This window comes from Gopherus flavomarginatus, chromosome 3 (assembly GCF_025201925.1).
Source record: "Gopherus flavomarginatus isolate rGopFla2 chromosome 3, rGopFla2.mat.asm, whole genome shotgun sequence".
Lineage (NCBI taxonomy): Eukaryota > Metazoa > Chordata > Testudines > Testudinidae > Gopherus > Gopherus flavomarginatus.
The window spans coordinates 286,508,645-286,576,982 of NC_066619.1; the positions used below are offsets into that span (position 1 = coordinate 286,508,645).

Below are 68,338 nucleotides of genomic sequence, written 5' to 3' on the forward strand. Positions count from 1 at the left end.
AGAAAACGCTGTTCCGTCATGAAGAGACTACATCAATATGGCCTCTATGCTAAACTGGAGAAAGCTGTCTCTGACCAGGCTTCAGTAGAATTCCCAAGGTTTGTCTTACCACCTGATGGTATTGAGATGGATCCTAGCAAGGTGAAGGTGCTCCTTGAGTGGGCAGCATCATGCAATGTTCATGAACTACAGACCTTCCTGCTTTATTGATGGTTTATCTGTAGATTCTTCTAATATAATCCCCCCCTCACCGCCCTGCTCTGCAAAAACACCAAGTATCTCTGGTCCCCCAAGGTCCAACAGCCTTCAAGCAGCTAAAATTCCCATTCACCACTGCTCCTATTCTGGTTCATCCAGACACTACACAGGCCTGCATCGCTGAAGCAGATTCTTCTAACGTGGTGATCGGAGCAGAGCTTTCTCAGAGACAAGGTCTCCAACAGTTGTTACATCCACGTGCCTGTTACTCCAGAAAACTCACACCCACAGAGCAGAACTATGAGAGTCTGGACAAGGGACGCCTGGCAATTAAAATCCCTTTTGAAGAGTGGTGCCATTCTCTAGGAGGGTCCCGGTACTCCAGCTAGGTGAACCATGCCCTTAACCTGTGACAACTTTGGTGGGTCCTGTTCTTTTCACGCTTCAGTTTCATAATATCCTATCACCTGGGAGTCAAAAATAGCAAAGCCCACAAACCTGTCTGGAAAAAGGGAACGTTTCGCTGACCTAGTGGATTTGAACCTTGAAACCTCCTGCATCCTCAAGCCTCATTTCCTGGGCACGGCTCCTTGCCAAGACTACTCACCCTATAGGATCAGCCTCAGCCCAAGTTTCAGAGTAGCAGCCGTGTTAGTCTGTATCTACAAAAAGAACAGGAGTACTTGTGGCACCTTAGAAACTAACACATTTATTTGAGCATAAGCTTTCATGGGCTATAGCCCAAGGGGACCCTCCTAACAAACACAAGCTCATAGGTAAGGAACCCCACAATGTCTAAGATGGGATAGCCTAAGTGGAAAGGGCATACATACATTCCCCCCAAATCTCCAAGAACTACAACTCTGTAAATGTGTTATGACTCACCCCTGCTGGGATATTTTAACCAGTTCAAAACTCAGTGCCTCATCTCTCGTCTCTTCCAGTGTCCTCACATCTGAACCCTGGTGCAGGCCTGTGTCAACTCTTTCAGTGTATGTGCTCACTCCAAAATGCCATACAATAAACCACTCAGACTCCTACAACCCCCTGAGACTGCATCTAGCTCCTGATCAATCATTGTCCTAGATTTTATAGTAGAATTACCCAAATATGATGGATTCACAACCATTGTGATGGTGGTGGTGGTCCACCTGACAAAAACGGCACACTGCAGTACAGTCTGCCATTGTGGAATCTTTTAAAAGTCAATTCATTTGCAGTGCCGCAATTCATTTGCAGTACATACCTCTATGAGGCAAAGCCCCTTTTTTTGAATTGTGGATTCTACCCACAACTTCCCCCAACCCAACAGCCCTGGACTGTAAACAGTATGCAGATCCGCATCAACAGGAGGGGCCCACCCCTTCAGTAGACCAAATGGTACAACTCTCATCTAAACACCTACCTATGGACAGGCCATCTCATAAACTGGACAACTGGTTCCTCAGCCCCTACGGAGTTCACCGCCAAACCAGCTCGGTCACCACTGTACTCCCCCTACCCCAATCCCTCTGGATACACACTCTACTTCACATATCACTCCCGCAGCCCCTTGTGCAGGATCCATTCCCTCACTGTTCCCAACAAGCCCCCTGCCAGTACACCTTCAGGATCATGGTGAATATCCTGTCCAGAAGATCCTCAACCGTAGGATGAGGCAGGACAGGCTCTGGTATCTCGTCGATTGGGAAGGTTGTGGTCCTGACGAGTGCTCCTGGGAGCTGGCAGAGAATGGCCACACCCCTGACCTCGTAAAACACCTTCCATGAGAGCCATCCTGGAAACAGCCGGCCCACTGATGCTCAGAAGGTGCCCTGCAGGATAGGTGGTGATCACAGGTCTCAAACCTGGGCCTGCAGGTCCCTCAACGTTGCCACCTGACAGCTCTCCAGAACCAGCCCAAGGGGAGCCGGTGGAACACTGGCCTGGCAGATGCTCCACCTATGAAGCTCCTGATTGGAGCAGAGGTCCGGCCCCACTGGTGTCTGACCCCAGCTCTGGCCACTCAGCATCACTGCCTATGCCCCAGTCCCTACAGGGGACTTGTGGGAAGGCCCTGGAGGACTATTAGCACTCAAGTGATTCTAACGGGTGCCCGCACTGCAGGGTGGAGTTCAGGCTCTCACCACCCACACCTGGGACCGCTAGACCAGGTGGAAGCACCTCCCAACCCGTTCTGTGTGAAGAGAAGGGGGATGTGATGGGGTGTAATTAAGGGCTGGACCCAGCTGGGGAGGAAAGAGCAGACAGTTCCTACAGAGCAAGAGGAAGAGGAGATCCGGGTAGTTAAGAGTTTCCTCTCTCTGGGAAAGGAACCACTGACAGGCCTGCAGGAAGGAGCCAGTGTCTGGGATTGTCCCTGCAGGGAAAGGGTACTGGGCAGCCAGGAAGAAGTGAGACTGCGGGGAAGGAGCCCTGGGTCAGCTACTCAGGAGGAGCTGGGTGGCCAGGGAGGAAGGCCTGGGAGGCAGCGCTGCATGATGGAGTGAGGAAGAACCGTGCAGGACCTGGGAGAGGGGCAAGGAGCCTGTGGAGGTGTGAACCGGGGAAGGGGGGAAAGTTTCTGTTTGGAATTTGGACAGCGTCACCCTGGAAGGGGCATAGCCGTTCATGTGACCGGGCTGGAGAGTGGATCAGCACGCAGATGGCCCGAGGAGGAGGGCGAGCCAGAGGGACTGCAACCCTGGGTCTTGCCAGGAGGAGGCACTCCATGGGATTAAGACTAAAACACGGGTAAGAGCTTGGGTTAACTGCACGCCAACCTGGCTTTGAAAATATCACCCCATCTTCTGTTCACCCTGTCTGATAACAGGAGCGCTGCATGGGATTCAAAGGTGGCAAATTTAAAACTGATAAAAGGGAAGACTTTCTCACACAGTGCGTAGGGAGCCCATGGAACTCACTGTCACAAGATTTCACTGAAGCCAGGAGCTCAGCAGGGTTCAAAACCAGATTGGACACACATGGATAATGAGAGCATGCAGAGCAGGAATAGCAAGGATTACAAAACAATCAGATGTTTTCGCAGGAATCAATATAAACCCTCATGCTCCAGGTCATGAGCTAGCCTCCAGTTACCAGGGGTCAGGAGGGAAGTTTCCCTAGGGCAGGTTATCCCACATCTGCCTACTGCAGAGTTTCTTGCACCTTCCTCTGAAGCATCTGGTCAATGTCGGAGACAGGTTACTGAGCTAGGCAGATGGCAAGTCTGATCCAGTGTGGTAAATCCTATGAGCTCTATCTGAGATTGGGATGAAAATTCAAGTCAGTCATGTTAAATCTGGACTCCACAGAATAAAATCCATTCCTGTCTCCAGTCCCCACAGACTGCATTTGCATGCCTGCCGCCGTAATGGAGAGCTACACAAGGCACTAGCTTCCAGCAGCTGTTCTTTCCCCCCTTGGCACTTTGTCTGGATGCAGCCCCAGGGTGCCGGGAATGAATAGGAGACACGTCTCTATCAAAAGTCTTTCAAGCTTTTGACAGGAGCTGGAGAACAATGGAGCCACTGCCAGCAGTGGCCGCGGCAGCCTCAGATTAGTGCTTTGAAATGAAGTTTAATTGTGATCCCCAGCCGGGGGATGGCACTTATCTAATAACTGCGGGTGGCGAAGGCTTTTGTTGGCGGCTTGGCAGAAAAAGCTGCAGCTGGCCCGGGTGGGGGAACGGCAGAAAGGGAAACTGGAATGAACTGCTTCATGTTGCCCATGTACTGAACAGACGAGCTCCTTTCCTGAAGAGCCGAGTTTGAAGGGCTGTTTCAAAGTGAATCCTTGGACAGGAACCCCGAGTTAGAGACAAACGAATCACTTGTATTACCCCAGCGTCCCCAGACAGGGACAAGTCCCCATTGTGCCAGGTGCTGCACAGACAGAGCAGAGACAGTCCCCGGCCCAGACAGCTCCCAGTCTGACAGTGGGTGGATACAGACAGATGCGGGAGGACAAGGAAACAGGGAGATAAGGTGGGTGGTCGGCTGTGGTCTCTGCACCCCACTGTCGAGCGTTTTATGGGCCTCACCGCGAAGGCGAGTTCTGAGAAGGGATTGGGAGGAGGAGGAGAAGGGGCTTTGCAGGTGCTGACAGGGAGTATCCCCCAAGCAGGAGGGGCAGTGGGAAAAGCACAAAGGGGCTTGTTTGAAATGGAACAAGCAGGCAGTTGAGGCTGGTGCCATGGGCTGATCTGGTCTCTCGCTAGCGTATGAGAGACGACAGGTTGGGTGGGGATCGAACGGGAAGGTGAGCGGCACATGTCCGATGCGACAGAGTGAGGGAGCCAGTGGAGGGATGCAAAGAGGGGTGACGTGGTCACCATGCCCGGTTGGGAAATGACCTTAGCAGCAGCCTTCTGAATGGGCGAGTGGGGCGGGACAGTGTTTGTCGGAGGCTAGAGGGGAGGGTTTCTGTTCTGACTCTTATCACTGTAGGAGCATGGGCCAGCCCCAGGCACGGGGTGGGGCCCTGTCACAGAGTGTGGGGGAGTCCGGTCCTGCACCCCTCTTCCTGGGACCCACAGTGACTCTCAGCCAGCCAGTAAAACAGAAGGTTTATTGGACAACAGGAACACAGGTTACAGCAGAGCTTGCAGGCACAGTCAGGACCCCTCCACCGAGTCCTTCTGGGCTTCCAGGGTGCTTGGATCCTAGCTAGGATACCCTGAATTCCGCCCACACAGCCCCAAGCCCAAACTAAAACTGCTTCCCTCCTGCCGCTCCCTTCCTTTGTCCCCTTCCCGGGCAAAGGTGTTGACCTTTCCCTTCCCTTACCTAGCTCAGGTTACAGGCCCTGGCATCGTCCATCCCCTAAAGTCCTCCCCTGCTCTCCCACTCCCCACACAGACAGTCCCTACTGCATCACATCTCTTCCCCCTTCGAGACTGAACTGAGCGGGGTCACTCTGCCCAGTGACCTGGGGAAGTTCAGGGCCCCTCTCCGGGACAACGCATCCGCTGTCAGGTTGGCACTTCCCTTCACATGGACCACGTCCATGTCATAGTCCTGCAGGAGCAGGCTCCACCTCAGGAGCTTGGCGTTGGCTCCTTTCATCTGGTGCAGCCAGGTCAGGGGAGAGTGGTCGGTGTACACGGTGAAGTGTCGCCCAAAGAGATATGGCTCTAGCTTCTTAAGGGCCCACACCATGGCCAGGCATTCCTTCTCGATGGCCGCGTAGCTTTGTTCCCGGGGTAGCAGCTTCTTACTCAGGTACACGATGGGGTGTCTCTCCCCCTTTTCATCCTCCTGCATTAACACCGCCCCGAGTCCCGTGTCTGAGGCGTCGGTGAACACCATAAAGGGTTTGTCAAAATCTGGGTTTGCCAGAACTGGGCCGCTAACCAGAGCCTCCTTCAGTGCCCGGAAAGCCTCCTGCCACTGCTCAGTCCAGATCACCTTGTCTGGCTTCCCCTTTTTGCACAGTTCAGTGATGGGGCCAGCTATGGCACTAAAGTGGGGCACGAACCTTCGATAGTACCCCGCCATCCCAATAAAGGCCTGGAGCTGCTTTTTGGTTTGGGGAGCAGGCCAGTCTCTGATCACCTTCACTTTGGCTGGTTCCGGCTTCAGGCAGCCGCTCCCCACCCGATGGCCCAGGTAAGATACTTCAGCCATCCCCACCTTGCACTTCTCAGCCTTTACTGTTAACCCAGCCTTTCGGAGTCGGTCCAGGACTTGTTTAACCTCGGACATGTGGTCCTCCCAGGTCTGGCTGAAGACGCAGATGTCGTCAATATACGCCATGGCAAAACTCTGCATCCCCCTCAGTAGCTGATCCACCAGGCGCTGGAAGGTGGCCGGCGCTCCCTTGAGGCCGAAGGGCAGGGTCAGAAACTCATAGAGCCCCAGAGGGGTGATAAAGGCCGATTTCAGCCTGGCATCTGCGTCCAGCGGCACTTGCCAGTAGCCTTTGGTAAGATCCATAGTGGTGAGGTACTGAGCACCTCCCAGCTTGTCTAGGAGCTCGTCAGGCCTGGGCCTAGGGTAGGCATCAGATACGGTGATGGCATTGAGCTTTCGATAGTCCACACAGAACCGGATTGACCCATCTTTCTTGGGAACCAGCACCACTGGCGAGGCCCAAGGGCTGGAAGACGGCTGGATCACCCCCAAAGCCAGCATGTCCCTGACCTCTCTTTCAAGATCCTGGGCAGTTTTACCAGTGACCCGAAAAGGGGAGCATCTTATAGGGGGATGTGACCCGGTCTCCACCCGGTCGACAGTCAAATTAGTGCGTCCAGGCTGGTTGGAAAACAGCTGTCGGTATAGATGCAGCACCCCCTTGATCTCAGCGTGCTGGCCCGGGGTCAGTTGATCAGAGAGGGGAATCGCCTCCAGGGGGGAACCAGCTTTTGTCCCAGGGAATAGATCCACTAAGGGGTCATCTCCCTGCCCCTCCCAATGTCCACACACGGCCAACACCACATTCCCCCTGTCATAGTATGGTTGCATCATGTTCACATGGTACACCCGACGGTGATGTGCCCGGTTTGACAGCTCCACCACATAGTTTACCTCATTCAGTTGCTTGATAACCTTGAAGGGCCCTTCCCAGGCGGCCTGGAGTTTGTTTCTCCTCACAGGGATGAGAACCATAACCTGATCCCCGGTGGCGAAGGCACGGGCCCGTGCCGTGCGGTCATACCAGACCTTCTGCCTCCTCTGGGCTCGGGTCAGATTCTCCCTGGCCAGGCCCATGAGCTCGGCCAGTCTTTCCCGGAAGGTCAGGACATACTCCACCACTGACTCTCCCTCGGGAGCAGCCTTCCCCTCCCATTCGTCCCTCATCAGGTCTAGGGGCCCCCTTACCCGCCTTCCATACAACAGTTCAAAAGGTGAAAACCCGGTAGATTCCTGCGGTACCTCCCTGTACGCGAACAGCAGGTGAGGTAAGTACTTGTCCCAATCCTGCGGGTGCTGGTTCATAAATGTTTTTAGCATCATCTTCAGCGTCCCGTTGAACCTTTCTACCAGCCCGTTGGACTGGGGGTGATACGCTGAGGCCCAGTTGTGCTGGACCCCACATTTCTGCCATAAGGACCGGAGCAGGGCCGACATGAAGTTGGACCCCTGGTCCGTTAAGACCTCCTTGGGGAACCCCACCCGGCTGAAAATTGTCAGCAGCGCATCTGCCACTGTGTCTGCTTCGATAGAGGACAAGGCCACTGCCTCGGGGTAGCGAGTGGCAAAATCCACCACCACCAGGATGTATTTCTTCCCTGACCGGGTCATCTTGCTGAGGGGTCCCACTATGTCCATGGCCACCTTCTGGAAAGGTTCTTCTATGATGGGTAAAGGCCTCAAAGCCGCTTTCCCCTTGTCCCGGGCCTTCCCCACCCTCTGGCAGGGGTCACAGGATTGGCAGTACTGTCAGACATGGGTAAAGACCCCAGGCCAGTAAAAGTTCTGTAGCAGCCTCTGCCTGGTGCGCTCGATTCCCTGGTGCCCTGTGAGAGGGATGTCATGGGCCAGGTACAACAGCTTGTGACGAAACTTCTGGGGAACCACCAGCTGCCTCCTGATCCCCCATGACTCTACTTCCCCTGGGGGAGCCCATTCTTGGTACAGGAACCCCTTCTCCCACAGGAACCTCTCCTTGCAACCTCTCCTCATGGTCTGTACCGCACTAAGGTCAGCCCGGTCCCTGTGCTTCCGCAAGGAGGGATCTTTCTGCAACTCGGCCTGGAACTCCGCAGCTGGGACAGGGATGGGGACCGGCTCTCTCTTGCTGGCTGGGTCTGAGGCTGCAGCCTCTCTGAACCGTGCCCCTGGGCGTTCCCCACTCCCTGGGTTAGGGTCCTGCACCTCGGGTCGAGTACCTTCCCCGTTGTCAGGGTGCAGTGCCCTTCGCCGACTCTGACTATGAGTCACGACCAGGGCACTCTGGGTGTTACTAGGCCAGTCCTCGAGGTCCCCTCCCATTAACACGTCAGTGGGCAAATATCGGTGTACCCCCACATCCTTTGGGGCCCTCCTTGGTCCCCCATTTCAGGTGTACCCTTGCCACGGGCACTTTGAATGGGGTCCCGCCCACGCCCATCAGGGTCAGGTAGGTGTCGGGCACCATCCGATCTGAGGCCACCACCTCGGGCCGGGCCAGCGTCACCTCTGCGCCCGTGTCCCAGTACCCAGTGACCTTCCTCCCATCTACCTCCAGGGAAACAATGCACTCTTTCCGGAGGGGCAGCCCCACGCCCACCCAGTAAACCAAAAACCCGGAGCCTGGAGCATCCACAGGTGGTATGTTGTCAGCCCCCCTTTCCTGGGAATGTAGCCCCTCCTCCGATTGGGTTTTTACCCAGTCCACCCTCTGCGGGTTGGGTCTGCTTGGTCTGTCCCTGAGCTTGGGGCACTGGGCCCGTATGTGACCTCATTGGCCACAGCGATAGCAGCCCATGTCTCGTGGGTCCCCTTGAGTGGGTCGGAGGGACCTGACGCTGGATGTTCCCCTTTTGGGGGGGTTCTCCATAGGCCCCCTTTGGGAGGTCCCATGATGATTCTCTCTCTGCGTTGAGGCAGGCCTGCTCCTTCGAGACTCCTCCCTGCCATCCCCTGCCCGACTGTCCACAAATTGGTCGGCCGCTGGCCCGCGTGCTGCGGGTTCTCTGGCTTCTGGTCCATCAACCACAGCCTCAAGTCGGACGGGCACTGCTCGTACAGGTGCTCTAGTATGAATAGGTCAAGCAGGTCCTCTTTAGTTTGGGCCCCAGCTGTCCACTTGCGGGCATACCCCTGCGCCCGGTTGACCAGTTGTAGGTATGTGACCTCACGGGTTTTACGCTGGCTCCGGAACTTTTTCCGGTACATCTCAGGAGTCAGCCCAAACTCGCGGAGCAGGGCCTGTTTGAACAGTTCGTAGTCCCCTGCCTCCGCCCCTTTCAGTCGGCTGAACACCTCCACGGCTGTGGAGTCCAGTAAGGGGGTGAGAACTGCAATCCTGTCTGCAGGGTCAACCCTGTGCAGCTCGCAGGCATTCTCAAAGGCCGTCAGGAAGGTATCTATGTCCTCCCCCTCCTTACGCCGGGGCAGCAAGTGCTTATCAAAGCTCTTTGTAGGCTTGGGTCCCCCCTCACTCACCGCAGCCGGGGCCTCACTTCTCCTCAGCCGGGCCAGGTCCAGCTCATGTTTACGCTGTTTCTCCTTCTCCTCCCACTCACGCTGGCGCTGGTTCTCCTCATGTTTACGCTGTTTCGCCTTCTCCTCCAGCTTTTGCCTCTTTAACTCGAGCTTCTCCCTTTCATATTCCAGCCGCGTCCGCTCCACGGATGCCGAGCGTTGCCGGGAGGATCCCCTGCTGGGGGGTGAGCATCGCCGGGAGGATCCCCTGCTGTGGGGTGAGCTTCGCTGGGCGGATCCCCTGCTGGCCGGGGGTGTCACGGTGCCCTCGGTATTCACTGGGCTCCTCCCCGCCCTTCCCCTAGGCCTAGGAAGGGGGGGTCTCGGGAAGCCCTCGTCCGCCGGCTGACCACTCCCAGCGGGACAGACACTGGTGCCTGCGCTGCATCTGTCCGGCTGCTTCCCTCAGAGACAGGGCTCCGTTCATTCATGCGGTCTCCCTGCTCCAGCTGGGCAATCAGCTGGTCCTTGGTGAGCCTCCCCGGGCGCAGCCCCCTCTGCTTGCACAGCTCCAGCAGGTCGCACTTGCGCCGCTTGGCATACATCTTCCTGCTGGCCACTCACAGGCCGGGGTGCTCGCCGCTCCCCACGGTTTCCAGGGGGACCCCTAGTGCACCAGCCCTTCTTGAGGTCACCACCTCTCTGCCAGGGTCGAGCTGCAGACTCCTCCGCCCCTGGGACCGCTCGCTGCAATCCCCCGGGGGACCCTGTTACTGCAAAGTCCTTCTCACTGGGCACACACTCCCAAGGGTTAACCACCCCTTCGTTTTACTGCTCCCCAGTCACTTACTGCAGGAAGCGCCGTCCACGGGGTGCAGTATATCCCACCCCTGCCACCAGTTGTCACGGAGTGTGGGGAGTCCGGCCCTGCACCCCTCTTCCTGGGACCCACAGTGACTCTCAGCCAGCCAGTAAAACAGAAGGTTTATTGGACAACAGGAACACAGGTTACAGCAGAGCTTGCAGGCACAGTCAGGACCCCTCCACCGAGTCCTTCTGGGCTTTCAGGGTGCTTGGATCCTAGCTAGGATACCCTGAATTCCACCCACACAGCCCCAAGCCCAAACTCAAAACTGCTTCCCTCCTGCCACTCCCTTCCTTTGTCCCCTTCCCGAGCAAAGGTGTTGATCTTTCCCCTCCCTTACCTAGCTCAGGTTACAGGCCCTGGCATCATCCATCCCCTAAAGTCCTCCCCTGGTCTCCCACTCCCCACACAGACAGCCCCTACTCCATCACAGGCCCTGTGGGGCCAGATGCTTCCTCCCTTACAATGACCAGATGCTCCCCGCCCCACAGAGCTTGTGGTCAATGTCTGTGGTGATCAGCAGGTACCACAGCCAAGGGCAGTGAGCAGTTATGAAGTGTGGTGGGGTGGTTACCCGCTCCTGCCCTGCAGGGCTAGAAACAGCCCAGGAGAGGGCTGGGGCTGGGGCTGGGGCAAGAAGCCTGGGCTGATTGGGGAAAGTAGGCTCAGCTGTGGCCATGCCCCGATCAGGCCCAGCTGGCCTCTATAAAAGCCTGTGAACCAGAGGCCCAGGCAGGCTTCCTCTGTCTGTAGAGGGAGAAGGGCCTGGCTGCAAGGTGCCAAGCAGGGAACCTAGACTGGAACAGGGCTGGGGAAAGGCCAAGGGAGCTGGGGAGGTCTGGCCTAGGAAAGACCCAGGCTGTAGGCCTGGTAAGGCCTATGAGGTACTGGGGGTTGCAGAGGCAGCAGGTCTGAACCCCCTTTGCCCGTGATAGGTGGCTTACACTGCAGTCTGCCCCAGGGTGCGGGGGCTAGATGGGGACTGGCAGTAGCCTAACACTGAGGTGAAGTGGGGATAGTGGGTGGGGTTCCCCTGGGAGGGGGAGACCCTGAGGCTGTGAGGGGTTACTGCCAGAGGGGCAGCACCCCAGGTAAAAGGGGCACTGGCTCCTGGGAGGGATGTGGGCCAGTGGTAAGGCAGATCACTGGCCCGTAGAGGGTGCTCTGGATGCTGGAAGAGCTAATTCCTGAGGGCAATGAGCAGGAGGTGCTGCAGGGGTGAGTCTGCATCCTACACAGAGCTATACCTATCTCATAGAGCTGGAAGGGACTCCAAATGGTCATCGAGTCCAGCCCCCTGCCTTCACTAGCAGGACCAAGTACTGATTTTGCCCCAGATTCCCTAAGTGGCCTCCTCAAGGATTGAACTTATTACTCTGAGTGTAGCAGGCCAATGCTCAAACCCCTGAGCTATCCCTCCCCCTCAGTTTAGTGCTACTGGCTCCTTCCCATTCAGTGGACCTGCTCCCTGAGCCAAATGCTGCTATCCTTGACCCCAGTGTAAATCTGGAGTTGTGTCATTGGTTTGGAGGGAGACTGCATTTCCACGGAGGTGGCATGGTCCTGAGGCAGCTGCTGCTGAGTTAGGGTCACTAGCTGCTACGGGTTCCTGGCTCCTTACTGCTCCTCCATTGCACGTGCTCCTGCAGCCACCTGCCTAGTGCAAGGCCGGGAGCTCCAGTCCTTTGCATGCTGGTGTTTGAGCCAGCAGAGGTTCTGCATGCAGGGATGAGGGCAGGTCCTGTCCCTGCACGGACGCGATCTGAGATGCACTTAGCAGTTGCACAGAACCTTTGCAATGTTTTTGTGATGGAGTCATTGCCCACATGAGGGAACAGCCTGGAAAAGCCAGCAGAACTCCCCCTGGGGCTGGCCTACACGGTCAAAGGGCAGACATGCCTCCATGCACACCATGTGTGGCCTGCATCCAATCTGCCTGGCTGACTTGTGGGCTGTGTCAAGGCCCATCAGGCAGGGCCCTGATCTCATCACTGGAATTATCCCCTGGTGCTGGAGGCAGTGATTGTATTAATATTCCTGCACTGGAGACAAGTAGCCCTGGAGTCCCTGATCCTCTCAAGGGACTATTGGGAACAGGATCCTGATTCCACACAGGTTAGCCTCTCATGGCTAAATAGAAGGGAACCGAATGCCTTGCTCACCAGAGACCGGCCATCCCCGTGGCCTCCATGCCGGGGCCTTATCGTCTCGCAGATCACGGCTTTCGGAGCAGAGGCACTAACTCCGGGATTGGGGCTGTAACTGACACACTTTGTTCAGGAGTCACACGTTGCTCCCCCGTCCATTCACCGTGATGCTGCAGCCCCTCGGGAATGCCAGAGCATCCTGGGAAACAAATGTCTTCCCCTCCACTGGGACCTTAACAACGTCCCTCAGCACGCACAGTGTCGCACTAGCCCTTTCGGACCCACGTGTTTAATGTTCAGCAATGCAACATCAACCCCGAGGCAGCTTGGAGAGCCAAATGGCGTTCACAGGGAGTCACAAATAAACCCCTCATGAAAGACCCAACACAGAAGATCCCTGGCTTCAATCTCCCATGAAGCTCATGGGCAGCCCTAAAGCGCAGTCACACAAACCAGGACAGATGCAGTTCCTTGCTACACAAATGGAAAATTAAAGACTCTGTAGCGTGCAGCTGTGGTCGGCCAGAACAGAACATGGAACAGCTCAATGCCTGATTCACAAATATGAAGGCGGCATCAGCTATACACTCTGCTACTCCAGATGCAATTATCTGGCTTAACCATCTGAATGTAAAACTGTAGTTAGTGCTGTACGTTTCCATCAGCCATACGAAGAAGAAGGAGTCCCACTCCACAGGGCTCTGCTCTCCTGCTTTGTGCAGGTGAAGTCTCCTGACGTGCACTCTACTGACTGTAACAACGGCCTCTAAGGAATGGTGTTCCTAGCCTCTGTTTGTCAGGGAGTGGAGATGGATGGCAGGAGAGAGATCACTTGATCATTGCCTGTTAGATCCATTCCCTCTGGGGCACCTGGCATTGGCCACTGTCAGCAGACAGGACACTGGGCTAGATGGACCTTTGGTCTGACCCGGTACGGCCGTTCTTATGTTCTTATATTCTCTTCTTACTCAGTGGATCAGCTCCCTGGCTGGAGCAAAGTCAGATCCACTGACTTGAGTGGCAAAAATAAGTCCGCTCTTTGTTGCTACTCGTGTTAGCTCTGTTGAGCCTGCCCTGCTTTGGGAGAGTGAGCCAGATTCCCATCCTGCTCCTGCATCATCAACACGATCGATTCCTATAATCCCATGACAGGACGGGTCCTGTGGAAGGAGGATAATGGTGGGTCCCTGGATCTTTGAAATTCCTCCTTTTGTGCAGTGAGGGAAGTGGGAAGGTTTTTCCTCCACAGAAAAGGTGCTATTTAGAGCTTGTCCAAACAGAATTTTCAAGAACAAAAAATGGCTTTTCACTGGAAAAAAAAATTCAAAGAAAATTATTGCTGATGAAATGTTCTAGCTTTTCAATGGAAAAAACATAAAATGATTTTATTTTCTGATAAAAATGATCAGTACAACTTTACAAAATGTATACTTAAAACCAATTGTTAACAGGTTTCTATAAATTTTGGGTTCTGAAATTTTCACTGGGAATTTCAATGAAAACAAAACAAAAAAGTTACTTAAAAAAAACAACTCGTCCTATAAAAAATAATTGCCATTTTTCAGGCAGGATTCATGCATTCAGTGGGATGTTCCCCCCCACCCCCCTCCACTCTGTATTAAAGGGCACGACTGTTCTAATGGGGACTATCAAATGTAGAGCACTTCTCTGCCCCTTACTGGGAGTATCAGTGCCCTAACACCCCTGCTTAAGGAAAGCCTGCTCAGACCAGGCTACCAATGACACTGAGTCCTCCAGGGGCCTAGAAGGGCCAGGAGCAGACACTGACCAATAGGGAGCCAGCAGGCCAGTTAAGAAGGCTTCCAGCTTCTTCTGAAGGGCAGTTCTGAGTGAGGCTAGGACAGCAGAGCTGCTCCCCAGCACTAGCCCAGAACTCAGGGCCAGGTCAGGAGCCTGACTTAAATCTTGTAACTAGCAGTTACCTCTTGTGTGTGTTTCTTAGTCAGAGGCACAAGCAGCCAGGTCTTGAGTTTTGTTATTGTTAACTATTTAAGACTGATGCCAAGCTCTGGGCACAGGCCATTCTGCTCCAGCAATGTATTTTGGAAGAGAGACATTAGTTTAGAAAAAGTGGCCTTTTAAGGGCCTGAAAGCGGAAACTGGGCCGAGATTTCAGTGAGTTTGGAGGATTGATGGATTTATTATTTAACATGACTGGTTTATCATCCTTGGGGATCTGTATGCCCAGGAATCTGGGTAACTCATGGAGTATACAAGGAGTAGAGCATGGTTTGAAGGTTTTGCCTTTATCCCAATTTGGTTTTAGTCCAAGGATGGTAGAGAATTGGGATTAAACTGTCCCACACATAAGAGAGTGAGTTTTTAGGGTGATTCATAGAGATCCACCACAAATTCATATTCTTCCATTTTTCTGTATAAGCGGCACCACTGAGGCATACCTTGCTGTTGGCTCAGAGCTTTTCTCAATTGTGTCAATGTGCTCCATTCTCTAACACTGTTTCCGCTTTACGAACTAAAAGGGTAGGAATCCTTCCAGGTGTGTGCACACTAGGTGGTTCAGGGTGGTCTCTTAAGCTGATTTGTACTGGGTTTCCTTTCAGAAGTCCAATACTACCACATATTTCATTGAGATCTTCCACTTTTCTCACTGGACCCATCATGGCTGCCAGGCTGCAACCAAGAAGGCTGTTGGTCCTTTGGTCACATACATTCTGAATGCAAAGTGTTTGTCTTTGTAAGTTGTTTCAGTGGTGGACTGGCCCATGCAGTTCAGATACATCCAGTGCTAGAAATTGAAGGTGATTGTAAGTCCTTCTGAGATGACTGGCACATCAGCTCTGGAGTCAATTTTAAAGTCGATAGTTTTACCAGGAATATTTAGTTTCACTCTCCAGGCAGATTCTGTGTCATCATAGGTGATAGATCCCAGAAACAATGGCTCTTGAATGTCTGTAATATGTTTCAGCTGCCTGACTGCTTTGGTGCTGCAAACAGATGCAAAATGTCCATATTTCATGCATGTATCACATCATGCGCCTCTGGCTGGATGTGCATCATCTCTTGGGAGATGACTTTTTCCACACCATGTGCATGAAGGCTGGAATTTGTCCCACTTAGCCTGGGAGTTGTCTCTGCTTGAGATTAGACAGTGGTGGGTTTGGGATGTTCCTGGGGGCATTCATTTCACAGCCTTGGATCAACCCCTGAGAAAGTTCTGCCTTCATCCCAAATGAGCTTTACCCTAACTGTAGAGAGTCCCACTGGGCCGCAGGAGCAAAGATGTTTCCATCCCAGATTCCTGGGTCTTTTAGATCAGTGGTTCTCAACCAGGGAGACACCTACCCCTGGGGGTACACAGAGGTCTTCCAGGGGGTACATCACCTCACCTAGAGATTTGTCTAGTTTTACAACAGACTACGTAAAAGCACTAGTGAAGTCAGCACAAACTAAAATTTCATACAATGACTTGTTTATACGGCTCTATATACAATACACTGACACGTAAGTACAATAATTATATTCCAATTAATTTATTTTATAATTTATATGGTAAAAATGAGAAACTTAGCCAATTTTCAGTAACAGTGTGGCTGTGACACTTTGTATTTTTATGTCTCACTTTGTAAGCAAGCAGTTTTTAAGCGAGGTGAAACTTGGGATTGTCATACACCTAGTCCCAGATTTGGACCTTAGCGTCCAAAATATGGGGGTTAGCATGAAAACCTCCAAGCTTAGTTACCAGCTTGGACCTGGTAAAGCTGCCACCACCCAAAAAATTAGAGTGTTTTGGGGCACTCTGGTCCCCACAAAAACCTTCCCTGGGGACCCCAAGACCCAAATCCCTTGAGTCATACAACAAAGGGAAATAAACCTTTTCCCTTCCCCCCTCCAGGTGTTCCTGGAGAGACACAGAAGCAAACTCCGTGAATCTAAACAGAGGGAGTCCACCCTCTCTATTTCCAGTCCTGGAAACACAAGCACTTCCCTCTTCACCCAGAGGGAATGCAAAGTCAGGCTAGTAAATCTAACACACACAGATTTCCCCCTGACTTCTTCCTCCCACCAGTTCCCTGGTGAGCACAGACTCAATTCCCTGGAGTCCCCCAATAAAGAAAGTCCCCCAATAAAGAAAAACTCCAACAGGTCTTAAAAAGAAAGCTTTATATAAAAGGAAAGAAAAAGTACATAAAAATGGTTTCTCTCTATTAAGGTGACAAATACAGGGTCAATTGCTTAAAAGAATATTGAATAAACAGCCTTATTTAAAAAGAATACAATTCAAAGCACTCCAGCAACTATAGACATGTAAATACAAAAAAAAACATATGAATCACTATTTGATCTTTTGTACTTACAACTGGGAAACAGAAGATTAGAAAGCAGGAAATAGAAATCACTTCTCATAGCTGAGAGAGAGACAGACAGAAGACCAAGAACAAAGGACTCACACACAAACTTCCCTCCACCCAGAGTTGAAAAAATCCTGTTTCCTGATTGGTCCTCAGTGGCATGGAGTCTCCTAGCAACCGGAAATGGTAGAAAGCGTTATTCATGGATGCTGCTAGGGGAGAGCTCAGTGGGGAATCCAAGAGCCTCCTAAACAAGAGACCGAGTTGACCAATTGTGAGTGTGAACCTGCAACCAATGGAAATTGCCCCATGGCTGCAGACTCTTCAAAATGCTCTCCTCTGTATACTGCTGCCCTCTGCTGGGTAGAATTAGAACTGCTGCCGAATGTGTCATACACCCCATACTGCTAGCAGAGATTCTCCTGTCGCTCAGATGGTAGTGCCGTGAAGTTGTGAATGGCCCAGAATGCCCTATGTTATGTCTCCACAGCACCCTCTGTCCTAAAGCACTTTATCCCTTATGCACAGGGATCCCTCACTAGTTTTTACATCATAGCGAGCTCTGGGTTGAAGCAGTAAAGCTGGAACTGTGTCCAGCAGAGCCACCCGTCTGCTCTGGAGAGGAAGTGGAAATGCTCCACGTCCAGCTGAAACTGCAGAAGAAGTCAGAGAGGCAAAGTCCAGTTCCCTGAGTTGGAATTTGGCTGGGCTGCGCAGCCTACAGCCCTGGCTTTGGGGCAAAGTGCCATGGGCTCATTAGAGACCACAAGCATGCAGGGTCTTGGTTTTACATCCCATCGAAAGGGGAGCTCCCCCCAGCACCACAGAGGGGCTAGCTATTTACCTCCCCAAACCCACATCCTGCAGGTTTCCCATCCATGTACTGGCCAGACCCAGTGCTCCGTAACGTGCAGAGACAGTCACTGTCCGGGGTGTGGTGACTGGCACAGAGCTCCATCTGACCCCAGGGTTTCCCAGAGTTGTATTGCTTTGTGCATCAGCAATGCTTGCACTGTGCATAGCTGCTCCATCTCGGTCCCTCCTCTCCCACCCGAGCTGGGGCTCCCCGACTGCCCCTTGCCTGGAGGCCCCCTTCGCAGGCCTGCTCCTGTAGGGCCCTGGGTGCACAAGGACTGTAATTAGCCCCATGGAGGTGAAGAGATGCACGCTCCTTTCCCAATACTCACTATGGCCCCTGCTACTTGATGTGTCCTGGGCTCTAGGGTTGCCTGGCATCCAGTTTTTGACTAGAAGGCCCAATTGAAAAAGGACCCTGGTGGCACTGCTGAGCAAGCCGTTATCAATTCAGTCAGCGGCACAGTACGGGCCCGGGGCTAAGGCAGGCTCCCCTGCTTGTCCTGGCTCTGTGTGGCTCCCGGAAGCGGCCACCAGGTCTCTGCAGCCCCTAGACACATTCTGCCAGGGAGGCTTTGCACACTGCCCCTGCCCCGAGGAGCAGCTCCGCAGCTCCTATTGGCCAGGAACCCCTGCCCTAGCCCGGTGAAAGTGAGTGAGGGTGGGGGAGGGCAAATGACGGAGGGAGGGGGGATGGAGCAAGTGGAGTGGGGCCTCAGAGATGAAGCAGGGCCTCGGGGGAAGGGGTGGGGCGGGGTGTTCAGTTTTGTGTGACTGATGTGCCCAATTTTGCTCCCAGCTCCCATGTGGCTGTCTCAAACTGAGGTCAATAATTCAGGTGATTTATTAGGTGTATTATGGTAACGCTTCAAGGCCCCAGCTGAGATCAGAGCCCATGTGACACTGAAAGACACTGGAAACCCTCAGGCACGGGGCACGTGGTTTACGCCAGGCATTTTCGAGGCAACGTGTTTGAGAAAATGTTTGCCATATTCATTGGTGCTGGTTTGCCTGTTGCTTTCCCAAACCAGGCAACGTTAGGTACCACCTAACTGGCATCAGAAAAAAATGCCCCATACTCAGGGCCGGCACTTCCATTGAGGCGAACTAGGAATTGCCTAGGGCACCAGGATTTTTGGGGGGCGGCATTTTGCCAGGGGGGTGGCAGGTGGCTCCGGTGAACCTGCCACAGTCATGCCTGCGGAGAGTCCGTTGGTCCGCAGCTTCAGTGGAGCTGCTGCAGTCATGCCTGCGGATGGTCCGCGCTGGTCCCGCGCGGCTCCGGTGGACCTCCCACAGGCACGGCTGCAGCAGCTCCACTGGAGCCACGGACCAACGGACCCTCCGCAGGCATGGCTGCGGCAGCTCCACTGGAGCTGCGGACCAATGGACCCTCCGCAGAAATGGCTGCGGCAGCTCCACCGGACCCGAGGGAGCGGCGCGCTGGGTGGCAAAATGGCCATGCACCTAGGGCGCGAAAAACTCTAGCTCTGGTCCTGCCCATACTGTCCATGAACCAACCGCGCTGCTAGGACACTCTGGTGGCTCAACCCCCAGGTTTGAACTTGGAGCCTTCAGCACCGAAGCTCTCACAGATGAGCTGAAGGAGGGAATTCCATAGGCTGGCATCAGTGGTAGGTTGTTCTCCTCAAGGCAGGGAGGTATTAGTGATGGGCAGCTGACTGCTAAGGCTTAAAAGCTAAGGTGTGCAAAAGCCAAGGGTCCGACCAGCCGGGGAGGCACAGGAATATCTCTCCCTGTACTCCTTGGGATGTGGAGTTGTAGAGATGTGCCACGTGGCCCAGGTAACGGATGTTCTAAGCACCCCTAAACTTTCCCAGACTTCACTGTGCACCCAGAACATTGCGTTTGAGTCATTTCTCAGATCGCAGTTCCTTCATCTTTTTATTGGGCCAGATCCTCAGTTGGTGGAAAGAGTCCCAGCTCCTCTGAAGTCAACAGTTACACCATTTCATATCAGCTGAAGAGCTGGCCTGCTATGATTTACAGTGTGTTAACTGCTGTCAACTGGCAAAAGGTATGTCATCTCCTTCCCTAGAAGATAACAACCTGCTACTGCTGCTGGCCAATGGAATTTCTCCTTCTAGCTCAAGGAGTAGCAGCTTGTGCTGCACTCCAGGGCTGCTGTGATGGCACCCACTCCTATCGGGCCTGGAGGCTCTGCTGTGGATGCAGCATTTATTTATTATGGGATCACAGGGGGGCGAGGAGGAATGGAAGGAGGAGGTGAGTGAATAGGAGCAAGAGAACAGGAGAAAGGGAGGGAGGGGCGTGACAAGAGGGCAGAGGTGGGTGGAGAGAGAGGGCAGGGAAGTGGTTAGGCCTTTAGCCAGGGACCTGGGTTCAGGGCTCTGCCTGGGTGGAAAAGGGGGGCGGAGAGGCTGTGTAAATGGCATCCCACACCTGTCAATGCAGTGCTGTGGGTGCCAGGCAGCTTGAGCCAGGCTGCTGCTGGAGGAACTGCTGGGATTCCCGGGGCAGCACTTGGTGATACATGCATGTGCCAGTCCAGAGAGCTCTGGGGACAAGAGGAAACACTCAGAACAGAGGCACCTCTCCACAGCGCCTGGCTGGCTGTCCCCCTGCTGCAAAGAGGGACTGCTCTAATGGCAGTGGTGGGGAAAACAGGCCCAGAAGGGACAGAGCCCTGACAGCGAGTGGCTGGTGGCACGCCGAGAGCAGGCTGCACAGCCTAGGGGTACAGGCTGCACCAGATCAGCTGCTCCTCCCCTGCACCAATGACTTTGCAGAATCGCCCAGGGTGCACTGCTTCTGGAGAGCTGAGCCGGGCATTGTGGGATAGCTACCCACAGGGCATTGCACTACTCCAGGCCAGCACTTGTCATGGAGCAAAATGTACACGGATTCTGCAGGGCTCGTGTGGATGCACCGAACCCGTTGGGCTTAAACTGGTTCGGTCCAAGTGGGGCTGGTCTCTGGTGTAGACAGGCCATAGCATGGCAGGCAGGGCAGACTGGGGGCTGCAGAGCACGAGCAGACAGCGTTCATGTGCAGTACAAAGCCAGAGGCTGTTAACAGGCTGTTTCTTGGCAGGAGGCCGATGCTCTTCCATGTGACTTATTTTTAATTTTTTTCAGTGACACTGGCCCCACTGGGAGCTGCCGCGCTGCCTCCAGACCCTGCCCTGCTGCAGAGCCCTGCGCTGGAAGGACACCGACAAGCAGGGAGCTCGGTCCTTGGCTGCTGCTGGGATGCTGCAGCGGGCCCAGGGTACTAGCCGAGCCGATGCCTTTGGCTGCCCCGGATGCACCAGGACTGAGGAAGCAGCAAGCACTACTGATGGGAAGTGCCGCCAGGTTTTTTGAGCTTCCCGCCTTGCGTCCCTCCTGCTGGGGCCTCGGCTGGCTAAGAGGCACCATGCACTGCTGTGACAATCGCTTCTGCGTTCCTCTGCTTCAGCCCAGGGTCACACACCTGGCAGATAGTCCAGCACGCAGCCTTCAGAGCAACAGCATCACCTGGTGTGAGCTCAAAGACAGGCTCCCCCACCGGCCCCCCACCCTCACACAGGATCAGACTCTTCCTCGGTGTGTTAATTGCATTGGCCTCTCTTCTCACGGGTGACGCCGTTGATGGATTGTGCCGGTAATGCTCACTCACCATGGACAGGGCTGGCTCATAATTGGAATGGAGATGGGTTCGCCGCCCACAGATCGGCAGCTCCGTGACAGCTGAGGGGACAAGAGGAGAAAATTAAAAAAAGAGAACATCATCCTCTCCTCCTACAAAGCTAGATGGTACCGTCTCTCTCTTTGGACATGGACAGGAGGAAACACACGGAAAGGAAAATCCGGGTGCTCAGCAGAGGCTGCTTCTCCCTTTGAGCCAGTGCTGCCTTTTCTTGCTCTGCTCCACAGATACTCTCCATAGGGCTCAAACAACAACACAGCAACAACATTCGCTCAGACCCACCCAGAGTTGGCTGTTCCTAGGGATCCTCACTCAGCACTGCCCTGCCTACACCCAAGATCCTCTCTCCAGACAGCCATACCCACTGCCCTTCCATCTGGGTGGCAGAGTCAGTGAGTTAGCAGATCCCCCCGTCCCTTCCCCAGCAGTGTGTTGGGCAAACGCTGCCGACCTGTCACACACACATAGACTCATAGACTCTAGGACTGGAAGGGACCTCGAGAGGTCATCGAGTCCAGTCCCCTGCCCTCATGGCAGGACCAAATACTGTCTAGACCATCCCTAATAGACATTTATCTAACCTACTCTTAAATATCTCCAGAGATGGAGATTCCACAACTTCCCTAGGCAATCTATTCCAGTGTTTAACTATCCTGACTGTTAGGAACTTTTTCCTAATGTCCAACCTAAATCTCCCTTGCTGCAGTTTAAGCCCATTGCTTCTTGTTCTATCATTGGAGGCTAAGGTGAACAAGTTTTCTCCCTCCTCCTGATGACACCCTTTTAGATACCTGAAAACGGCTATCATGTCCCCTCTCAGTCTTCTCTTTTCCAAACTAAACAAACCCAATTCCTTCAGCCTTCCTTCATAGGTCATGTTCTCAAGACCTTTAATCATTCTTGTTGCTCTTCTCTGGACCCTCTCCAATTTCTCCACATCTTTCTTGAAATGCGGTGCCCAGAACTGGACACAATACTCCAGCTGAGGCCTAACCAGCGCAGAGTAAAGCGGAAGAATGACTTCTCGTGTCTTGTTTACAACACACCTGTTAATGCATCCCAGAATCACGTTTGCTTTTTTTGCAACAGTATCACACTGTTGATTCATATTAAGCTTGTGGTCCACTATGACCCCTAGATCTCTTTCTGCCATACTCCTTCCTAGACAGTCTCTTCCCATTCTGTATGTGTGAAACTGATTGTTCCTTCCTAAGTGGAGCACTTTGCATTTATCTTTATTGAACTTCATCCTGTTTGTCTCAGACCATTTCTCCAATTTGTCCAGATCATTTTGAATTTTGACCCTGTCCTCCAAAGCAGTTGCAATCCCTCCCAGTTTGGTATCGTCTGCAAACTTAATAAGCATACTTTCTATGCCAACATCTAAATCGTTGATGAAGATATTGAACAGAGCCGGTCCCAAAACAGACCCCTGCGGAACCCCACTTGTTATACCTTTCCAGCAGGGTTGGGAGCCATACTCAGAGAGTAGTTATTATCTAGCCAGTTATGCACCCACCTTATAGTAGCCCCATCTAAATTGTATTTGCCTAGTTTATCGATAAGGATATCATGCGAGACCATATCAAATGCCTTACTAAAGTCTAGGTATATCACATCCACCGCTTCTCCCTTATCCACAAGGCTCGTTATCCTATCAAAGAATGTTATCAGATTAGTTTGACATGATTTGTTCTTTACAAATCCATGCTGGCTATTCCCTATCACCTTACCACCTTCCAAGTGTTTGCAGATGATTTCTTTAATTACCTGCTCCATTATCTTCCCTGGCACAGAAGTTAAACTAACTGGTCTGTAGTTTCCTGGATTGTTTTTATTTCCCTTTTTATAGATGGGCACTATATTTGCCCCCTTCCAGTCTTCTGGAATCTCCCCAGTCTCCCATGATTTCCCAAAGATAATAGCTAGAGGCTCAGATACCTCTTCTATTAACTCCTTGAGTATTCTAGGACGCATTCCATCAGGCCCTGGTGACTTGCAGGCATCTAACTTTTCTAAGTGATTTTTTACTTGCTCTTTTTTTATTTTATCTTCTAAACCTACCCTCTTCCCATAAGCATTCACTATACTAGACATTCCTTCAGACTTCTCAGTGAAGACGGAAACAAAGAAGTCATTAAGCATCTCTGCCATTTCCAAGTCTCCTGTTACTGTTTCCCCCTCTTCACTGAGCAGTGGGCCTACCCTGTCCTTGGTCTTCCTCTTGCTTCTAATGTATTGATAAAAAGTCTTCTTGTTTCCCTTTATTCCCATAGCTAGTTTGAGCTCATTTTGTGCCTTTGCCTTTCTAATCTTGCCTCTGCATTCCTGTGTTATTTGCCTATATTCGTCCTTTGTGATCTGACCTAGTTTCCATTTTTTATATGATGCCTTTTTATTTTGTAGGTCACGCAAGATCTCGTGGCTAAGCCAAGGTGGTCTTTTGCCACATTTTCTATCTTTCCTAACCATCGGAATAGCTTGCTTTTGGGCCCTTAATAGCATCCCTTTGAAAAACTGCCAACTCTCCTCAGTCTTGATTCCCATGGGACCTTACCTATCAGCTCTCTGAGCTTACCAAAATCCGCCTTCCTGAAATCCATTGTCTCTATTTTGCTGTACTCCCTTCTACCCTTCCTTAGAATTGCAAACTATGATTTCATGATCACTTTCACTCAAGCTTCCTTCTACTTTCAAATTCTCAACAAGTTCCTCCCTATTTGTTAAAATCAAGTCTAGAACAGCTTCCCCCCTAGTAGCTTTTTCAACTTTCTGAAATAAAAAGTTGTCTGCAATGCAGTCCAGGAAGTTATTGGATAGTCTGTGCCCCGCGGTGTTATTTTCCCAACATATATCTGGATAGTTGAAGTCCCTCATCACCACCAAATCTTGGGCTTTGGATGATTTTGTCAGTTGTTTGAAAAAAGCCTCATCCACCTCTTCCACCTGATTAGGTGGCCTGTAGTAGACTCCCAGCACGACATCACCCGTGTTTTTTACCCCTTTTAGCCTAACCCAGAGACTCTCAACACTTCCATCTCCTATGGCCATCTTCACCTCAGTCCAAGTGTGTACATTTTTAATATATAAGGCAACACCTCCTCCCTTTTTCCCCTGTCCATCCGCCACAGCATGGCGCTAGGATGCTGTCACCAGGCAGGGCTTCACCCCAGCTTCCACACCCAGTCTCCTTTGAGAAGGTTATGGTCTTCAAACAGGCAAGCCAACCAATATCAACCAGTCTCTGAACTCTCCTTTTCTCTCAGGCTCCAGGGCCACCCCTCCCAGGAGTCCCTGCTCCTGCTCCTAGCAGTTTCCCAGATATAGTCAACTCTGCTCCTTTCCTGACACCTTCTTTGAGACATTCCAACTCTAACAAACCCGGCATGTTTCACTGAAGAAACATTTCAGTGAAAAAGTTCTGGCTCCCTCTAGTTTTAATGGGAAACTCTAATAAGGAGTCGCCTGGCCAGCCTCACCAATGCTCTCTCCTGCGCCTTCCTCCACACATCCGGCTCAGAATCGCTGGGTGGCCAGCTGAAGCTGGAGCAGACACAGGCTGGAGGAGGGGTTGGCTAGCCTGGGAATGCACTGGGTCTGTCTAGACAGCAACTAGACACCTGTGGCTGGCCCGGGCCAGCCGACTTAAGCTCGCAGGGCTCGGGTCATGGGGCTGTTTCATTGCTGTGCAGACTTCCACCTTCCAGTTCCACGCACAGGACCAGTTAGACAGGAAGAACTGCAGGGTCTCAATGTGTGGCTGAAATGATGGTGCAGGGAGGAGGGGTTTAGATTTATTAGGAACTGGGGAAACTTTTGGGAAAGGGGGAGCCTATACATGAAGGATGGGCTCCACCTAAACCAAAGTGGAACCAGATTGCTGGCACTTAACATTAAAAAGGTCGTAGAGCAGTTTTAAAACTAAGGGCTGGTGGAAAGCCGAAAAGTGTGGAGGAGCACGTGGTTCAGACAGAGCTATCCCTTAGGGGAGGATCTGTTGATGGAGATTCTCTATGTCCTAGTAGGGAGGACAGGAGGGAAGATGATAAAATATGGATATAATCTGATGAGAAACGGTCAAACGAAAAAGAGACCCGTTCAATTACATCATGTAATGGCAGACAGCTAAAAAGTGACAACTTTTTAAAGTGCTTATATACCAACGCTAGAAGTCTACATAATAAGATGGGTGAACTAGAGTGCCTCCTATTAAATGGGGATATTGATATAACAGGCATCACAGAAACTTGGTGGAATGAGGATAATCAATGGATACAGTAATACCAGGGTACAAAATATATCAGAAGGACAGAACAGGTCGTGCTGGTGAGGGAGTGTCACTATACGTGAAAGAAAGTGTAGAATCAAATGAAGTAAAAACCTTAAATGAACCAAACTGTACCATAGAGTCTCTATGGATAGTAATCCCATGTTCTGATAATAAGAATATAGCAGTAGGGATGTATTACCGACCACCTGGCCCGGATGGTGATAGTGACTGTGAAATGCTCAGGGAGATTATAGGGGCTATAAAAATAAAAAACTCAATAATGGGGATTTCAACTATCCCATATTGACGGGGTCCATGTCACTTCAGGACAGAATGCAGAGAGAAAGTTTCTTGACACCTTAAATGACAGTTTCTTGGAGCAGCTAGTCCTGGAACCCACAAGAGGAGAGGCAATTCTTGATTCAGTCCTGAGGGTACGTCCACGCTACCCACTAGATTTATCATGTAACATCTAGACGTGATAAATCGATCCCCACTATGCTCCCGTCGACTCCAGAACTCCACCAGGGCGAGCAGAGGTAGTGGAGTCGACGGGGGAGCCTCAGCCATCGATCCTGTGCCGTGAGGACAGGAGGTAAATCGAAATAAGATACATTGACTTCAGCTACGCCATTCCCGCTATTCTTACATCGACACTTCCCTCCCCCCCAGTGTAGACCACCCCCAAGTGGAGCACAGGATCAGGTCCAATAAGTGAATATAGCTGGACCACTTGGTAATAGTGACCATAATATAATTAAATTTAACATCTCTGTGGCAGGGAAAACACCACAGCAGCCCAACGCTGCTTAATTTCAGTCTGGCTGTTCTTATGTTCTCAGGAGCCTATATAACCACTTTGGGGCGATCTGAGTGGGTCCTTGCTTGTGGACTGGCTGAGCCCTGGCTGAATGCCATGGGGGCGATCACAGGCCCAAGAGGTAATCGTCTCTGATGAGTGGACGCTCTCTGGCTCAAGGGTCACTCGTCCAGCAAGCCGGCTCACAGATAACTCAGGCTTGCACAGCTCAGAGGTATCTCAGCCGAGCACTGAATTCTCCCAAGTTCTCCTGTCATGGTGCTGATCCAAGGGGCGAGGTAAGGCCGTGTGGTGTACTGGAGGGAGGGCTGTTACTTAACTCAGCGTTTCCATCGTTGGTGTCTTTCCCGGTTCTCAGGGTGTCTGTGTTTGGCTGAGGCAGAGCCGCGGCCTGGCAGTCTGTGCTCCTCGTTGGGCTGGGTTTGATAGTGAGCCGCTATTGCACAACAGGATCCCCTGGCTTCTTGCCAGCATGCCCTGTTAGCCAGCATGTCTCAGGTGTAACAGTCCCTGGGCCAGATTCTCTGCCGGCATAACGCTGCTGAAATAAACGGAGATTTGGCCCCCAGCGACCCAGAGTGGTTCTGTTTGCTGTCCAGACAGTTGTGTTTGGAGCCTTACTGCTGCTGTGCTTCAGGCCGGGGCTGGGAGACCCAGGGGTGTTGTCGCTGACACCGGTGCAAAGTGAGGGTGAGATGCACAAGGAATACGGGGTTCTAGGCATTTTTGTAGCCCTCCAGAAAAATTTTCTGGAGACCTAGTGCCACCTGCTGGATGGTCTGAGCCACGTTGATCCCTACATTCACTGTCTAACTTCTACAAAAAGAACAGGAGTCCTTGTGGCACCGTAGAGACTTTCGTGCGCTTATGCTCAAATAAATGTGTTAGTCTCTAAGGTGCGACAAGGACTCCTGTTCTTTTTGTGGATACAGACTAACACGGCTGCTACTCTGAAACCTTTCTAATTTCTGGGATTTTTAACAGACCCAATTTTTAAAGAAATGTAGTCCTCATGAAAAAGATCTTATTAAGAACATAAGAACAGCCAGACTGGATCAAACCAATGGCCCATCTAGCCCAGTATCCTGTCTCCCAACAGGTGCCCCAGAGGGAATGAACAGAACAGGGCGAGTGATTCATCCCCTGTCGTCCAGTCCCAGCTCCTGGCAGTCAGAGACTTAGGGACACCCAGAGTGTGGGATTGCCTCCCTGCCCATCCTGGCTAATAGCCATTGATGAACCTATCCTCCAGGAACTTACCTAGATCCTTTTTGAACCAAGTTACACTTTTGGCCTTCACAACATCCCCTGGCAACAAGTTCCACAGGTTGACTGTGCGTTGTGTGAAGAAACACTTCCTTTGGTTTGTTTTAAACCTGCTGCTTATTAATGGCATTGGGTGACCCCTGGTTCTTCTGTTTTGAGAAGGGGTAAATAATACTTCCTTATTCACTTTCTCCACACCAGTTATGATTTATACACTTCTATTGTATCCCCTGTAGTCGTCTCTTTTCTAAGATGAACACTTCCAGTCTTTTTAATCTCTTCTCATATGGAACCCGTTCCATACCCTTAATCATTTTTGTTCCCCTTCTTTATACTTTTTCCAGTTCTATTTCTCTTTTGAGATGGAGTGGCCAGAACTGCACACGTTATTCAAGGGATGGAAGTACCATGGATTTATATAGTGGCATTACGATATTTACAGTCTTAACTTCCGCTTTTCTAATGTTTTCTAACATCGTTCACTTTTTTGACTGCAGCTACACAGTGAGCTGATGTTCTCAGAGAACTATCCAAGGACATTCCAAGATCCCTTTTTCGCGTGGTAACAGCTGATTTAGACCCCATCATTTTGTATGTATAGTTGGGATTATGTTTTCCAATGAGCATTACTTTGCATTTATCAACACTGAATTTCATCTGCTATTTTGTTGCGTAGTCACCTAGTTTTGTGATATCCCTTTGTAACTGTTCGCACTTAACTATCTTGAAAGCAGCAAAGAGTCCTGTGGCACCTTACAGACTAACAGACGTATTGGAGCATGAGCTTTCGTGGGTGAATGCATCTGACGAAGTGACTAACACAGCTCCCCCTCTGATACTTAACTATCTTGAGTAATTTTGTACTCTGCAAACTTTGCCACCTCATTGTTCATCCCCTTTTCCAGATCATTTAGGAATATGTTGAACAGAATTTGTTCCAGATAGATCCTTGAGGGACCCCGCTATTTGCCTCTCTCTGCTTTGAAAACTGACAACATATTCCTACCCTTTGTTTCCTGTCTATTGACCAGTTACCAATCCATGAGAGGACCTTCCCTCTTATCCCATGACAGCTTACTTTGCTTAAGAGCCTTTGGTGAGGGACCTTGTCCAAGGCTTTCTGAAAATCTAAGTACACTATATCCACTGGATCCCCCTTGTCCACATGCTTGTTGACCCCCTCAAAGAATTCTAGTAGATTGGTGAGGCAGGATTTCCTTTTACCAAAACCATATTGACTCTTCCCCAACATACTGTGTTCATCTATGTGTCTGATAATTCTGTTCTTCCCTATAGTTTCAACCAATTTGCGTGGTACTGAAGTCAGGCTTACTGGCCTGTAATTGCCGGGGTCACCTCTGGAGCCTTTTCTAAAAGTCGGCATCTGTAACATGCTTGGATGCTCTGCAAGAACGAGGCCCACACACACTGTGAGTTATTTGGCTTTAATGAAGGTAAAGTGACACATTTGCAACGGGGACCCTGGGCGTTGCTGTCACTTTGGCGGGGAACCCAGCACCGAAGCTCAGCTCAGCCTGGGTCGGAGTCCAAAGGCGGGACCAGGAGCATACAGCTATATATACACAATACAAAAGCAACTTATACATATGCAAAAAGGGATTTCCCACAAGCTATGCCCGCCCTTTGGCCTAAGGCCATACAAACTGGTTTCAACCAGTTAAAAGCAAGTTATTACTGGCATGCCATGTCCTACAATGACCGGCCACTTAGCAAGCAGCGGCTTTTCACAAGGCCGACGAGAAAGCGGAGATACCCTAGCTAGGCCGTGACACAGTTTTCCGCAGTCCCCTACAGCATCACATTAGCTATCTGCCAGTCATCTGGTGCAGAGGCTGATTGAAACGATAGGTTTCAGACTACAGATAGTAGTTCTGCAATTTCACATTTGAGTTGCCTCAGAACTCTTGGGTGATAACCCCTCTGGTCCTGCTGACTTATTACTGTTTCATTTACCGGTTTGTTCCTAAAGCTCCTCTACTGACATCTCAGTCTGGGACAGTTCCTCAGATCTGTCACCTAAAAAGAATGGCTGAAGTTTAGGAATCTCCCTCACATCCTCTGCAGTGAAGACCGATGCAAAGAATTCATGTAGCTTCTTCATGAACAAGGGCAGCTCCCAGACTGCCGCACTGGGCAGCACAGCATGGGGAGGAGGCGACCAGCCCTCTGTGGAGAAAGAAGTGGTTTGGGACTATTTAGAAAAGCTGGATGAGCAGAAGTCCATGGGGCTGGATGCGTTGCCACTGAGGGTGCTAAAGGAGATGGCAGATGTGATTGCAGAGCCATTGGCCATTATCTTTGAAAACTCCTGGCGATCGGCGGAGGTCCCATATGACTGGATAAGGGCTAATGTGGTGTCCATCTTTTAAAAAAGGAAGGAGGAGAATCCAGGGAACTACCGGCCAGTCATCCTTACCTCAGTCCCTGGAAAAATCATGGAGCAGGTCCTCAAGAAATCAATTCTGAAGCACTTAGAGGAGAGGAAAGTGATCAGGAACAGTCAACATGGATTTGCCAAGGGCAAGTCATGCCTGACTAACCTAATTGCCTTCTGTGACGAGATAACTGGCTCTGTGGATGAGGGGAAAGCAGTGGATGTGTTATTCCTTGACTTTAGCAAAGCTTTTGATACAGTCTCCCATAGTATTCTTGCCAGCAAGTTAAAGAAGTATGGGCTTAATTAATGGACTGTAAGGTGGATAGAAAGCTGGCTAGATCGTTGGGCTCAACGGGTAGTGATCAATGGCTCCATGTCTAGTTGGCAGCCGGTTTCAAGTAGAATGCCCCAAGAGCTGGTCCTGGGGCCAGTTTTGTTCAATATCTTCATTAATGATCTGGAGGATGGCATGGACTGCACTCTCAGCGAGTTTGCAGATGACACCAACTGGGAGGAGTGGGTGATAAACTGGAGGGTAGGGATAGGATACAGAGGGACCTAGACAAATTAGAGGACTGGGCCAAAAGAAACCTGATGATGTTCAACAAGGACAGGTGCAGAGTCCTGCACTTAGGACGGAAGAATCCCATTCACTGCTACATACTAGGGACCGAATGGCTAGGCAGCAGTTCTGCAGAAGAGGACCTAGGAGTTACGGTGGATGAGAAGCTGGATATGAGTCGACAGTGTGCCCTTGTTGCCAAGAAGGCTAATGGCATTTTGGGCTGTATAAGTAGGGGCATTGCCAGCAGATTGAGGGACGTGATCATTCCCCTCTATTCGACATTGGTGAGGCCTCATCTGGAGTACTGTGTCCAGTTTTGGGTTCCACACTACAAGAAGGATGTGGAAAAATTAGAGAGAGTCCAGCGGAGGGCAACAAAAATGATTAGGGGTCTGGAGCACATGACTTATGAGGAGAGGCTGAGGGAACTGGGATTATTTAGTTTGCAGAAGAGAAGAATGAGGGGGGATTTGACAGCTGCTTTCAACTACTGAAAGGGGGTTCCAAAGAGGATGGATCTAGACTGTTCTCAGTGGTGGCAGGTGACAGAACAAGGAGTAATGGTCTCAAGTTGCAGTGGGGGATGTTTAGGTTGGATATTAGGAAAAAAAATTTCACTGGGAGAGTGGTGAAGCACTGTAATAAGTTACCTAGGGAGGTGGTGGAATCTCCTTCCTTAGAGGTTTTTAAGGTCAGGCTTGACAAAGCCCTGGCTGGGATGATTTAGTTGGGGTTGGTCCTTCCTTGAGCAGGGGGTTGGACTAGATAACCTCCTGAGGTCCCTTCCAACCCTGATCTTCTATGATTCACAACGGCCATATCTTCCTTGAGTGCTCCTTTAGCACCTCCATTGTTCAGTGGTCCCACTGGTTGTTTGGCAGCTTCCTACTTCTGATGTACTTACAAATATTTTTGGTGTTAACTTTTGTGTCTTTTGCTAGTTGCTCATACAATTCTTTTTTGACCTTCCTAATTACACTTGCCTTGCCAGAGTTTTTGCTCCTTTCTATTTTCCTCAGTGGGATTTGACTTCCAGTTTTTAAAGAGCATCTTTTTGTCTCTAGCCTCCTCTTTAACTCTGTTGTTTAGCCAGGGTGGCATTTTTTGGACTTCTTGCTGTTATATTTAGGGGAGGAGGAATATGTTTAGTTGAGTCTCTGCCATGGTGTTTATAACAAGTTTCCATATTGAAGTGCCTCTGTTTAGCCCCAAACAGCATTTGCACTGCAGCATGGAGCAGGTGTGGCATTGGTAGCTGCTATGCAACCTCCCACACCTCCCCCACGCGCACAGCACCCCGTTTCTTCACCAGAACTCTCTCTAAAATAGGGATTCATCCTCTATGCCCTTTCCTCCTCTGGCATCTATGCTGAGACTCTCCAGCACGGCACTAGTGCATGGATAGAACTGTGGCTTCACTTGGCTCGTTTGGATCTGGACTGAGACCCACCAACTTGTTCCATAAAGGCCACTCTCAGCCACCAGAAGATGGTGCCTTTTGGTTAACACTGATCTGTGCCAGATTTGAACAGGTGACTCCATGTCCCTGGAGCTGGAGCACCAACAGGGAAAAATTAATAGGTGCTCTGTGCCCACTGGCAGGCAAGCTCTTGAGTCCAGCAACCCAAAAATCACCCAAGAGTCCAGCAACCCAAAAGTCTCTGTCCCTGGTCAGTGCAACCCCAGAGTTCAAAAGTTTATCTGCAGAGTTTTACCTCCCAGCCTGGATAGAAATGGGGGGGGGAGCACAGGGGTGTTAAGGGGCACCTTACATGGTCTGAGGCCAACTGCCTCACCTCTCCTTGGGGTTCTTCTGCACCTTTCATCATGAGCCGCTCCACTCCACCAGCTGGCCCATGAGCTGCTCCAGCCGTCCCACGAACGCTCCACTCTGCCAGCCGCTCCATCAGTTGTCCCAGCCATTCTCTGCTCTGCCAGCCACTCCACCAGCTGCTCAGCAATATATCTTCACCCCCCACACACACACTACTTAACACAGCACTCAGTGATTTCACTCTTAGTAATTTTAGCTCTTTAGTGATTTCAGCTTGTAATAGGGGAGCCTCAGCACTGGTGTACCATAGGCCCAAAGTGAATTCTGCTCAGCAGACTGCAAGTAGATTCCTAACAGAATCAAAATTAGCTCTCATAGTCTCCCATGGAGAGAGGCAGCAGTGCAATTGGTGTTTCTGGCCCTCAAGGGGGAACCCATACCATCAGATACAAATGCCTATCCCAACCTCTCTCTCAGTTCACTGGGTTTTGGAACCCATGTCCTTTGTCTAGCGAGTGCTACTTAGTTGATGGTGAGTCCCTCTGTCATAAAACAGTTCCACTGGCCTTGATTCATATAATCAGGGTGACAACACTTTATTCTTCCTGCCGCAATAACAGAGAAACTGGGGATCCCACAACAGCCAAAGTGACCATTTGGGCTGCCGTGGGCTCATACTGAGTGGGGTGGGTGTGCGTATGCAAACAAGATCAGCCCCTGAAGTTCTTTTCCACAACTCACCACCAGATGTCAGGGTAGAACTCATCCTGACTTTGCTTACATCAAGATAGGGTGTGAGCGTGTTAATTTAGAAACCTTTATTGTATATAATACCACATGTACGGCTAGAACAATATTATGGCTTTGTAATTCATTGATTGTTTGGTTACTATTTGATTACTATTCCATTTGTCTCAATAAAAGTCTTTAAGGCTACATTTTGTTCTCTGGGTGAGTGTCCTTGTCATACTTCCCGAGGGTCCTTGCAAACTCTGTGTAGCCTGATTCTGAGACAAGAACCTTATTATCTTCTGAGCAGATTAATTGGTGAGACTATAACCTATATTATCTAAACAATATTATTAATCTCCTAAAACTAGGCAACACTGCTGGGCCATGCTCCAGTCCCACATTCTGGCCTGCAGGCTCAGCTCTGCAGCTGCACATGCTCTGTTGGGCCTCCCCGCACCAGGATCAGCCTCCACTTGTGGCTTAGGCTCCAATTCATTCCCTGACTCCTGGGCACAGTCCTCAGGCTGCCTGCCTGGCCTCCCTGACAGGCTGCAGGCACCTGAGCAGCCTAAGCTGGGCAAAGCTGGGGCACAGTCACAGCTGGGAGATGGGGACATGGAGGCCCTCATCCAATATGGTGGCCTCTTGAGGCCTTAGTCAGGCTGCCCTCATCAAAGCTGGTGGGATGCCCTTATCCAAGATGGCTGCCCCAGGCCTTAGGCAGTCTGCCCTCATTCAAGATGGCTACTCCTTCAGACCTTAGGGCATCTGCCTTCATTCAAGATGGATGCCCCTTGAAGCACTAGTTGGTCTTCCCTTATCCAAGATCTGTCTTACTCAGGCTGCTCTTATCAAAGATGGCCACTGCAACCACTCTCATCTGAGATGGCTGCCTTCTGAGCAGTAGAGCTAGACTGACAGTAGACACTCATTAGTAGCAACATGTTGGTCCCCTTTTGTTATGTTGCTCCTAAGAGGCTGTTGCTGTCATGGGGAGTGTCATCTGACCAAAGGCAGCCTGCTTTTTCTGATATGTCAAGTAGCGACAGTACAATAATCTAGAGTTGTAACAATACAGGGTATGTTTACTATTATAGCTACAGTATTGCATTAGTGTACATACTGTACATTTTAAACATGTGTCCTGTTCCGAATCTGTAGCCTACAACCATATTGTATCAACAAAGAAGCATTAAGTAACAGTTATAAAAGTATCAACTTTTATGTTTCTGTTTTAAGAACGATCAAACATCAACCATGACAACAAAACCTCTTGTAAACATGTTTTGTACTGGCACTTATTGTAATATTTTGTACGCACTGTAAGTCACCCTGGGTAAGGGCGTCTGGTAAGCTAATAATACTATAACCACCTAAATTAAAGTACTGTTCCATATCAGTGTATTTTATTTATACAGTGAGTATCAACCTGTACACTAACACTGGAGAAACGCACTCATTTGGGGTGAAAGAACTCTGTTAATTTGCTCTGCTTCTTCTCAGTCACAATTTTGTTTTGAAGGTGGAATTCAATGTCCCAAAGAGACCTGTAGCCCCTGTCCCCAAGTCCCTCTAGCTGCAAAAAGTGCCAAAGTGTGTTCAAAGCCTTCAACAGCTCGGAGTTTGTCAGGGGTGGAACTTCACAAAATCATCCTCACTCTCTTGAGTATCCTCTGCATTATGATATGTTTCATCAACACAAGCTCGTTTCTCTGGCCTTGCAGCCACTGCAGCGCCCAGTAATTCCTCATGGGTTAGCTCTCCAAACATCAGCAAATCCTCATCCACAGCCACAGCAGCTACTAAGTCCTCTTCTTCCATGTTGACTGGAAGTGGAACATCGTTCAGGGGGTCATCAAACTCTGCAACGTCCTCATCTCACACACTTTCCTCTGGCACAACAAATTTGCTTTTCCAGAAACAGCTAGAAATTGTTGTCGGCTTTACATCTTGCCAGGCCTCAGCAACAAGATGAACGCAATCTAGCAAGTTCACAGTTTTCAGAACTGTCTGAACATCTGCGCTGGGGTCCACATCAAGAGCAACATTAGTCCGGCTTGCGATTTTTGATCGGTAATGTCCCTTCATATTCTCAATGACACCTTGAGTCATAGGTTGCATCGAAGACATAGCGTTAGGAGGTAAGAATTCGAGCTGAATGTTAGTGAGAACCACTCCTTGTGGGTGTACGGAGCAGTTAGCCAGGAAGAGGCATATCTGACGGCTCTGCCAGCAAAGCTGAAGATCCCATTTTTTCAACCACTTGATGAAAATCTTACCTGTCATCCAGGCATTCGCTGAACTGACATAATTGAGGGGAAGTTTCCTGAAATCCTCTGGAAAGCATCGGGGTCGTTTTGATGTCCCGATCATGAACAGCGAGTGTTTGTCATTCCCATCCATGTTGGCACAGACCAGCACAGTTACTCTGTCCTTTGAAGCTTTCCCTCCTTCTTGCTTTCATTTTTTTCTCCATGTCCTCTGTCACAGAGCCCTTTCAGATAAAGCCTTGTTTCGTCAGCATTGTAGATGTCAGCCGGGGAAAGCTTTTCAAGGATACGAGAAAGCTTTTCACACTGCCACTGGTCAGTGGTGGGTTTGTCCGCTGACTGTTTTCCACCCTGCTCTTTTTCACAAGTGACACTGAAGCGTCTCTTCCATCTGGTAAACCAACCGTCGCTTGCTTTAAAATCGTTCAGTCCAAGGGAAGCAGCAAGCAGACGGGCTTTTTTCTTGACTGCGGGTCCAGCCAGCAGTGCCCTCTGTGCCCTCTTCTCCTTGAGCCATGTAAAGAGAGCCCGATCGGCAGCAGGGGCTTTTCCTTCCAGGCCATGCTTACGGCAGCCATTCGACTGGCCGGCTTCGTAGTCAGCCAACAGCTTTTCCTTCTGCTGCCAGATCCGGCACACGGCCGACCGGTGCAGCTCCCACTTGGTGGCCACTTGGCTCTGAGTGGCCCCTGGCCTCTGGCCCTCGCGGATGATCTGCGCTTTCTCCTTCAGCAAGAGACTTCTTGGCATTTTGTCTGGGTTCGCCCCACACCCCGCGATGCCAGGGCGGTGGGGCGACCTCCCCACGGCACTGATGGGGCTCGTACCCGCCATGGGCCAGGCTGTGGTTACAAAGCGCTCTCGGGGGGGTGGGTGGCGCTCATACGCTGTGGTTGCTCTTCCTCAAGGCCCTTGCTGCACACAAGCATCGCCTGCAGCTTCAACAGGGCTGCCCCCTGCCTTGCCCTCATCCAAGATGGCGGCTTCCTTAGCACGCACAGCTGCAGCTTCAACATGGCTGCTCCCTGAATTGCCCTTATCCAATATGGCCACCCCACGTGCTCTTATCAAAGATGGCGGCTTCCAGCTTGGCTTAGCCTCGCAACCCCTCCCCCCCGAGGGCTGCCCTTACCTGCCATGGCCGAAGAGGCGTCACGGGGAGCCTGCGCCAGGCCTTCCGGCGGCCTGTCTGTGGTGCTGCCGGCGGGGGCGGGACTGGGAGAAAGTGAAAGTGACACAGAGGCCGCCGCGCCGCGGGCAGGGAACGGCCCCCCCGACCCCCCACCCCCGTTAGGGAGAGACCCCCCCCGGCGTGACCCGTCAGGTGAGAGCCCGCGGGGGGACCCCCCCTGAGCTCCCCCCTGCGGGACAGGGACCCCCCCGCTCAGCGCCCCCCCCCCGAGCTCCCCCCTGCGGGACAGGGACCCCCCCGCTCAGCGCCCCCCCCGAGCTCCCCCCTGCGGGACAGGGACCCCCCCGCTCAGCGCCCCCCCCCGAGCTCCCCCCTGCGGGACAGGGACCCCCCCGCTCAGCGCCCCCCCCCGAGCTCCCCCCCTGCGGGACAGGGACCCCCCGCTCAGCGCCCCCCCCGAGCTCCCCCCTGCGGGACAGGGACCCCCCCGCTCAGCGCCCCCCCCCCGAGCTCCCCCCTGCGGGACAGGGACCCCCCCGATCAGCGCCCCCCCTCGAGCTCCCCCCTGCGGGACAGGGACCCCCCCGATCAGCGCCTCCCCCCGAGCTCCCCCCCTGCGGGACAGGGACCCCCCCGCTCAGCGCCCCCCCCCCGAGCTCCCCCCTGCGGGACAGGGACCCCCCCGATCAGCGCCTCCCCCCGAGCTCCCCCCCTGCGGGACAGGGACCCCCCGCTCAGCGCCCCCCCCGAACTCCCCCCTGCGGGACAGGGACCCCCCCGCTCAGCGCCCCCCCCCGAGCTCCCCCCTGCGGGACAGGGACCCCCCCGATCAGCGCCTCCCCCCGAGCTCCCCCCCTGCGGGACAGGGACCCCCCCGCTCAGCGCCCCCCCCCCGAGCTCCCCCCTGCGGGACAGTGACCCCTCGCTCAGCGCCCCCCCCGAGCTCCCCCCCTGCGGGACAGGGACCCCCCGATCAGCGCCTCCCCCCGAGCTCCCCCCCTGCTGGACAGGGACCCCCCACTCAGCGCCCCCCCGAGCTCCCCCCTGCGGGACAGGGACCCCCCCGCTCAGCGCCTCCCCCCGAGCTCCCCCCTGCGGGACAGGGACCCCCCCGCTCAGCGCCCCCCCCGAGCTCCCCCCTGCGGGACAGGGACTCCCCCCGCTCAGCGCCTCCCCCGAGCTCCCCCCCTGCGGGACAGGGACTCCCCCCGCTCCGCGCCCCCCCCCCGAGCTCCCCCCCTGCGGGACAGGAACCCCCCCGCTCAGCGCCGCCCCTCCGAGCTCTCCTCTGCGGGACAGGGACCCCCCCGCTCAGCGCCCCCCCCCCGAACTCCCCCCTGCGGGACAGGGACCCCCCGCTCAGCGCCCCCCCCGAGCTCCCCCCCTGCGGGACAGGGACTCCCCCGCTCACTGGCCCCCCGCTGAGTTCCCCCCCCGAGCTCCCCTCCTGCGGGACAGGGACCCCCCCCGCTCAGCGCCCCCCCCCGAGCTCCCCCCCCTGCGGGACAGGGACCCCCCCCGCTCAGCGCCGCCCCTCCGAGCTCTCCTCTGCGGGACAGGGACCCCCCCGCTCAGCGCCCCCCCCCCGAGCTCCCCCCTGCGGGACAGGGACCCCCCCGCTCAGCGCCCCCCCCCCGAGCTCCCCCCTGCGGGACAGGGACCCCCCCGATCAGCGCCCCCCCCTCGAGCTCCCCCCTGCGGGACAGGGACCCCCCCGATCAGCGCCTCCCCCCGAGCTCCCCCCCTGCGGGACAGGGACCCCCCCGATCAGCGCCTCCCCCCGAGCTCCCCCCCTGCGGGACAGGGACCCCCCCCGCTCAGCGCCCCCCCCCCGAGCTCCCCCCTGCGGGACAGGGACCCCCCCGATCAGCGCCTCCCCCCGAGCTCCCCCCCTGCGGGACAGGGACCCCCCGCTCAGCGCCCCCCCCGAACTCCCCCCTGCGGGACAGGGACCCCCCCGCTCAGCGCCCCCCCCCCCGAGCTCCCCCCTGCGGGACAGGGACCCCCCCGATCAGCGCCTCCCCCCGAGCTCCCCCCCTGCGGGACAGGGACCCCCCCGCTCAGCGCCCCCCCCCCGAGCTCCCCCCTGCGGGACAGTGACCCCCCGCTCAGCGCCCCCCCCCCGAGCTCCCCCCTGCGGGACAGGGACCCCCCGATCAGCGCCTCCCCCCGAGCTCCCCCCCTGCTGGACAGGGACCCCCCACTCAGCGCCCCCCCGAGCTCCCCCCTGCGGGACAGGGACCCCCCCGCTCAGCGCCTCCCCCCGAGCTCCCCCCTGCGGGACAGGGACCCCCCCGCTCAGCGCCCCCCCCCGAGCTCCCCCCTGCGGGACAGGGACTCCCCCCGCTCAGCGCCTCCCCCGAGCTCCCCCCCTGCGGGACAGGGACTCCCCCCGCTCAGCGCCCCCCCCCCGAGCTCCCCCCCTGCGGGACAGGAACCCCCCCGCTCAGCGCCGCCCCTCCGAGCTCTCCTCTGCGGGACAGGGACCCCCCCGCTCAGCGCCCCCCCCCCGAACTCCCCCCCTGCGGGACAGGGACCCCCCGCTCAGCGCCCCCCCCGAGCTCCCCCCTGCGGGACAGGGACCCCCCCGCTCAGCGCCCCCCCCCGAGCTCCCCCCTGCGGGACAGGGACCCCCCCGATCAGCGCCCCCCCTCGAGCTCGCCCCTGCGGGACAGGGACCCCCCCGATCAGCGCCTCCCCCCGAGCTCCCCCCTGCGGGACAGGGACCCCCCCGCTCAGCGCCGCCCCTCCGAGCTCTCCTCTGCGGGACAGGGACCCCCCCGCTCAGCGCCCCCCCCGAGCTCCCCCCCTGCGGGACAGGGACCCCCCCGCTCAGCGCCGCCCCTCCGAGCTCTCCTCTGCGGGACAGGGACCCCCCCGCTCAGCGCCCCCCCCCCGAACTCCCCCCTGCGGGACAGGGACCCCCCGCTCAGCGCCCCCCCCGAGCTCCCCCCCTGCGGGACAGGGACTCCCCCGCTCACTGGCCCCCCGCTGAGTTCCACCCCCGAGCTCCCCTCCTGCGGGACAGGGACCCCCCCGCTCAGCGCCCCCCCCCCGAGCTCCCCCCCTGCGGGACAGGGACCCCCCCGCTCAGCGCCGCCCCTCCGAGCTCTCCTCTGCGGGACAGGGACCCCCCCGCTCAGCGCCCCCCCCCCGAACTCCCCCCTGCGGGACAGGGACCCCCCGCTCAGCGCCCCCCCCGAGCTCCCCTCCTGCAGGACAGGGACTCCCCCGCTCAGCGCACCCCCCGAGCTCCCCCCCCTGCGGGACAGGGACCCCCCCCCGCGGGACAGGGACCCCCCCCCGCTCAGCGCACCCCCCGAGCTCCCCCCCCTGTGGGACAGGGACCCCCCCCGCTCACTGGCCCCCCGCTGAGTTCCCCCCCCCGAGCTCCCCTCCTGCGGGACAGGAACCCCCCCGCTCACTGGCCCCCCGCTGAGTTCCCCCCCCGAGCTCCCCTCCTGCGGTACAGGGACCCCCCCCGCTCACTGGCCCCCCGCTGAGTGCCCCCTACTGAGCTTCTCCCCCCTGTGGGACACAGACCCTGTCTCCCACTGAGCCCCCCCCGAGGGCCCCCCGTGGGACAGCCCCCCAGTTGAGCCCTGCCCCTCAGAGAGAGACTCCCATCCCTGTGACCACACCTAGGGGAGGGAGACCCCAGGTTGAGCCCCACACCCCCGGGAAGGAGACCCCTGAGACACCTCCCACCTCTCCCCCTCATTGGCTCCCCTAGGTGGCCCCCCAGCGGCCTGGCCCTGGGGCCCGGCCATGCCGCGGCTGGAGGAGGTGGCCAACGTGGTGCTGCGGGTGCCCAGTATCGTGCTGCTGGACCTGCTCTACCGCTGGGATGTCCAGGCCTTTGCTGAGCTGCTCCGGCCCAAGCAGGAGGAGGCGACGTGGCGGCGCCACGCCCTGTGGCACGCCTACTACCTGGGTGAGGCTGGGGGCACGGGGGAGCGGCCCTGCTCCGGGCAGCGAGGTCTGCACCATCTCACGGAGCGTCCGGGAGGGGACGGCGAGGGCCAGGGAGGTGTGGGGGCTGCCCTGGGGCCGCCCACCCTCGTGTTTCATCGGGGAGGGGCAGACTGAGTCCCAGCATGCATTGCTCCTTGGCATGCGGCATGCTTGGGCCGGCAGTCTGCATGCGCCACAGCTGGAGCGGGGCACTGTATGGGGGCGCAGAGTCCTGGGCGGAGACTGGGTGCCGCCCCCCAAGCTGTATATGTGGATAGCGGGGGGCACAATGTAAAGGTTTGGCCGCCCCCCCCCCAACAGCTCAAATCAGTCAGACCCCCCCCATCCCTAGGCACAACCCTCCCTTGCCCTCAGCGTGCTCCCCCAGAAAGTGGTGCCCCCTCCCTGCAGCGCCCAGCTGCTGTTCCAGCCTCTCCCTGCGGGGAGCAGATTGCCTGGCCTCCGAGGTCAGGGCTCCGCCAGTTACCGCACATGGAGGGGGCCCAGCGGCACCATGTGACTGAGCGGGGCTGGCTCTGAGTCAGCAGGAAACCCATGTGCGGGAGTGGGGAGCCCCCGCCCCGAGCTCCTGGAGGCTGGGTGGTTTCTAGCTGTGGCTTCCAAGGGGCCCTTCTTCCACCTCCCAGCTGGGGGCTCCTGTGCATTAGCCACCCCGTGGTGCCTCCTAGCCCCCCCATGGTGCCCCCTATCCCCCTAAATACAGAAGTCGGACTAGGCCACGGCTTGTGAGAGGGCTCTGAACGGGCATAGTTTGGGTGCAGCTCTTGCCTGTCACGTCGCCGGGGGATCGGCTGCAGGGGGGTGGATCGATCCTAGCGCAGCGGGACCCTGCTTCATTCGCTGTCTGATTCCAGTAGCTAACTATGGGCCCGGACAGAAAGGCACCCAAGGGGGCAGCCCGGCCCCCCTGCCCCCAGCCGTCTGTTTAGACAGCACCTCTTACAAGTTTGGATGTGACTGGCAGGCCAGGAGATCTCCATGTCCTGGGTGCTCCAGTCTCCGGCAGTTTGACAGCAGGACAAAGGTCTTTGGTTTGCAGGTTGTCCCGGGAGTGTTAGCTGGGAGCACGGCTCCGCTGCAAACAGCGCTGCTGTGAATAGCCCTCTCCTCCTCAGGTCTGGACATGTAACTAGCTCCATTTGGCTCCTTCCCGGGCCAGCGGGAGCTGTTTTGTTGGCTCGTGAGCTCTGCAGGGTGGATGCCGCCTTGCGCGAGGGAGCTAGGTTTGGGTTCAGAAAAGAACTAGGTAAGTTCCTGGAGAATAGGTCCGTCAATGGCTGTTAGCCAGGGCTGCAGTCCCATGCTCTGGGTGTCCCTGGCCTCTGGCTGCCAGAAGATGGGAGTGAGTCCAAGGCTGCCAGAGAGAGGAAGTGAGGCCCCGAGTGGGTAAGGGAATTGCACGCTGAGGTGCCCATGCCTGAACGCACTATTCCAGGCCTGGCTTTGCAAGGCAGGTACAGAACGACTCACCCTGCTGCAGACAGACCGGTTGCCAGGGCACAGTGTTAGGAACCTGATCCAGCCCTCCAATGTCTTGGGGCCTTGCTCTGTGAGTTAGGGTTGCAGGGCGGGTGTGAGACCTTGGGCCCAGGCAGATCGCCTCCCACACTTCTGCTGTAGCATGTGTTCCTGTGTCCCAGACGGGACGTGTTATGGGACAAGCCGCTCCGCTCGCTGCTGGGATCAGTGGTCCGGGAAGCAGCCGTGCTGCGTTTTATTCCCACACAGGGTTGCTGAGGAAGGGCCGAGGCTCTGGAATCGCGCACACTTCATCTGAGCCTGGCGTTGCAGTGGAGGCACGGAGGGCGCAGCCTGCTCGCCGGTGGTGTGGTCGCACTGCCGTAGGCAGTCGTGGCAGGGGGCCGACGCTGGGACAGCCCAGATAGTTGCTGTCCTTGGCAGCACTCAAAGTGCTGTGAGTTCCAGCAGACGCCCTTCCCGCTTGCTGCGCAGGGGAGTACTCACAATTATCTCTGCAAGATACACTCAGATGGGGGGAGTCGCTTATTTCCCCATCGGGCCATGAGCATGTTGGCTCTACATGAAGCTGCACTGCGGCTGCTTAGGACTAGGTGGGACACCTGCAAGCAAACCCCGGCTGGCATTAGGATTTCAATGGGTGGGTCCCTCTCCTTGGAGTCAGTAGCTTGTTGTGCCTCGTGCGCCCCCGGCAATGTGTGATAGCCCCTTCCTGTTGTTCAGTGTCGCAGTTCAGCAGCTGCTGCACCCTGCTCCAGAGGTGGCTGCATGTCAGTGGTGGGTGAAGCTCCCGCTGCGTGTAGCATGTAGATGGAGTTGCTTGGGAAAGCGAGGTATCTTAACCCACATGGCTGAGTTTGAACTGGTTTCTTCTTTCGTCGCTAAGGTAAGAGGATGGGGCCGGGGCAGAGACCCCAAGGAAAGGCTTGAAGAGGAGAGACCGGAGCGCCCGCGGGGCTAGTGCTGAGGGCTGGGGGCCATGTCCGACTGTGCCCTCTGGGTGGGCGTGGGTGGGCAGCGCAGTGATGGGACACCGCAAGCATGACTGGCTGATCTGTTCTCTCCTTCCCAGGCCACGTGCTGTGTGTCGTGGTGCTGCTGCTCCCAGTCAGATCCCTGGTGAGACTGTACCTCTACGGCCTGACACTGCTGCTCCTCTTCGTGGGGCACCAGACGGCCAGGTGAGCCCCCTGCTGTGCCCCGAGGGCTCTGTGCTCTCGCCACGGCCCTGTCAGGGGCATGCAGTGTACGTGTGGGGGCTCGCAGCAGTGCTTGCTACCCTGGGAGGAGAGCCCTGGCCCCGGGGGGAGCTGTCACGGGGCCTGGAGCCGTGTGCTCTCGGGCCGTGACTTCATGGCTCTGGCTCCTGGCCGTGGGGTGGCGCTTGCCCCTGTGGTGTGATCAGGAGAGGAAGGTGGGTGGGGTCTCGCTGGCATGGGGACTCGGTAGAAGATCGCAGGTGCATGCCTGGGGCTCTGGCTAACTGGAGTGAGTGTGGAGCTGACAGGTGGCTGGGGTGGGGGCATAGGGGGATGGAACAGGCACCTGCTGCTAAGACCCCACCCCTCTCCTTCCAGGGACTACATGCGCCATGAGATGGAGGATGAGTTCCAGGGGGCTGTGTACCAGGACCCTGTGGTGCTCAGACGCTTCGTGACCGCCCTGACAGGTGAGGCTTCCCCGTGGCCCCCCCTTCCTGAGACGCCTCTCTGCGGGGCCACCCCATCTTCCCCTCTGGCACAGGGATCAGATGGAAGCCCCCAGACCCTGGGTCAGGGTTTTCCCATGGGATCCCTCCCACCAAAAATGGAATGGCCGCAGAGCATGCAGGGCGTGCTTTCCCCACCCCCAGCGCCTGTTCAGGGAGCACTCCCCAAGGAGCGGAGCTGAGAGACCCACAGCTGGCACCGGTACGGGTCGGGGGGCCCTTGAGTAGCCTCTCAGTGTGACCACGGCATGCCCGCTCACGCAGCACAGTGGGGAGCGCGAGGGGAGCCCAGCCTGCCTGCCAGCTGAGCAGCACCTCTGGGCAACCGGCACCATGCCGATGGGACGTTAGAAACACCTCGGCTGCGTTTGAATCTCAGTCCTGACCACATCTCGGCTCGCCCTGGGGCACGTGAATTCGCTTCCCACTTTGGGTTTCGAATGGGGGCTGGGTCTGGATGTAAGGACCAGTCTGCGCCCAGCGCTACGGGTTAGCTGGCCATGTGGGCGTTACACCTGTTCAGTTACACACTGCAGCCCTGGCTCGGCTTTCAAGCCGGCTTCTCCCAGCGGAGTTTGTCAGTGAGTGGCAGGTGGATACACCCGAAAGGGGTGTCTCTGCACAGGGGTTGGTGCCAGTGTCAGTAAACCGGGGCGAGGCTGCGCGTAGAGCAGACCAAAAACTTCCCGAACGGACCTCAAACGACACAGACACAGCTCGGGGCTTATGGCTACCTGGCGGGGCAGCGCCCTCCGGTGGCCATTTGTAACCTGAGTGGGGAATACTTCCTCACAGGCAGGGTGCAGGTCGAGCCCCTCCCATACGGCCTCTGTGCTGCTGTTGGGGGCCGTGGGGAGGAGGGTGAGCCCAGGCCTGCTTGCAACAGTGGCTGGGAGAGCTGGTGATGAGTCTCCCTTCACGCAGCACCTCTCGTCTGGGGGTCTCAAAGCACCATCCATGGTCACTGAATAGCAAACGTCCCACTGGCCCCTGTGGTGGGGGGCAGCATTAACGGCCTGATCTGGGTGGGGAAGTGGCTCGCCCATGCCCGAGAAGGAGACAGTGGCACCCAGGAGTCCTGACTCCCAGCCCCGTGGTCTAAGCACTAGGCCACGCTGCTTAGGCTGTGGGCTGCAGCCACCGTGCCGGCTGGACGTGTGCATGCTGGGAACACTGGTTCCACGAGGGAGCGATGGGGGGTGTGGGAAGGGACCCGGCAGGGGCCGACTGTGAGCCACGGCCACGCTCCAGCTGCACTCACAGGCCTGTTCTCGCCTTCCCGGCAGGCCAGATCTTTGTGAGCATGCTCTGCGCCCTCCTGATGAAGACCAAGCAGGTGTGGCTGTTCTGTGCCCCGCTGCTCCCACTGCTGGCCCGGCTCTGTGGCCTCCCCCTCCAGGCACTTCCTGTGGTCAACACCTTCGCAACCTCCGTCACTGTGGTGGAGGTGCTGTATGTGGCCACCTCCCACCTGCTGGTTCCCTTCCACCTGGCCGCTGCGGCGTGCAGGGAGGTGGCTCAGGTGAGTGCCTGGCATGCAGGGAGAGGGCGGCTGAGGGGAGGTGAGTGAGTCTGGCAGTGCCCTCAGGCAGGCAGCTCTGGGCACTTCACAGTGAAACCAGACTTGTCCAGGGGGTGGGAATGGGACACGGGGCCTTGCCCCTGCAGGGGGCGCTGGTTCCAATCCAGCTGCAGGGGAGGGAACTGGCCAGGTCAGGGGGTGGGAATGGGACACGGGGCCTTGCCCCTGCAGGGGGCGCTGGTTCCAATCCAGCTGCAGGAGAGGGAACTGGCCAGGTCAGGGGGTGGGAATGGGACACGGGGCCTTGCCCCTGTAGGGGGCGCTGGTTCCAATCCAGCTGCAGGGGAGGGGACACGGGGCCTTGCCCCTGTAGGGGGCGCTGGTTCCAATCCAGCTGCAGGAGAGGGAACTGGCCAGGTCTAGGATGGGAGACTACCTGGCTTGGGGAGGGTGGGGGAGTGAGTAAGGCTAAGATGAAGTTATGGAATCTGTGACTTCCAGCGACCTCCGTGACATCGGGGGCCCCACAGCTGTTCAACCGCTATGAGCAGCCCCACACTGCCCCCCAGTTGCCAACCTACGGCGGCAGAGGACCCCCAAGCTGCTCAGTGCTTGTAGGGGGTCCCCCACAGCTCCCAACCCCACAGGGCAGTGCGGGGACCCTCGTCAGCTATAGCCCTGCAGGGCAGCAGGTGGACCCCTCCCAGCCACTGGAAATGGGGTCCCTGCAGCTCCCAGCCTCTGCAGGGGGCAGGGTGCTGCACCCTCCTCCCTAGACGTTCTCTCAGGGATGTTTTTAGTAGAAGTCAGGGACAGGTCACGGCTTCCGTGGTGTTTTGTTTATTGCCCATGACCTGTCCCTGACTTTTACTGGAAACATCCCTGACAGAATCACGGCCTTAGGAATGAGACATGGGGCCTGGCTGAGGAGCCAGGACAGGGGCCATGTCCAGGCTGAGGAGACTGGCTGGTGTGGGGGGAGGAGATATGGGGCCTTTTCCCCCCTAGGGGGCGCTGGCTCCCATCGGGCCCCAAAGCGGGGCAGCTGGCTAGCTCGGGGGGCTGGGGAGTGGGACATGGGGCCTTTCCGCTCAGAGGCCTGTGTAGCCCCGGGTGGCTGAGAGGTGCTGTGTGTAAGACAAGCTGATGACTCTGAGTCCATTTTAGTGTGAGCCCCTTCATGCAAACCACCATCAGAACTGGGCCTCTTCAGCCTCCTTACGGACAGTCCCCAGGGAGGGCCTGGGCTCTGGACTCCCCTCTGCCCCTGGGGAGCAGAGTGGTGGCTCGCTGGGGTAAAGGCAGGGCAGGGCGCTCTCTGGGAGCAGCGGGGTTCTGTCTCCAGGGCAGTGAGCCCAGAGCTTAGCACGCTTCAGACACTGCCCCCAGGTGCCCTGTAAACCTGCTGGCTGAGCTAGCACAGGAGTCTGACTGGTCATAGGGCCATAGGACTCCCCAGCCCGGTGATCCCTCCAGTCCAGTGTCCAGACGCTCTGACTCCATCGCTCATACCAGAGGGGGATGGAGGCACCGGCTGGTGATGGGCGTGATCAGACACCCCTCCCTGAGTTAGGCAGGGGCTCGGTGCAGCACACAGAGCTGGGCCGTCCAAAATGGGGAGTGACTCCTCCGTGGCAGATCCCCACTACAGCCCCCCAGCCCAGCGCCGGCTAACTGGTGCCTCCTCCCCAGGGACTGGAGGTGTACAGGCTGGTGGCACTGGGCATGTCCCTCTGGAGCCAGCTGGCCGTCCCGGTGCTCTTCCTTGTCTTCTGGCTGGTGCTCTTCACCCTCCAGATCTACTCTTTCCTGGCCTCTTCCAACAGCCTCCTCGCCCAGCAGGGGCTGCTTTTCATCTTCCTCAGCAGGTAGGAGGGGGCGACTCGCTCTGGGGCAGGGGGCGGCGTGGCCTGGAGGGCCACCGGGGCTGATCCAAGGAGCAGTGGGCTCAGGCTGCCTGTGGGAGGGTGGATCTAGGCCGTTCTGGGCTGGAACTCCTCTAATGCCGGGGCTTGAGATAAGGGACGTCGCATACCCGGCCTGCTTGGACCCCAGCAATTCAGGTCCAGTCCCTACTTCCCCCGATGTTCCTGCTGCGGTGCCGTACCTGCTCTCCTAGCCCATTCCCTGGGACCTGTCCGCATGGGCTAGGGGACGGACCCGGGGCCTCCCAAGGGAGCATCTCACCCTGCTGTGTGCTCTCGCCCTGCAGCGTGGCGGAGTGCTGCGGCACGCCCTACTCCCTCCTTGGCCTGACCTTCACCGTCTCCTACCTCGCCCTGGCCGTGCTCAACCTTTGCAAGTTCTACCTGCTGGGCTACGACGCCTTCCAGAACGGCAACGTCATGCACAGGTGAGCGGCTCTGGTGGGCACGGGCATGGCTGCCGTGCTGGGGCTGTGGAGGCCACATGCTTGGCTTCTGGTCAGGCGGCTCTGCCGGTGACCACGCTGCAGTCCGAGGGGACAGCACCATGCACGGACATACCCTGGCTGGCTTGGATCGAACTCGCTCCAGTAATGAGCAGTGGCGGCAGCATGGACAAGCTGCTCAAACACGTACCGTGGGAGGGCTTCTCCAGCCCGTGCTGTCGTGGGTCCCAAATACTGGCACTGGAGCAAGCAAGATGCAAGCTAGCTCAGGCCTGTCTTCGCATGCTGCAGTCACCGCCCTGATCGCAGGGGACACACCCTCGGCAGCCGCCCGCTCTGCCCTGGGCAGCAGGATGGCATCGTGCCGTCCTCCTCGGGTGTGGTGTGAGTGCTCTCTCTGCTCTCCCTTGTCTCTGTGATCCATGAGCTGGCTCTGATGCTCTCCTCCCCACGATCACGCTCCCCTGGAGCTGGGAACACGCGTGGTTAATTGTGACTCCGGTAGTGCTGCATGGCAGAGAGAAAACATCTGCCGCAGCTGGGGCAGCTTGTTATCGGCCTGAGGCAATGCACTGGGCAGCTGTCAGGAGAGGGAGGGGGGTGACGGGTTACCCCCACTCCGGGGTGCCACCTGATGTACTGGGGTCCCACTGAGCCCGCCTGTTCCTCCAGCCTGGCTTCCCTCGCCCTGTTCTGCTGTGCCAGGCCCTCAAGCCTCCACCAGCTCACACACAGGTAGGGAGACTCCCAGCTGCAGAAAGACACAGACAGAAAGAAATCAGCTTTGCACGGGAAGAATCAAATAGGGGATTGCCCAGCACTCCAGTGCACACTCCCTCTGGGGTGCAAACCCACCATTGTACCGTCTTGCACTGCACAAAACGGTACAGCGTAAGCTCAGGAAATTCGCTCCCTCCCTCAGTGTGGAGGAAGTTATGCCCCTCCCACCCAGGTGCGGATTCCACAGACTGGTTTTAGAGAAAACAAACCCAAGTTTATTAGCTACAAAGGATAGATGTGAAGTGATTATAAGGGATAGCAAACAGATCAAAGCAGATCACCCAGCGAACAAAACAAAGATGAAATATAAGCTTAGGATGCTACAGAAATGGGTTCCAAGTAGGAGTTTCTCACCCCAAATGTTGTTTTAGGCAGATTGCCGATTGCCCTGCCCCAGGTGATCGGCTGGGTGCTGTGAGTTTGGGCTGCCTTGCCCTGCGATCTGGGCTGTAAGCACCCCTCCCCCGGGTCGAGGGCATTCCCTGCTGACAGCACTGTGTGAACGGCAGCTTGGCTGTCACTGATTTGGGCAGGGGCTGAGTCCCGGCATGCAGCACTGCGTGTGCGTTCGTGGCTGGTCACTGCTGCGTGGTTACCGTGACTGCCTGCTCAGAGAGCCGGTGACGCGCCTGGCTGTCTGCACTAGCGGGTCCCGGTGATTGCACCGTGGTTAAAGCCCCATGCCTCCTCCTGCTCGCCTGGCAGGGGTGTGACGGAGGGTGTGACGCTGCTGCTGCTGGCTCTCCAGACGGGGCTGCTGGACCTGCAGATCCTGCAGAGAACCTTCCTCCTCAGCATCATCCTCTTCATCGTGGTGACATCGACCCTGCAGTCCATGATCGAGATAGCTGACCCCATCGTGCTGGCGCTGGGGGCTTCGCAGAACAGGTAGCACTGGTCCCCTAGCCTCCCGTAGAGGGCAGCAGGACCCAGCCCTGTCTGATGCCCTGTAGCCTTCCCTGGTGGTGTGGCACAACTTCCGTCCTAGCGCTCCCCATGGCTGGGGCTCATCGCGTGGGGGTCTCCCCAGACCAGGCACAGTCCTGGCCATGCCTCAGGACCGCCTGGGGCTTGATGCAGCACCTCTTCTCTCAGGGCCCACTCCAGAAAGGGTCCCGTTGATGTCTCATGCTCTCGGAAAGGCGGTTGTTGAGCACAGCGACACCGCGGCCTTCCCCTTCGCCCCTCGCGGGGCTGCTGAGACCCCTGGCTGGGAGCCAGTGCTATGGCTCCAGGGAGAGCCCCCAGTGGCCACGGGGAGCTGATGAGATGCAGAGCAGTGAGGACAAAACTGGCTGGGCCCACAGGCCTCCCTTAGCGCCACGTGCCCAAGCGGGGACGGGCAGAGTGTTGTGCGTCTCCCTCATTCCCAGCCGGCCCTGCAGGCTCCCTAGCACTCTCCTCCACGGTGGGGGGGACTCTTGGGCACCACAGGGGGCTCGGGGGAAGCACCGGAGCCCTGCAGGCTGAGCTGTGGCCTGGCCAGGCCTCTGACGTCTTCCTCCTCCCAGGAGCCCTTGGAAGCACTTCCGCAGCCTCAGCCTGTGCCTCTTCCTGCTGGTTTTCCCCTGCTTCATGGCATACAAGATCGCTCGCTTCTTCCACATGGACTTCTGGCTGCTGATCCTGGTCTCCAGCTGCATGCTCACCTCCCTGCAGGTATGGCCGGCCCCCTTCTCCCTTACCACCCCCCAGCCTCGCGCTCCCCTCCCTGCAGGTACGGCCGGGCCCCCTTCTCCCTCCACCGACCCCCAGCCTCGCGCTCCCCTCCCTGCAGGTACCGCCGGGCCCCCTTCTCCCTTACCCACCATAGCTGCACACTCACCTCTCTGCAGGTACGGCCGGGCCCCCTTCTCCCTCCACCGACCCCCAGCCTCGCGCTCCCCTCCCTGCAGGTACGGCCGGGCCCCCTTCTCCCTCCACCGACCCCCAGCCTCGCGCTCCCCTCCCTGCAGGTACCGCCGGGCCCCCTTCTCCCTTACCGCCCCCTAGCTGCACACTCACCTCTCTGCAGGTACGGCCGGGCTCCCTTCTCCCTCCACCGACCCCCAGCCTCGCGCTCCCCTCCCTGCAGGTACCGCCGGGCCTCCTTCTCCCTTACCGCCCCCTAGCTGCACACTCCCCTCCCTGCAGGTACGGCCAGGCCCCCTTCTCCCATACCGCCCCCTAGCTGCACACTCCCCTCCCTGCAGGTACGGCCGGGCCCCTTCTCCCTCCACCGACCCCCAGCCTCGCGCTCCCCTCCCTGCAGGTACCGCTGGGCCTCCTTCTCCCTTACCCACCATAGCTGCACACTCACCTCCCTGCAGGTACGGCCGGGCCCCTTCTCCCTCCACCGACCCCCAGCCTCGCGCTCCCCTCCCTGCAGGTACCGCTGGGCCTCCTTCTCCCTTACCCACCATAGCTGCACACTCACCTCCCTGCAGGTACGGCCGGGCCCCCTTCTCCCTCCACCGACCCCCAGCCTCGCACTCCCCTCCCTGCAGGTACAGCCGGGCCCCCCTTCTCCCTTACCGCCCCCTAGCTGCACACTCACCTCTCTGCAGGTACGGCCGGACCCCGTTCTCCCTCCATCGACCCCCAGCCTCGCGCTCCCCTCCCTGCAGGTACGGCCGGGCTCCCTTCTCCCTCCATCGACCCCCAGCCTCGCGCTCACCTCCCTGCAGGTACGGCCGGGCCCCCTTCTCCCTTACCGCCCCCTAGCTGCACACTCCTCTCCCTGCAGGTACGGCCGGGCCCCCTTCTCCCTCCACCGACCCCCAGCCTCGCACTCCCCTCCCTGCAGGTACAGCCGGGCCCCCCTTCTCCCTTACCGCCCCCTAGCTGCACACTCACCTCTCTGCAGGTACGGCCGGACCCCGTTCTCCCTCCATCGACCCCCAGCCTCGCGCTCCCCTCCCTGCAGGTACGGCCGGGCTCCCTTCTCCCTCCACCGACCCCCAGCCTCGCGCTCCCCTCCCTGCAGGTACCGCCGGGCCCCCTTCTCCCTCCACTGACCCCCAGCCTCGCGCTCCCCTCCCTGCAGGTACCGCCGGGCCCCCTTCTCCCTTACCCACCATAGCTGCACACTCACCTCCCTGCAGGTACAGCCGGGCCCCCTTCTCCCTCCACCGACCCCCAGCCTCGCACTCCCCTCCCTGCAGGTACGGCCGGGCCCCCCTTCTCCCTTACCGCCCCCTAGCTGCACACTCCCCTCCCTGCAGGTACGGCCGGGCCCCCTTCTCCCTCCACCGACCCCCAGCCTCGCGCTCCCCTCCCTGCAGGTACCGCCGGGCCCCCTTCTCCCTCCACTGACCCCCAGCCTCGCGCTCCCCTCCCTGCAGGTACCGCCGGGCCCCCTTCTCCCTTACCCACCATAGCTGCACACTCACCTCCCTGCAGGTACGGCCGGGCCCCCTTCTCCCTTACCGCCCCCTAGCTGCACACTCCCCTCCCTGCAGGTACGGCCGGGCCCCCTTCTCCCTTACCGCCCCCTAGCTGCACACTCCCCTCCCTGCAGGTACGGCCGGGCCCCCTTCTCCCTCCACCGACCCCCAGCCTCGCGCTCCCCTCCCTGCAGGTACGGCCGGGCCCCCTTCTCCCTCCACCGACCCCCAGCCTCGCGCTCCCCTCCCTGCAGGTACGGCCGGGCCCCCTTCTCCCTTACCCACCATAGCTGCACACTCACCTCCCTGCAGGTACAGCCGGGCCCCCTTCTCCCTCCACCGACCCCCAGCCTCGCGCTCCCCTCCCTGCAGGTACGGCCGGGCCCCCTTCTCCCTTACCGCCCCCTAGCTGCACACTCACCTCCCCGCAGGTACAGCCGGGCCCCCCTTCTCCCTTACCGCCCCCTAGCTGCACACTCACCTCCCCGCAGGTACGGCTGGGCCCCCCTTCTCCCTTACCGCCCACTAGCTGCACACTCACCTCCCTGCAGGTACGGCCGGGCTCCCTTCTCCCTCCACCGACCCCTAGCTGCACACTTACCTCCCTGCAGGTACGGCCGGGCCCCCCTTCTCCCTGTACTGCCCCCCAGCTGCATGCTCACCTCTCTGCAGGTACGACCGGGCTCCCTTCTCCCTCCACCGACCCCCAGCCTCGCGCTCCCCTCCCTGCAGGTACGGCCGGGCCTCCCTTCTCCCTTACCGCCCCCTAGCTGCACACTCACCTCTCTGCAGGTACGGCCGGGCCCCTTTCTCCCTGTACCGATCCCCAGCCGGTCGCTCCCCTCCCTGCAGGTACGGCCGGGCCCCCTTCTCCCTTACCGCCCCCTAGCTGCACACTCCCCTCCCTGCAGGTACGGCCGGGCTCCCTTCTCCCTGTACTGACCCCCAGCCACACGCTCCCCTCCCTGCGGGAACTGCCGGGCCCCCCTTCTCCCTGTACCGACCCACAGCCGCAATCTCCCCTCACTGCTGGAACCACCGGGCCCGCCTTCTCCCTGTACTGACCCACAGCCGCACGCTCACCTCCCTGCAGGAATGGCTGGGCCTCTCTTCCCTCAATCCTGGTCCTCGACCACGTGCCTCCCTCCCTGGGGCTACAGCCAGGTCCCTCTCCAGACAATTCAAGTCCCCAGCCATGTGCTCCCCTCCTTTGGGTATGGCTGGGTCACCTTTCCCCCAGTCTGGGTCCCCTACTGGTACAGCCAAGTCCCTTTCCCCTTGATCAGGTCGCCAGCTGCGGGCTCCCCTCCCTGCGGGTACAGCTGGAGTCTGTTCCCTGCAGCATCTGTTCTTCCTGGTAACACGCACCTGCCACCCTCACATCCCAGCTCCCATGGTGCTGCCCTGGCTGGCTTGGGTCCCTCTGAACTTCCTGCAGCCTCCTGCACTCCTGGCCGACCCACGTTTTGTGCCCTCTGCAAATGTTGTGACTTTCTGGCTAGCCTCTTGGCAGAGCATGACTGACTCTGTGAAACAGCGACCGCAGCACAGAGCCCTGGGCCCTCGCTGGGAAACCTTCGCCACCTGAAACCTGGCCACTCAGCGTCCCCGGGCCCTGGGCCAGTCCCTGACCTGCAGCGACACCTCGGCCCCTTCACACCCACCCTGGGGTGGGACCTTGCCAAGGGGCATGTGACAGTCACCTGGGTTTCCATCATCTGCTCCCTGCAAGGGATGTGGGGCCGATTGGCCTGGGTGCCATTGGCAACGGGGGGTCCTCCCCACTGGGAGGGGCATGGGGCCGACTGGCCTGGGTGCCATTGGCAACGGAGCATTGCCCTCACTCTCTGCCCCTTTGTGCCAGGTGATGGGCACCCTCTTCGTCTACGCGCTCTTCATGATCGAGCTGCTCCAGGATGCGCCCCTGGAGAAGACAGACGAGATCATTTACTACGTCAATGCGGTGAGCCGGGTGCTGGAGTTTCTGGTGGCCGTCTGTGTGGTGGCCTACGGCACCTGGGAGTCCATCTTCGGCGAGTGGAGCTGGATGGGCGCCTCCGTCATCATCATCCACTCCTACTTCAACGTGTGGCTGCGGGCCCAGTCGGGCTGGAAGAGCTTCCTGCTCCGCAGGGAGGCCGCCAAGAAGATCAACTCGCTGCCCAGGGCCACCAGGGGGCAGCTGCGGGACCACAACGACGTGTGTGCCATCTGCTTCCAGGTGACCAGCCGCGCCCTCCTCCCCGTGGGGCTGCGCCGTGGGGCTGGCGCTCACCAGCAGGGACAGGGACTCCCTCTCCAGGGCAGGGGGGGTTCCAGCGCCCTCCTCCTGCACCGGCTCCACTGCCATGCCAAGTAGATCACTGCTGGGCGCTTTCCTCTGCTCTTTAGTGACGGGGCCAGTCCTCCTGCAGATCAGAAACCCCTCTCCTCTTGAGTGCACTGCGTGTATCTAGGGGCCCCCTTCCTGGCCCAGCCTGCTCTGCGCTAGGCGGCAGCTTCTCGGGGCATTGTACAACCCGAGCTCCTAGTTGGCCTCCACGTGCCCTAGGCCGGGGATTTGGGTGGATCCACTGCGAACAGGCTGCGGGGGCCGGGGAGGAGGGGTGGATCCCTGGGAGGTTCACACCGAGCTCAAGGGCAGTAACTGACCCAGCGGACCCCAGACTTGCCGCCTGCACAGCCCCCTTGTCAGATGTCTTGCTCCCTGCAGCCCCAAGCAGCCTGGAGAACACCGGTGTGACCTGGCGTGCACCGTCGGTGCGAGGTCACGATGTGCGAAGGCTGCCAGTTTGTAAAATGCCATCCTCTGCCCCCTCGTGATTGCTGCGACCCCTCCCCAGCTGCCCGATCCCACGCGGGCTGCCACCCAGAGTGTGGGACCCGCTGGGCTAAACCCTGGGCTGTTGGTTGCTCAGTTCTACTCAGCGTCGCTAGGGGTCAGAGGAGTTTCCTGAATTCGGGCTGCCTGCAGACTCAGGCGGACGCTGCCGCTTCCATTACACTTGATCCCGTTTGGCACGTGTGCTCCAAGCAAACTTTTATTGTTTGATGAGATTCGGCTGAGTCTGGTTATGCCACGTGGGCCCTGTAACTGCCCCAGGCCGTGTGCGTACCTGCCCTGGAATTCAGGTTCATGTATTCCAGGCTCCATGGCCACGGGTGGGCAGTAGAATTGCACGCTGATGAGGATTCAAGCCCTTACCGTTGAGAAGGGGAACCTAGAACAGTGGCCTGAGGGGGAGGAATGCAGCACCAACTGCCTGAGTCTGCAGATAGCCTGGAACAGGAGCTTGCTGATCTGTGGTGAGACCCGTGACTTGTGCAGTACAAAGGATGCCAGTGGGGGGGCCTCTGGTGACAGCCCAGGCTGGCAGGTGCCTCCTGGCACAGCTGCCCAGCAGGATGGGTGACTCACCTCTCCTGGTGACTTCCTAGGGGCCCTGAATGCGAGGGCCAGTGGGCAGGCAGAGAGGTGCTGGGTGATGAGGCATTTTCTGGCCTCGTCTTGGGGTGCCAGCCATGCTGGAGAGGCTGGTGTGAGGGTTGGCAGCACCCCTATAGCACCCCCTTGCCCTTGATGGCACCAGGGAGCCTGGGATGGCCGCTGCCCGAGGTAACTGGAGACTGGATCTTCGTACTCCCATCCTGTTCCAGCCGGAAGAGCAGTGTCTGTCCCAGCTCCCCACTAACCCTTCTTCCTCTGCCGGGCAGGAGATGACCGTGGCCGTGATCACCGACTGCGGCCACTTCTTCCACACGGGCTGCCTCCGCAAGTGGCTGTACGTGCAGGACACCTGCCCCATGTGCCACCAGCCGGTGAAGCCTTCGGCCACCGAGGGGCCGCAGTCAAACGGGGGAGAGCGGGCGGAGCCAGAGCCCGAGCTCGTCCCAGAGGAGGGGCCACCTGAGGATGCAGATGCTGAGGCTGCGGGAAGGACAAGGACCCTGGGCCCCAGCAGGGCTGCTGGGGGCAGGGAGCCCAGCTGGCAGGAGCAGGAGAACCCAGCACTGGCAGAGCCCAGCAGGGCCGCTGAGGGCGAGGAGCCCAGCTGGCAGGAGCAGGAGAACCCAGCACTGGCAGCGCCCAGCAGGGCCGGGCTGCTCCCAGAAGCTGTGCACAGCAGAGAGGACGAGCCCATGGACCCAGCTGGGAGCAGGACTCCCCCGCCAATGTCTCGGGGTTGCGCTCCATAGCAGCGTGCCAGTCCGGGGCACACAGCCCTGCTGGGAACCCTGCCCGCTCTGGAACGAGGAGCAGGCTCCTTGGGGAGCCCCAGCCCGACACCCAGATGGAAGCACAGAGTGGAGCGGAGAACATGGAGTGGGGCAGGAGCCGGGGCCGGCACGGACTCTGACGGCAGCCACTGCCTCTGTCAGTCTTCAGCCTGCAGCACCAGCCCCCCACCCCCAGAACCTGGGCTGGGGCATCCCTGCAACCTGAGTGCTCAGCCAGTCGGTGCCAGCAGAGGCGGCGTGACGGCCGCTGCCGGGCTGGGAAGTGTAACTGCCCGTGTGCTGCCCTGGAACACACCCACTTAGCCCCACAGGACGGGCCTGAGTCTGCAGACTTGCTTCAGCTCCGGAGTCCCCAGTGCAGTGCCCACCCCATGCGCAGCGCTGGGGAGGAGGCAGCAGGGCCCAGCACAGCCCTGCTCCGGCTGCACGGAAACAACCGGGAGGCACTTCCCTGGCTTGTGCTCCATTACGAATGGGCACCACCGGGCTGGGCTGCCCACAGTTACAGAAAGGGGGTGTTGCCGCTGGCTCGCTAGTCACTCGGCGGCGGCGGCTGCTAAGCTGAGTGCCAGATCTGTGTGGGCTCTGCCCCAGTGCAGGGGCTCTCAGCCAGAAGGCAGCCGGGCGCACCCGCCCTTCCCTTCCCCCTGCCGAAGTGAGAGACGCCGAGACGAACTGGCCTGATGGCTCTGGGGTGACTGGGGCGTCCTGCAGCTGCTTGGGACCATGTGCAGGAATGGGGAGGGAACCCATCTGGGCGGGCCCTGTGCTCTCTAGGCCGGGCCTGTCAGCTCGGGCAGGGACAGAGGTGGCCTGCTGCACCACCGGTATTACAAGACTCCTGGGGGGACCTTGGCACATCCCAGGACTGGACCCTGGGCAGGGCAAAGTGCCCATTCCCTCTGCTGGTTCAGCCTGCAGCATCCCCTGCAGAGCCTGTCCCTGTACCAGGCCAGTTCTGCCCTGAGAGGAGTTTGCCCTGGCAGGGGCGGGCCAGGCTGCCACTGTGACACAAGGACGCGCAGCTATGCACTAACAGCAGCCATGTCTCACCCCAGAGGTGGCTGCATACCAGTGGTAGCAAAGCAAGGACAGGCTGGGAAGTCTCCCCCCATTCTGTACTCTGCCCTCTGGGAAGTATTTATCCACCACAGGTCAATGCCCCAAGGGAATGTGGCGAAACGTGAATAGAAACCCCCTTTCGTTTTTAACGTCTCAGGGATTAGGAATTCCAAGGAAGCTGTGGCTTCCCGGAGATGGACGGGTCTTGGTAGAGCTAGGCTGGGCATGTCTGCGCAGCATGTCGGATCCGTTCCGTTTGGAGTGAGGTGTTCGATCACCGTCAGCTCTCTCTTCCCTTTGGAAGGGACCCATCCAGCCTTATTCATGGTACCTTTGGGTGATCAAAGCGCCTGGAATTTGCAGATTCCCATTAAAGCTGTTATGCTGCGAGGGCCGTTTGCACTCGGTCCGGCGACCAGCACAGGGTGGCTACAAAAGTGCCAGTAAAAACACAGGGAACGTTTGTGTGGATCGTCACTTACTGTGAACTGGGGGGGCAGGGCGGGCCCGGCTCCGCTGCGTGGGTAACCCTGAGCCAAAGGGAATGGCCGCAGCCTAAACAGCCACCTGCCCTCATAAACCAGGGGCTAGGACTGCCTGGTGCCGGTTACCTGCTCCAGCACTGCCGGTCTCGCCAGGTCCCCTCCCCTTCTCCGCTCTTTGGTGTGCCCCAGTCCCTGCTGTGCTCCAGCCCTCCCAGTCCCCCTGCCCATCGTGCTGCCTGGCTCAGCCAGCCGCAGGAACCCGGGCTCGGTGGTGAGGCAGGGGCCTGTGGAGGCTGTCGCCCATCCCGCTCCATGCCAAGGGTTGCCCCTGCACGGGCCTTTTTCCTCCGTGCTGCTGAAGTCACTTAGCCGGGCCTTGGCCACTACTTCAGAGCTGCGGGCCCGAGGCTCTGGAGAGAGCAGAGGCAGTGGGCTCAGCGCCGGTTCTTGGCTGGCGGGACCGTGGAGGGGAGATAGTGCTGCCCACCTGCTGGGGCATGGAGCTGGCGCAGTGTCCCGCAGTAATCCCCCTTCTCAGGGGAGGGATGAGCCGAGGGCCTGCTGCTGCACCCCGTGGGGCCAGGCCCTGGGCCAGAGAAACTGACCGACAAGCACCTGGGGCCGTCGCTGTCCCTGCTCCTCACGCGGGGCTTGCCCTGCCCGGGTGACTGGGGAGAAGGGCCCTCCCCTCCCTGTCCCAGATGGCTGGAGGGGTCCAGCTGGCCCCTTCCCCGCTGGGCGGCCATTCTTCCTGCCACCGGCCATGCTGAGGAGCGGCGGGGGGGAACCAGCTGCAGCCATGTTCCTGCTTGTTTCTTGGAGCAAGTTCGATTCCCCACCTCGACCCTCTGGCAGCTCCCTCAGCCCTGCCGAGGGGATGTTGGCTGCCGGCCTGGTTCCTTTTCCAGTCTCTCCTGAATCCCCTCCCCCAAACGTGGGCTAAACCTCTGCGCCAATACTGTGTTGCTGGGTGTGGGGGGGGGGGGCTGTTCATTTCATTCCAGGTGAAAGCAGCAGCAGCTTCACCTCTACCTGCCAGGTCCCCACAGCGCCAGGCGAGCTGCAGAGCCAGCCCTGTCCGGGGGAGCTGCGGGCGAGGGCGCCTGGACCTGCGAGTGTCGGGATAATGGTGACCCAACAGCAATGGCAGCTCGCGGCTGTTTAAGGCCAAAGCAGCCAGATCTGGCTCCTCGCTGCAGGGACTGGGCAGGCAGTGGCCTCCTTGGGTCTCTGAGCCCAACGGGTGAAGCTCAAGTTGCTGGGATGGGGATTCCCCAGACCGTGCCCCTCAGGCTGGGCTGGGGTGAATAAAGACTAGTGTGACCCTTGCAGGCCCTCTCTGCTTGCCATGGACATGAAAGGTACTGCCCAGGTTAGAGGTTTGCTCTGGAATCCCTCCCCCTCCAGTCCCTTGTCCAGGTGCCACACTCCACCCCAGAGGTGGCTGCACAGCTAGACTAGGGGGCTCCTGCCTTGTCCCTCCGCAGGGACTGAGGTGCAGCCAGGTCAGGGCGATGGTGCTGTGAGTGGGTCACACCTGGGGCTGGCACTGGGGGGCAGCTGGCACCAGGCCAAGCATTGGCTCCCAAGCCTCCTGATTGTAAACCCGCCCCCTGGTGCTGCTGTGTCTCCCCCATCTCCTCTGAAGGGCCTGGGTACGGGCTGGGCCTGGCAGCTGGGGCTAAAGGCCAGAGTGGTGGGGGCGCTTTGACAGAGTCAGCTCCCCAGCGTGGCCCGGCTTGGGTGGAGGCATTGAGATTGGGGGGTTGGCTGGGCCCCAGGGGAGTCTGGGCCCCAGAGAGCTCTGAGCCCCTTTCCCAGTGGACCCGCTCCTCTGGCGACTGCCTGGCCTCCCGGCAGCTCCCAGCAGGCCCCATGCAGTTCCTGGGTGCACCCCAGCGATAACGGCCTCGTCTAGATGGGGAGCACCGGGGGGCCCCTCAAAGGCCTGGGCAAAGCAGCGAGGCCTGGTGTCATTTTGGCTTCTGCCACTAGATGGGGAAGAGGCCGCGCTGCAAAGGGAACCGAATTGCGGGTGGCGGCTTTTTTGGCACTTGAAGTAGTCGAGTCAGCAGCTTGGCCGCCAGCCTGGGGCCAGGGGGGCAGGAGGTTGCCCAAGCCCTCAGGAGCACTTGGGAGCCCCAAAACGCTTGCAAGTGTGGGCCCAGCTTCCCCTCTGGGTTACAGCCCTGGGCATCTGTGGGGACCTGCCCCAAGGCAGCGTCTGAGTGTCGGGTTCTCCCCATGCGTGGCAAGGCCCCCCCCCAGGCTGCGAGCTGCCATCGCTGTTGGGTCACCATTATCCGGACACTCGCAGGTCCAGGCGCCCTCGCCTGCAAGCCGCAGTTCCCCCAGGCAGGGCTGGCTCGCCTGGCGCTGTGGGGACCTGGCAGGCAGAGGTGAAGCTGCTGCTGCTTTCGGGGGGAGGGGGCATCCCAGGGCAGGGCCTCAGCTGCAGCCTCTCCATCCTCCCTGGGCCGGCCCAGCCGTACTGAGCCCTGGGGCCACGTGTCACTGCCTAGTGCATGGGCTGAAATGTTCCTCTGTCCCCACCAGAACAAACGGGCTGATGGCTGAGCTGCCCGGGGGCGCTACATTTGCTCAGCCACCCCCACGCTGGGCTCTGGTTTGGGTGCAGACGCCCCGGGGAGGACAGAGAGCCACAGGCGCAGAGGACGGAGCCTTTTGCCTCTGGCTCTCCTGTAAACCCGGCCCCAAGTGGCTCCGGCTGCCTGGCCTGTGACTTGGGTGGGCGGGACGTGCCCACACCCATAGCCCAGCTGGCAATGCCAGCGCCCCAGGCTGAGCGGCCAGGGACTGACGGGGTGTCACGGAGTCCCCGGGCGATGCTCTGGAACTGCTCCCCACAAAGTCAGGCAGAATTTGGGGAGCCTCCTTTTGCTTGGAGCAGACTGTCTGCAGGGCAAGAAGCTCACACGGCTTCACCTCCTGGGTCTCTCCTTGGAGCATTCAGCATCCTCTGCCCCTCCGTGCGCTTCCCACAGCGAGCCCGCCCCAGTGGGGTCCTGGGGAAGCCACAGGGTCCTGCCCCCCCACTTTGCAGTCAGACGGGACTCTCAGCCAGCCAGTAAAACAGAGGTTTATTCAATGACAGGAACAGGGTCTAAAACAGAGCTTGTAGATACAGCGAACGGGACCCCTCGACCGGGTCCATTCTGGGGGGCAGTGAGTCAGACCCCCACGTCTGCCCTCAGTCCTCGTCCCCAGCCAGCTCCAAACTAACAACCCCCCCCAGCCCCTCCTCCTCTGCTCAGCTCCTTTCCCGGGCCAGGAGGTCACCTGATCTTTGTCTCCAACACCTTCAGCTGGCACCTTTGCAGGGGAGGGGCCCAGGCCATCAGTTGCCAGGAGACAGTGTCAGGCATTTAGGTGCACTGGCCCCTTCCTCTGCAGCAATCACACACCCTGATCCCACCACCTAGATATTAAGAACTGCCATGGGGACACTGAGGCACCACCACAGTATTCAGAGAAAACATCATGAACATTCCCAGTTCCTCACACGGGGTGGGCGGGAAGGTCCTGGAGGGAAGGAAGTGTGAAATGGTGGCTCCATCCCCCCAGGCTCATTTCAGATGGGGCTGTGATGTCCCCATCAGGGCTCAGCCGCCGAGCCTGGCTGCCCTGGGCCCCGTGGTGTCCAAGGCAAGCAGGGACTGGTGGGATGCTCCAGGCCAGGAGTTCTCAGCCTTTTCCTTTCTGAGCCCCTTGCCCCCACCTCATGCTATAAAACTCCCCGGCCCACCTGGGCCACAGTAGCTGGTTTTCTGCATGTAAAAGCCAGGGCTGGCGTTAGGGGATAGCAAGCAGGGGGATTACCTGGGGCCCCACTCCACAGGGGGCCCCACAAAGCTAAATTGCTCAGGTTTCGGCTTCAGCCCTGGATTGCAGGGCTTGGCCCCGGGCGATGTGGCTTCAGCTTTCTGCCCCGGTGTGATGGAGTAGGGGCTGTCTGTGTGGGGGATGGGAGAGCCGGGGAGGGCTTTAGGTGAGGGACAGGACCTAGGCCTGTAACCTGAGCCAGGTGGGGGTGGGGGGGTCAGCACCTTTGCCCTGGAAGCTGGACAAAGGAAGGGGCCGGCTGGAGGGTGTTAGTTCAGTTTCGGTTTCGGGCTGGATGGTTGGAATTCAGGGAATCCCAAACTGGGGACTAAGCTTCCTGAACCCCCAGAAGGACTCGATGGAGGGGTCCTGGTTGTGCCTGCAAGCTCTGCTGTAACCTGTGTTCCTGTTGTCCAATAAACCTTCTGTTTTACTGGCTGGCTGAGAGTCACTGTGGGTCCCAGGAAGAGGGGCACAGGGCCGGACTCCCCACACTCCGTGACAACTGGTGGCAGCGGCGGGATATACTGCACCCCGTGGACGGCGCTTCCTGCAGTAAGTGACTGGGGAGCAGTAAAACGAAGGGGTGATTAACCCCTGGGAGTGTGTGCCCAGTGAGAAGGACTTTGCAGTAACAGGGTCCCCCGGGGGATTGCAGCGAGCGGTCCCAGGGGCGGAGGAGTCTGCAGCTCGACCCTGGCAGAGAGGTGGTGACCTCACGAAGGGCTGGTGCACTAGGGGTCCCCCGGGAAACCGTGGGGAGCGGCGAGCACCCCGGCCTGTGAGTGGCCAGCAGGAAGATGTATGCCAAGTGGTGCAAGTGCGACCTGCTGGAGCTGTGCAAGCAGAGGGGGCTGCACCCGGGGAGACGCACCAAGGACCAGCTGATTGCCCAGCTGGAGCAGGGAGACCGCATGAATGAACGGAGCCCTGTCTCTGAGGGAAGCAGCCGGGCAGATGCAGCGCAGGCACCAGTGTCTGTCCCCGCTGGGAGTGGTCAGCCGGCGGACGAGGGCTTTCCGAGACCCCCCCCCCCTAGGCGTAGGGGAAGGGCGGGGAGGAGCCCAGTGTATACCGAGGGCACCGTGACCCCCCCGGCCAGCTGGGGATCCTCCCGGCGAAGCTCACCCCCCAGCAGGGGATCCTCCCGGCGACGCTCACCCCCCAGCAGGGGATCCTCCCGACAGCGCTCGGCATCCGTGGAGTGGAAGTGGCTGGAATGGGAGAAAGCTAAAACTGAGAGAGCTGGAGGATCATGAGAGACAGAGAGAACATGAGGAGAGACAAAGACAGCGGGAACTGGAGGAGAAAGAGCGATAGCGTCATCATGAGCTGGAGCTGGTGAGGGTGAGGAGCAACAAGCCCCCAGCTGTGATGAGCGAGGGGGGGCCCAGGACTGCGCGGAGCTTTGAGAAGTGCATTCTGGCTCAGCGTAAGGACGGGAAGGACATGGATGACTTCCTGGATGCCTTGGAGACGGCTTGCAAGCTGCACCAGGTAGCTCCGGCAGACACACTCCAGGTTCTCACCCCCTTCCTGGACCCCAAGGCCGTGGCATTGTACCGCCAGCTGGGGGAGAAGGAGAAAGGGAACTACGAACTATTCAAGCAGGCCCTGCTGCGCGAGTTTGGGCTGACTCCTGAAATGTACCAGGAAAGGTTCCGGAGTCAGGATAAAACCCCTGAGGTCTCCTATCTGCAACTAGCCGTCCGCATGGAGGGATACACCAGCAAGTGGGCAGGTGGGGCCCAGACGAAGGGGGATGTGATTAAACTGCTGGTACTGGAGCAACTGTATGAGCGATGCCCATCCGACCTGAGACTGTGGTTGAGGGACCAAAAGCCAGAGAACCCGCGACATGCAGGGCGGCTGGCTGATGAGTTTGTGAAGTGCCAGTCGGGGGGTGACAGGAAGGAGTCTCAAAGGAACAGGCCCACCGCGATGCAGAGAGAGAGTCATCCTGTGACCTCCCAAAGGGGGAATAGGGAGAACCCCCTCCCAAGAGGAACGCCCGGCATCAGGGACAACCGATCGGTTCGAGGGCACCAACTGGACATGAGCTGCTATCAGTGTGGCCAGAGGGGCCACATACGGTCTCAGTGCCCCAGACTCAAGGACAGACTGAGCAGACCAACCCCAAACCGGGTTAACTTGGTAGAGACCCAGCTGGATGAGGGGCAGCGTTCGCAGAAAAGGGGGGCTGACCACGTACCACCTGCGAAGGAGGGAGGAGGGCCCCAGGTCAGCTCCTCTGATGCTCCAGGCTCCGAGTTTTTGGTGTACAGGTTGGGCGCAGGGCTGCCCCTCCGGAGAGAGTGTCTGGTTTCCCTGGAGGTAGATGGGAGGGAGGTCACTGAGTACTGGGACACGGGCGCAGAGGTGACGCTGGCCTGGCCCAAGGTGGTGGCCTCAGATCGGATGGTGCTCGACACTTACCTGACCCTGATGGGCGTGGGCGGGACCCCATTCAAGGTGCCCGTGGTGAGGGTACACCTGAAGTGGGGGTCCAAGGAGGGCCCCAAGGATATGGAGGTACACCCACATTTGCCCACAGAGGTGTTAATGGAGGAGGACCTGGAGGTCTGACCAAACAACGCCCAGGGTGCCCTGGTCGTGACCTGTAGTCAGAGTCGGCACAGGGCACTGTGCCCTGACAACGGGGAAGGTACTCTGCCTGAGGCATACGACCCTAGCCTGGTGGGGAGGGAACGCCCAGGGACACGGCTCAGAGAGGCTGCGGCCTCAGACCCAGCCGACGAGAAAGAGCCGGTCCCCATCCCTGTCCCAGCTGCTGAGTTCCAGGCCGAGTTGCAGAAAGATCCCTCCTTGCGGAAGTCCAGGGACCGGGCTGAACTTAGTGCGGTACAGACCATGAGGAGAGGTTGCAAGGAGAGGTTCCTGTGGGAGAAGGGGTTCCTGTACCGAGAATGGGCTCCCCCAGGGGAAGTAGAGTCATGGGGGATCAGGAGGCAGCTGGTGGTTCCCCAGAAGTTTTGTCACAACTACTGTACCTGGCCCATGACATCCCTCTCGCAGGGCACCAGGGAATCCGGCGCACCAGGCAGAGGCTGCTACAGAACTTTTACTGGCCTGGGGTCTTTACCCATGTCTGACAGTACTGCCAATCCTGTGACTCCTGCCAGAGGGTGGGGAAGGCCCGGGACAAGGGGAAAGCGGCTTTGAGGCCTTTACCCATCATAGAAGAACCTTTCCAGAAGGTGGCCATGGACATAGTGGGACCCCTCAGCAAGATGACCCGGTCAGGGAAGAAATACATCCTGGTGGTGGTAGATTTCGCCACTCGCTACCCCGAGGCGGTGGCCTTGTCCTCTATCAAAGCAGACATAGTGGCAGATACGCTGCTGACCATTTTCAGCAGGGTGGGGTTCCCCAAGGAAGTCTTAATGGACCAGGGGTCCAACTTCATGTCGACACTGCTCCGGTGCTTGTGGGAGAAATGTGGGGTCCAGCACAACTGGGTCTCAGTGTATCACCCCCAGTCCAACGGGCTGGTGGAAAGGTTCAACGGGACGCTGAAGATGATGCTAAAAACATTTATGAACCAGCACCCGCAGGATTGGGACAAGTACTTACCTCACTTGCTGTTCACGTACAGGGAGGTACCCCAGGAATCTACCGGGTTTTCACCTTTCGAACTGTTGTATGGAAGGCGGGTAAGGGGGCCCCTAGACCTGATGAGGGACGAATGGGAGGAGAAGGCCGCTCCCGATGGTGAGTCGGTGGTGTCCTGACCTTCCGAGAAAGACTGGCCGAGCTCATGGGCCTGGCCAGGGAGAATCTGGCCGGAGCCCAGAGGAGGCAGAAGGTCTGGTATGACCGCACGGCGTGGGCCCGTGCCTTCGCCACCGGGATCAAGTGATGGTTCTCATCCCCATGAGGAGAAACAAACTCCAGGCTGCCTGGGAAGGGCCCTTCAAGGTTGTCAAGCAACTAAATGAGGTAAACTATGTGGTGGAGTTGTCAAACCGGGCACATCACTGTCGGGTGTAGCATGTGAACATGATGCAACCATACTATGACAGGGGGAATTTGGTGTTGGCCGTGTGTGGACATTGGGAGGGGCAGGGAGATGACCCCTTAGTGGATCTATTCCCTGGGACAAAAGCTGGTTCCCCCCTGGAGGCAATTCCCCTCTCTGATCAGCTGACCCTGGCCCAGCATGCTGAGATCAGAGCGGTGCTGCATCTATACCGACAGCTGTTTTCCAACCAGCCTGGATGCACTAATTTGACTGTCCACAGGGTGGAGACCGGGTCACATCCCCCTATAAGATGCTCCCCTTTTCGGGTCACCCAGAAAACTACCCAGGACCTAGAAAAAGAGGTCAGGGAGATGCTGGCTTTTGGGGTGATCCAGCCGTCTTCCAGCCCTTGGGCCTCACCAGTGGTGCTGGTCCCCAAGAAGGATGGGTCGATCCAGTTCTGTGTGGACTATCGGAAGCTCAGTGCCATCACCGTATCTGATGCCTACCCCATGCCCAGGCCTGACGAGCTCCTAGACAAGCTGGGAGGTGCTCGGTACTTCACCACTATGGATCTTAGAAAGGGCTACTGGCAAGTGCCGCTGGACACAGATGCCAGGCTGAAATCGGCCTTTTTCACCCCCCTGGGGCTCTACGAGTTTCTGACCCTGCCCTTCGGCCTCAAGGGAGCACCAGCCACCTTCCAGCACCTGGTGGATCAGCTATTGAGGGGGATGGAGAGTTTTGCCGTGGCGTATATTGACGACATCTGCGTCTTTAGCCGGACCGGGGAGGACCACATGTCCCAGGTTAAACAAGTCCTGGACCGACTCCGAAAGGCTGGGTTAACAGTAAAGGCTGAGAAGTGCAAGGTGGGGATGGCTGAAGTATCTTACCTGGGCCATCGGGTGGGGAGCGGCTGCCTGAAGCCGGAACCAGCCAAGGTGGAGGTGATCAGAGACTGGCCTGCTCCCCAAACCAAAAAGCAGGTCCAGGCCTTTATTGGGATGGCGGGGTACTATCGAAGGTTCGTGCCCCACTTTAGTGCCATAGCCGGCCCCATCACTGAACTGTGCAAAAAGGGGAAGCCAGACAAGGTGATCTGGACTGAGCGGTGCCAGCAGGCTTTCCGGGCACTGAAGGAGGCTCTGGTTAGTGGCCCAGTTCTGGCAAACCCAGATTTTGACAAGCCCTTTATGGTGTTCACCGACGCCTCAGACATGGGACGGGGGGTGGTACTAATGCAGGAGGATGAAAAAGGGGAGAGACACCCCATCGTGTACCTGAGCAAGAAGTTTCTACCCCGGGAACAGAACTACACGGCCATGGAGAAGGAATGCCTGGCCATGGTGTGGAAGTGCCAACCTGATAGCGGACGCGTTGTCCCGGAGAGGGGGCCCTGAACTTCCCCAGGTCACTGGGCAGAGTGACCCCGCTCAGTTCAGTCTCGAAGGGAGGAGAGATGTGATGGAGTAGGGGCTGTCTGTGTGAGGGATGGGAGAGCTGGGGAGGACTTTAGGTGAGGGACAAGTGCTCAGCCTGTAACCTGAGCTGGGGAGGGGGGTTAGTACCTTTGCCCAGGAACCCGGAACCCGGATAAAAGGAAGGGGCCGGCTGGAGGGAGTTAGTTCAGTTTCGGTTTCGGGCTGGGTGGTTGGAATTCAGGGAATCCCAAACTGGGGACTAAGCTTCCTGAACCCCAGAAGGACTTGGTGGAGGGGTCCTGACTGTGCCTCCAAGCTCTGCTGTAACCTGTGTTCCTGTTGTCCAATAAACCTTCTGTTTTACTGGCTGGCTGAGAGTCACTGTGGGTCCCAGGAAGAGGGGTGCAGGGCCGGACTCCCCCACACTCCGTGACACCTGGGCCCCAGCGAGTCTAATGCTGACCCTGCTTGGCAGCCCCCCCAAAACCTGCTCACAGCCCCCCAGGGGGCCCCAGTCCCATGAGTGAGAACCACTGGTCCAGGCTGGCCTCCCGCATAGCCCAGGCCAGAGCCCTGCCCCTGGTAATCCCTGGAGCAGCTGGTAGAGGAACAGCCCATCTCGATTTCACAAGCGCCAGTGCTGGAGAACCACCCGCCCCCGGGGAAAGTGTTACCCCCCCCCAGCTCCCCCGTTACAAACGGGTGCCTAGTTTCCAGGCTGAGTTTGTCTAGTTTCCGCTTTCAGCGCTTGGATTGTGTTGGAGCGTCGGCTGCTGGGGTGAGGAGCCCATTGCCGCTCAGTGTGTCCCCAGGAAGGTACTGGCAGGCCGCGGCCAGGTCACCCTCGAGAGCTCTTGGATACAGGTTTTCTAACCCTCCCATCATCCCGGGCCTCCTTTCTGACCCCTCCACAATTTGGGTTGCTGCAAGATCTGCGCTCACCCCACAAGCTGAGCTGCTCCCTATGCCCCAGGGTAGCACAGAGCAGCGGTACTGGGGGTAAGGGGGGCTCAGCAGGGGGTGCTCACCCCACAAGCTGAGCTGCTCCCTATGCCCCAGTGGGGCACAGAACAGCAGTACTGGGGCTGAGGGAGGCTCAGCAGGGGGTGCTCACCCCACAAGCTGAGCTACTCCCTACGCCCCAGTGGGGCACAGAGCAGCGGTACTGGGGGTGAAGGGGGCTCAGCAGGGGGTGCTCACCCCACAAGCTGAGCTGCTCCCTACGCCCCAGTGGGGCACAGAGCAGCGGTACTGGGGGTGAGGGGGGCTCAGCAGGGGGTGCTCACCCCACAAGCTGAGCTGCTCCCTACGCCCCAGTGGGGCACAGAGCAGCAGTACTGGAGGTGAGGGGGGCTCAGCAGGGGGCGCTCACCCCACAAGCTGAGCTGCTCCCTATGCCCCAGTGGGGCACAGAGCAGCAGTACTGGGGCTGAGGGGGGCTCAGCAGGGGGTGCTCACCCCACAAGCTGAGCTGCTCCCTACGCCCCAGTGGGGCACAGAGCAGCGGTACTGGGGGTGAGGGGGGATCAGCAGGAGGTGCTCACCCCACAAGCTGAGCTGCTCCCTACACCCCAGGGGAGCACAGAGCAGCGGTACTGGGGGTGAGGGGTGCTCAGCAGGGGGTGCTCACCCCACAAGCTGAGCTGCTTCCTATGCCCCAGGGTAGCACAGAGCAGCAGTGCCGTGGGTGAGGGGGGCTCAGCAGGGAGTGCTCACCCCACAAGCTGAGCTGCTCCCTACGCCCCAGTGGGGCACAGAGCA

The 68,338-nt window shown here is 57.7% G+C and overlaps 2 protein-coding genes and 1 long non-coding RNA gene across 43 annotated transcripts; 1 reads left to right on the forward strand and 2 right to left on the reverse strand.

Annotated features, from left to right (window-relative positions):
• Nucleotides 1-34,143: 34,143 nt before the first annotated feature.
• Nucleotides 34,144-36,186, reverse strand: LOC127046432 (tigger transposable element-derived protein 3-like). Its single transcript, XM_050943458.1, has one exon. The coding sequence runs from the start codon at nucleotides 36,042-36,044 to the stop codon at nucleotides 35,364-35,366; it is 681 nt and encodes a 226-aa protein (XP_050799415.1). The 5' UTR covers nucleotides 36,045-36,186; the 3' UTR covers nucleotides 34,144-35,363.
• A 113-nt stretch (nucleotides 36,187-36,299) lies between these two features.
• On the forward strand, nucleotides 36,300-57,306 carry LOC127046375 (RING finger protein 145-like). Of its 39 annotated transcripts, XM_050943304.1 has the most exons (22): nucleotides 36,300-36,534; nucleotides 40,076-40,276; nucleotides 42,869-42,977; nucleotides 43,374-43,465; nucleotides 44,791-45,026; nucleotides 46,719-46,894; nucleotides 47,239-47,379; nucleotides 48,883-49,065; nucleotides 49,689-49,836; nucleotides 49,895-49,954; nucleotides 50,013-50,132; nucleotides 50,192-50,251; nucleotides 50,664-50,723; nucleotides 50,844-50,902; nucleotides 50,963-51,022; nucleotides 51,261-51,380; nucleotides 51,501-51,558; nucleotides 51,677-51,796; nucleotides 51,974-52,093; nucleotides 52,275-52,394; nucleotides 53,407-53,763; nucleotides 55,257-57,306. In XM_050943304.1, exons 1-22 carry the CDS (start codon nucleotides 36,348-36,350, stop codon nucleotides 55,737-55,739), a joined length of 3,270 nt encoding a protein of 1,089 aa, XP_050799261.1. In that variant the 5' UTR covers nucleotides 36,300-36,347; the 3' UTR covers nucleotides 55,740-57,306. The 39 variants fall into 39 exon arrangements, with proteins under 39 accessions (XP_050799261.1, XP_050799259.1, XP_050799260.1 ...); XM_050943302.1 differs by lacking the exons at nucleotides 50,664-50,723; nucleotides 50,844-50,902; nucleotides 51,501-51,558 and adding exons at nucleotides 50,784-50,843; nucleotides 51,083-51,202 and having other exon boundaries at nucleotides 50,903-51,022; nucleotides 51,321-51,440; XM_050943303.1 differs by lacking the exons at nucleotides 50,664-50,723; nucleotides 50,844-50,902; nucleotides 51,501-51,558; nucleotides 51,677-51,796 and adding exons at nucleotides 50,784-50,843; nucleotides 51,083-51,202 and having other exon boundaries at nucleotides 50,903-51,022; nucleotides 51,321-51,500.
• Nucleotides 49,869-52,381, reverse strand: LOC127046459 (uncharacterized). Of its 3 annotated transcripts, XR_007773085.1 has the most exons (6): nucleotides 52,243-52,259; nucleotides 52,144-52,181; nucleotides 51,549-51,666; nucleotides 51,251-51,370; nucleotides 50,003-50,122; nucleotides 49,869-49,944 (listed from the first exon to the last, which is right to left on the reverse strand). It is a non-coding gene; the product is annotated as an uncharacterized LOC127046459 (long non-coding RNA). The 3 variants fall into 3 exon arrangements; XR_007773087.1 differs by lacking the exons at nucleotides 52,144-52,181; nucleotides 52,243-52,259 and adding an exon at nucleotides 52,325-52,381; XR_007773086.1 differs by lacking the exons at nucleotides 52,144-52,181; nucleotides 52,243-52,259 and adding an exon at nucleotides 51,845-51,887.
• Nucleotides 57,307-68,338: the final 11,032 nt, after the last annotated feature.

Coding starts and splice junctions, on each gene's coding strand:
- LOC127046432 (XM_050943458.1), bottom strand. CDS start 36,044: ATGGCGGGTACGAGCCCCATCAGTGCCGTGGGGAGGTCGCCCCACCGC.
- LOC127046375 (XM_050943302.1), top strand. CDS start 36,348: ATGGCCGAAGAGGCGTCACGGGGAGCCTGCGCCAGGCCTTCCGGCGGC. Junction 45,027..46,718: donor CGTGCAGGGAGGTGGCTCAG/GTGAGTGCCTGG, acceptor CCTCCTCCCCAG/GGACTGGAGGTGTACAGGCT. Junction 49,066..49,688: donor CTGGGGGCTTCGCAGAACAG/GTAGCACTGGTC, acceptor TCCTCCTCCCAG/GAGCCCTTGGAAGCACTTCC.